Genomic DNA, 70,913 nt, shown 5'->3' with positions numbered 1-70,913 from the left:
TCTAATCTCATTTAATTTTTAAAGCAATCCTGTGAGAGGAGGCTGATTATCCCGTATTTCACAGAGGAGAAAACTGAGGCTCAGTAGAAATGGGCCTCAGGTAAGAGAATTCTCTGGTTCCCTCATTCCAAGTTCTGTGCCTTTCACCAGATCAAACTGTCTCAGGTCCTTGGTTCAAAGAGCTGCAGGCAAACTTATTACTCATAGACTGTTCAGGCGCCTTCAGAAGCTCCATTTTATCAAAGAAGGCATAAAACCAACAAGAAACAATCTTGCTCATCAGACCTGTAGCATACCGAAGGGGGAAGTCCCCACACACTCAGGTGCCACATCTCCAATAGCTGGTTTTATAAATGGAAACAGGCACTGGGACCCCGACCTTCCCAGAAAGGCCAATGGTGCCCCTGGCTCAGATCAGGGGAGCTTGCTTTCAAGAACTGTCCTGTTCCTAGACCAGCCCTGTAGATACTCCAAAGTCCCCCTGGAGTGCAGGTCTTTTCCATGGTAGCCAGGTTTCAGAACTGTCCTTTCTTAAATGTTCCAACACACAGGAAGGAAACATCCTGGTTGATTTTCTTTGTTATATGGCCTTCTATATACTTCCAATTACACTTCCTCCAGAGCCTAAGGAAGAATGAAAAGAGGAGAAGGGCTCAGATGAGACTTACATTAAAAGAAGAAATGGATGACCTGGCTTCACCGCTTTCGAAACACTCCATTCATCAGTAAACAGCAACCTCCTGTTCTTGGAGACTTCCCCGCCATCCGTGACAGCCTCGTCTCTACCGCCTGAATCCGATCCTGCACCTGGCTGTGCAGAACAACAGGCTGGTGTTTAAGCTCTCCAGCTGCTGTACCAGGTGATGAGTCAGGGTTTTCAGTTGGAAACGAATGACAAAGTTATCTTCTGATTCAGAAAGGCAGCTGATCCTTCAGACATGTGAGTGCTGAGTGAGTAAAACAGCACCTCCGTCCACCTGAAGAAAGTTGGCGTTCTGGACAAGGGTCCTGTGAGGGGTGGGAGGGGTGTGTGTGTGTATGGGGGTGAAGGCAACTGGGCCTCTGAAGCAACTGAATACCAGCTGGAGGGCAAGAAACTTCTAGCTCGTGATTCCCAGTCTAAAGGCTAGTGGGTGAGGCCAGAAATGTGGTCTATGAACCCGGGGTATCTTTCTTTCCTCCCTCCCTCCTCCTATCCAACAACACCCAAGTCCCCCATATTCTTTTTTTTTTTTTTAAGATTTATTTATTTTTGAGAGAGAGAGAGAGAAAGAGAGAGAGAACACACAGGAGTGGGAGGAGGGGCAGAGGGAGAGAGAGAGAATCTTAAGCAGGTTCCGTGGCCAGAGTAGAGCCTGACATGGGGCTCCACCTTAAGACCCATGAGATCATGAGCTAAGCCAAAACCAAGAGTCGGACGTTCAACCAATTGAGCCACCCAGGTGCCCCGTGTCTCCCCCATCCCTTAGAATTCCAGCAAGGACCAAACTCTGCATGAATGAAAGCAGAAACTTTGTCCAACTCATTCACTATTGCATTTCTAGTGCCTAGAACAATGCATGACACACAGTGGTGCTCAAAATACACTTGCTGAATGAACAGATGAATAAAATAAAAAGGCTCAGGGCAGGTATCTCCATTCCAGACTGTAAGAAGTTGAGGTATCAACTTTTCAGTGGTAGGGCCACTGTGGAACTCCTTCCATTACACCAAGCTGCCAATGGGCTGAAAACCCTTCAGATATATCACACCTTAGTGGGGGGAGGGGGATACTGAAGGTAGAAGGGCATTCAACTTTCAAAGAAGGAAGAATATAAATGGCAAGCAAAGACAACGGGTCCTCTTTGGGGCCCTTTATAATTGCTGTGAAATGGCCAATCCTTTGGAGCCTGGTCACCAGAACTAAGACGGGCTGTGCATCCAAAAAGCCCAGGAGATTATAAATGTTAACAATGGGGCCTGAGAGCCTCAAGAATGGGTAGCTACTTTGAGATAACTTGGCTCTCTGAGTTCATGGGTCCTCAAAATGGTCAAAACTCAATGATCCAGTACCTACAAAAAGGGGAAGCAATTCAACAGCCACTGAATCGACCTAGGCCTCAGCCTCCCCAGGACCCTATACACTTCACAACATGTAACATCAGCTCTGGTACTGTGTTTCCCTGTGGTCGGTATTGGGACTAATCTGCAATCAGCTCTGACTGGGGGGAGCACTGGGGGAGGGCCCTTTCAAAGTGCCAGGACAAAAATTACGGACATGGTTCTGTGAACACCGCCAACCCCATATAGGGAACCCTCTGAGTTTCTAGAGATTACCATCCAAAAGGAAGTGAGAAGTTTCCACTGTCCCAGGCTGAATGCGTAGCCATCCCTCACCTTCTAGGTATTTGGATGATGCCTACCATTTCAGCAGGTAACACATGTCATGTCATATGAATGTTAGAAACACAAACCTTGAGGACAACAGGTACAGGGGACCAGACATCCAGGAAAAACCCCTGAACCACAGAGGGTGGCTCTCTACTCCTCTGCACTTATTTACCATCTGAGGCCCTGCACCCATCGAGCTCCTCAGCAGCTGCCCGGCTCTGAGAAAGCACCTTGATTTGGCTGTTGAGGGGCAGCAGGTGGGGTTGGTAGGGGACTGCACTAAGTTCTCAGATCAAATGGGGACCACGTCAAGGGAAGAACCGGCACAGAGTTGGGGTGAAAACATGGAGACCTCATTTTAATAAGATTGGGTGGGGGTGGTAAGAACTGGGGCAGCAAGAGTTGGGGGCAGTTTAGCAGAGACTTAGGGATGAAGTGTCCTCAGGATGGCTGGAGGTGATAAGAAAGTATGTGGTGGGCTAGGAAGTTAGGGGTTGAGTCTGTGAGGACAGAAGATGCATGTAAGACTTAGGATAGGGCTGAGATCAGAGTTATTAAGAAGAGGGGCTGAGCTCAACAGAGCGTCTGCTTTGGTGGTAGGTAGTAAATGAGGGTGGGTGGAGGTGGGGTGTTACGGCTGAGTAGACCTTGGGGGGGCTGAGCAGGGGGACCGGGATAAGAAAGCTGAGCCAGAAAAGAGGAAAACCAGAATGGTGGGGATCAGAGGAGGCTGGCGTGGAACACTGGTGTTGCCAAAGGGGTTAAGGGGTGAGGATGAGATGCGTTAGAGGGAGGCGGAGGGATGTGGCTGCGCTGGGGGTTGGAACTGGGCTACCGTGGGGTCAAGAGTATGGCTGCATTTACGCAACACCAGTGGTGAGGGGGTGGGGGTAAGGGCTGGGCTCGGGTCCCGGGCGGGAGAAGATGGAGGGGACGGGTCGACAGTGGCTGTGCGGGCTGAAGGCTCGGGTCCGAGTGGGGTGGGGTGAGGGGCTTACACGGGGAAGAGAAAGGGCTCTAAAGCAGGACAGTTTCAAGGCAACCAGGAGTTTGGGATCACGGACAGGGCTGGTGGCCCACCGCCCGTTCGCGTCTCGGCCCCGCCGCCCCTTCTCGCCCTCCTCGTACCCGACCCCGAACTCACCAGAGGGAGCGGGGACCGGGCGGGGGGCACTCCTGGCCGCTGCAGCCTCTAAGCCTCCGACCCGACGCTGCGGCCTCTCCGCCACTGACAACAGGAAACGGCGCTCGCGGAGCCTGACGCCATCACGTCGGTTCGGCGCCCGGCCCCGCCCCCAGCCCACGGAGCCAATCGAAGGGCGGGAGGGGCCGTGGGGCGGGGCCAGCGTTTCCGCAAGCCCAAATTGGCAAACCCCGAGCAGGTGAGTGATCTGGGAGGCTCGCGACTCTATGACCCGAGGTGTGCGCGCGAAGAGGTGAGGCCACTAGGCGAGGCCACCAGCGTCGGGCGGAACGTGTCCTACTGTCCGCCTCTAGCAGTGTCTGTGTCAGACTAGATGCTGGCTTCTGGGTTCATGACCTCGCCTGGCCACAGCACTGTCTGTGTCACATTGAGACTGTCTCTTGGCCTTCCGCGGGGAAGGCGCCCACTTGTAAAATCGGACTAATTTTTCCCTCTCTGAGGGCATCAGTGCAGGTGGTGCTTCCCGCTTGGCGGTTCTGGGGGAAAGCATATGTGTTTTGACCATACCTTATGCCAAGGAAACGCTTTTAGGTGCCCTGGGCCTTCTCCGGTAACCTGAATCAGTCCCAAGGCGCGAAGCTCAAGGGTCTGGTTATTCTCATCTAGCCAGGTAGTTGTTTGTTTGCTTTCCTTGGTAGAGTTGACATTTCTCTTTCAGATGGACGAGGAACAAAAGGTCAAAAGTGTGTGAAAGGGGGGATGTCTTGTGCTTCCGACACTTCACACCTGCAGGGTAGTCAAATGGGAGCTTAGGGCCTGAGTGTGGGGTGAGTGCTGGGGTGGAGAGGTACCCCTACTTGCATGTCCAGGGGGAACTTAGGGAGTATCCACAGGGCTGGTCTAGAAACAGCACAGTTCTTGGAAGCAAGCTCCCCTGATCTGGGTCAGTGGCTTCATTGGCCTTTGTGAGAAGGTCCGGGTCCCAGTGCCTGTTTCAATTTATAAAACCAGCTGTTGGAGGTATGGCACTTGAGTGCGTGGGGACTGCCCATTCAGTAATTCTCTCTCCAGGAGTGAGAACCTCCTCTCCCTGGTTTTAGACTAGATGAGCCTGAGTGCATTTAGTACGGTTAATCATTGAGGAGGAAGTTATAAATAAGGACATAGAGGCAGAGTATTCTCTGGGTGTTAAACAAGGTGGAAAGTAAGGGACTTACTAGGGAAATCCCATTTCCTAGGCAAAAGGATAGTGTTTCTCGTTATAATTAGCACAGCAAGAGCATCAGTGTCTTGACATAAGCATGCCCTCCCCCAAATGGAGCAAGGAACATTCTTCAGTTCTTTCAATGAATTTTTACACAGTGGCTGTCTACAAAAGCTGTGGGAACCCCCACATAGTAATCTCTTGTCTGCATTTTCAGGAGCCCTCATCTCCTGGTCTTCTCTTACTTCCCAGGCCTCTTGGCCCCTCTGCAAAGTCTTTGGGCCCGTCTTCCACTCTTCATCTTGCTCTGGTGCACACTTCACTTTTCATGACACTACCATGTCATTTGAACACTATTAAAGGCACATGCAAAATGCCATGGTCCCAGAGAAGAGGGCTTGAAGGTTATCCTGGAGGAGGCAACTTTTATCTGAGCTTTCCAGGTAGACAGAGGAAAGGGCATTGCCTGTGAAGAGACTGTCAGAGAAATGGCTGGTGGATAGGAATGCAGACTGAGCTCAGGGGAGGGTGCAGCGAGGGGTGGAGAGGAAGCTAGGAAGTAAGAACAGAGGATGGGGAGGGGGTTAGGATGGGAGGGAAGATACAGACAGGGTGAGGGGGAAAGGGAGGATGCATAGACGGTTGGAGGCCAGTGCAGGAAGAGCTCAAACATTTGCAAAGGCAGCTCACAGGCCACTGGTCTGTCAGCTTAGATTTCAAGCACTAGGCAGAGTTACGCAAAAAGTCAGGAGAACTTCGGGTGTCTGAATTCCCTGGGGACAGGTCCAGCGTGTAGATTCCTGAACCCCACCCCTACCCTGGAGAGTCACTCTGGGATGGGGTCCAAGAATTTTGGCTTGACTGCCTCTCCTGCGCCCTGCCCTCACCACCAGTGGATCCAAAGCATAAGAAAATGTAAGAATCTCAGTCTTAACCTAGGAGCTGAGGGATAAGGGATTAACGTTTGTGCAAATGCTTCTGTTGTTTGCCACGTAGGAATTGTGATTTGTCCTTATCAACCGCGGGGAAGGTAGGTTGGCATTGTTATCTCCATAGCACAGATAAGAAAATAGGCTTAAGAGAGAAGTGGAGTAACTTGGCCACACAACGAATAAATGGTAGAGGGAGGACTCTCACCCAGCTCTAGTTGGAGGACTGGCAGAGTTTAGAGGCAGAGCAAATGGGCTTTGGAGCCAGGAATNNNNCTGGGTTCGAACACCAGCTCATACTGTTTACTAGGACTTCCCTATAGTATGCGGGGCCCAAGACAAGCCTGCAAGTGTGGGGCTAAGACCACTGCCACAGTCAGTGGTTTTCACAGGCCCCTTGAGATGGTACTGAAGGTAGAAACTTCTAAGTTTGATTGATGATTAGAAATGAGAAGTCAGTCAGAACACCCTAAGGCCCCTCAGCCTCAGGCAGAGGGGCCAGAGTGTGTGATTTCAGGTAAGTTCCCAAAACTATCTGAGCCTCAGTTCCTCATCTGTAAATTGGGGAAAATATCAGTTGATGTGAGGATTAAATTAGATGATATCCTTAGGACAGTTTCTGGCCCGCAGTAAGCACTTGAAGATGACTAGCTATAGGGCACCTGGGGGCCTCAGTTGGTTAAGCATCTGCCTTCGGTTCAGGTCATGATCCCAGGGTCCTGAGATGGGGCCCACAGTGGGCTCCCTGCTCAGCAGTGAGTCTTGCCCCTCTCGCTCTGCCCCTCTCCCTAGCTCGTGCTGACTTGCTGGCTCGCTCTCAAATGGATGAATAAAGTCTTTTTTTTTCCTTCTTTTAAAAAAATTCAATTCAATTTATTTATTTATTTATTTTAAAGATTTTATTTATTTATTTGAGAGAGAGAAAGAGCACGAGCAGGAGAAGGGGCAGAGGGAGAGGGAGAAGCAGACTCTGTGCTGAGCAGGGAGCCAGATTCAGGGCTTGATCCCAGGACCCTGGGATCACTTCCCGAGCTGAAGGCAGACACTTAACCGGCTGAGCCACCCAGGCGCCCCTGGATGAATAAAATCTTAAAAAAAAAAAAAAAAAAAAGATGACTGGCTATATTATATTTATAGTTTGGGCTAATTTTCACTTCCCAATCCAGCTAGATCTCTGTTTTTAACTGCTCTCTGAGCACTGGAGTGAGAGCCTTTCTGTTTTCTTTTTTTTGAGAGCCTTTGTTGCTTGAACCCCAGATGTACCCTTACTTGGCAGCTGACTGAAATCATCAAACTAGTACTAATGCAACCATTTCTCTTGAAAATGGAATAGCTCATGTTCTCCTGGGTTCTGCTGTAGGAAGCTGGTTCTCCCCACTCTCTTTTAAAAAATGGATTTAAAGGGTTTTTAAGTATTGATTTGTCAATTATACCTCAATAAAACTGGACAGAAATAAAGCTCTGACAAAATAATGACTTTTTAAAAAAAACCCCAGATGTTATTACGCACATAGTTTACAGTTCAAATAGCACAAAATGAAATGGTAAGGAAACGTCATGACCCACAGCAGTTTCTTGCCCCCACCCCCACCCTCGCCCTCCTGAAGCAGCTCGCAGGGGCTGGTTATTTCTGGCTGACTCTTCTGGTGCTTATCTCCACCTATCTGGTGCTTCTAGCTCTGGATTTTTCCATTCAGACACTGTCTGCGGACTTCCTAGTACCACAGGCAAGGAGTTAGTGTAACGCCCGTCCATTCTTGGGCTTTAGTTCTGTCACTCTTTCCTGATAACTGATAGTGTTTACGGAATTGTGGCTATATAAATATCGTTCACCGCCCAGCTTCCTCGTGTACTCTGATTGTGATCATTTCCATCTCTGACCCCCAGAACGTTTCCGTTGCTCTACCTGGCATTATCACTCCTCCGGTCCCCTCCGGTGCTCTGGCTGGCACTTAGCCCTCTCTCCAGGTTCTGTCCTCCCGTGCCCTCTAGCTACCTCCTCGACCTGTCCCACAGCTGCCACCCTGGAAATCTTCCCTCGCTGCTTCCTAGGTTGGCCTTTTCCTGGCTCCCTTCTCTTCTTGCTTTCTTCACTCTTTCTCTCTACTGGAGCACATCCACAGTTAAGAATCCCTATTGAATATTAAAACCAGAATGTTCTTTGGACATGTTCATGAGAGTAGTTATACCTTTAGTATCTACAAATTGGGAGAAAAATACATAAGGACCCCAAATTATCATGAAGGCACTTCTGCTCCTAAGTGAATTTGTGTTTTACTTACCCCGGTAGCATCTATGAACACGTGAAAGCCTGTTCAAAGTTTAGGCTTAAGGGTTTGTTCAATCTCTGATCCTCCATTTGCCACCTCACCCCCTTATCTTGCAGTAAGACAACCTCCCTCTCCACTTTCAGTTCAGTCTCTGTGCTGTAACCGGACTTAAGTACTGCTTTAAGGCCTGACCTCGCATGTGCACATGACCATGGCTGGCCAGTCAGAGTCTCCTCTTCCCAGCTACAGCATCCAAGCAGACCAACCGGAGGCCTTCTGAGGATGGGGGTTCCTCTACATTAGTGTAGCGTTAGAATTACTAATGACCATCTTTGCAGCCTTGAGTGCATCATTCCGAGCCTGAAGCCAGGGGAAAGCACAGTTGAGGGACAGATGGGGAGAGGATGATGCTGTCGGAGCCCTAGATGCAGCCAGCTTCAAGCACTTAGGCTTCCCGGGTGTATGAGCTGATCTACTGTATGACCTTTTGGTTCAAGCATATTTTAGTTGGATTTCTTTCACTTGCAGCATAAAGAACGGCAACTGATATAATTGTCCTTGTGAACTCGGGCAAGGTATACAAGCAGTACATATATACATGTATCCTGACCAACAGCTCACAACACTAGGTTTCCTGTCCCTCTGCTTGTATCAGCCTGAGCCTGAGATAGCTTGACATTGAATAGTCCCATTTAGGGACTGGAGGAAGCAACTTACCATGAGTCACTGCCCTAAAATATACTTTCCACCCACATGCCCCGTGCCTGGAATTCAGTGGTGATGGTGGCATTCTCTAGGGTTAATCCTGGCTCTCTTCAAGTGGTTAACCTTTGGAGTGCAAAGTCTGTGGGGGAAAGGCAGGAATTAAGGTAGAGCATCTAGGTTCGGTTCTGCTTTTGTCCTGAGAGCTGGCAGAAGTGAGGATGAGAGGGGCTGGAGGCCTCGTGGAGCCTTGGGCGCTCTGATGACGAATCTCACTGTTCTTCAAATTGTCCGACGTCCATGCAGATCCCTGACTAGGGTCGTGGCTTTAGACAGCCTCCCTCTTAGGATATTCAGGCAATGAGAATATTGCTAGTGTCAAAAGGCCTCTAGAGAAAGAAATTTCACACACCCCCCCTTTTTTTAAAAGATTGATTTATTTGGGCAGGGGAGGGGCAGAGGGAGAGAGAGAATCCTCAGGAGACTACCCGCTGAGTGTAGAGCCCCACACAGGCTGATCCCAGGACCCTGAGATCGTGATCTGAGCTGAAACCAGGAGTCGGTCGCTCAACCAACTGAGCCACCCCGGCGCCCCTCACCACCCTGTTTTGTTGTTTAAACCTGTAGAAGCCCTTTCTTCTGGAGGATTCAGTGTAGACAGATCTAGGTACAAATCTCAGCTCCCAAAAGCACAGTCCCTTTGCAGCTTCTCGGGCAAACTCATAGCACTATGTGCTGACCTTTAGGAGGTCGGTCTGTATTTCATAAGGAAATCATACATGGAGAATGAAGAAATGGTCTAAAATTCACCCAGTAAGATCCCTGAGTCATCACTGCGGGCAGGGTCTGGTGCTAGGCACTGGGGTGAGGAAGGAGATGTGATTCTTGCCTAGTCAGGGTTCCTGCCCTAACAGAGAACTGCAGTGGGGCCTTCACATTGATGGATACTATCTTTCCATCTGCTCCATTTACAGGGGACACCTAGAAGAGCAGGGCCTCTGTATATAACCTCTAAACCAGAACTCGGTCCCATCCCGGGATAGATAGGATTATTGGCTCTCCCTGCATCCACAGGCTGGATGTGTCTTGCTGGGTCTCCCTGTGGGCAGAGTGTACTTTCCTGTTCCCTGGCTTGGGGCTTGGCCATGCAACTTGCTTTGGCCCATGGAACAGGCAGAAAGGAAAGTGACCATTCTGTGCCTGGGCTTGAAGAGGCCCGATGAAGTTTCTACTTGGCCTCCTATTATGCTTCTTTCCAGTAGCTTCTTCAGCCTGGGCCCAAAACCAACACAGGTGGAAAAGAGCCCCGCCGATCTGCAGACCAGCAGTGAGAAATGGCGCTGACCCAGCCAGTGGAGCGTTTGAGTACAGCTGTACCAGCTATCCTGCGAGAATCGGTGTTCCAGTCCGCTGAGCTTGGGGATGGTTTATCAGTTAGCATTGTTGTGGCGAAGGGTAACCAGTACACGTACTCAGTCCTTCATTAGGCTATAGGTTCAGCGGCTGCAGTAGAGACCCAACACAACAGTGCGGTAGATAACAAGAAGCTTATCGATCTCTCATACAATCATCTGGTTGAGTACTGCAGTCCAGGGCTGCTTTGGTGGCTCACATGTCAGGGAGCCAGGTTCCTTCTATTTGACAGCTCCACCATTCTGGGGTGTCGCCGTCATCCACGTGAAGCCTTTATGCTGTTCTCAGGTTGAAGTCTTCATTTGCCTTGGCCCTGCAAGCTGGTACCCTCCGCCGTGTGGCTCCAGACCCCTCTCCACCGCTACCCTTGAGCACAGAAAGCTCCACCTGGAAGCGCCATTCCCGCTTCCGGTTCAGGCCTCAGGACTTGTCCTCTTCTTGAGTGAGTGTGCTCCTCCCACAGCCCCAGGAGGCGCTCCACTGCCATCCCCCAGGTCTCAACAACATCTCACCCCTCCTAGGACCTCAGGAGCCAGAGCCGGTCGTGCCTGGTGCTCCGCAGGACAGAGAGGCCCTGACTTCCACAGGGGCGGCAGCCACCCAGCGTGACCCTTCGGGACTCCAAAGGGTAAGAATCCAGTGGTCCTTCTGGTCATCTTCAGGCTGCTCTGCCCTGCCTCTCCCACCCTCAAATCCCTGCCGACCCCCAGTCCTGCAGAAGCCAGACCACCTCTGCTTCCGCCCCCTCCGGCTCTCTTACCCTACTTCAGTAGTTTGGTGAGCATAAAAAGGCTGGAATGGTCCCTCTGTTTCGGGGATCGGCTCAGGAGGGGTGGGCATGTGGGTCTGGAGGGCGACAGGTTCTTTCTCTAAACCCTCTGAGGCCTCTTCTTCATTCAACCTTGCTTGGCTTGTGAAGACCTGAACAAACACTAACATAGTTTCGAGCAGCTCATGGCCGCGTCCCTAGTAGAACCCTAGCTTCCCTTCAAGTGCCTGCCTGCGAAAGCTCTAGGCTGTCTAAAGAATTTGCTGCTTATTCCTGCCAACACCCAAAGATAGGGCCCTTGTCTCCCAGCTTCTGCGAGACAGTAGGAGCCGAACTTTGATACGTGCCAGTGAGCAAGCCCAGATGGTTTCACATGGGCCAACCCACCTTCCTTCTTTTTGTAGTTTTTCATTTCTGACTGTAGAGCCCCCAGTCATTCCCTCCCCTATTCCCTTAGTCTCCCTGTGAAATACCCAATCACTTCTGTACTAACCCCAGTTGAGTTCCGGTCACGATGAGCCCTTTTCCCTGTACTACTGCAGTACCATGTTCCCTGTGCTCCCGCAGTACCGTACTCCCTCCGCTCCCGCAGTACCGTACTCCCTCTGCTACTGCAATACTATATTACTGACTGAAATCTGTCTGGACCACTTTAAGTAGCGTCTGGTTTGGTTTATTTTCGACAGGGGAGGTGCACAGGATCGGCTTTTTAAATTAAATTAATCTGTTTATTTTTCAGGATCAGTCTTTTAAATAAGCCTCTCAGGGATGTTTGAGTTTAGAGTTTCGAAGACCTTATTTTGAGAAATTACATTTCCCTATGGACACCTTTTCTCTGGCAGCCCTTTTGAACGGGGGCTGTGTTTCCTCAGATACCTCATTGCCCATAGTCCATCCCGCGCTCATTCCAGTGAGAACATTCCAGAGACCAAACTATGAATCAACTCCAGGTGCTTCTCCAGTCACCTCTGGGGATGACCGCATGTCATCAGTATCCAGTGTCCGGTACCTCACCAGCTGACCCGCTAGAATGACACCTTTCTAGGTTTCTGACTTAGCTAGCTCCCCACCATGTTACTCCTTGTAGACACCACCCCACTTTTAGAAGGACTTGAACACCCACCCATTTGTTGGATAATGTTGGTTGGCACTCTTGACACCCACTTCTATCCCTTTCTTTGCAGGTGCTGGAAGCCCACGAACCATATTTCACAGATTCCCTTGACAGCAGCGTTCTGCCAATAAAATGTACCTGTGTGAAATCTGGAAGGTGGAAAGCAGGTGGAGGCCGTTCCCTCCTCCTTTGCAGTAGCAGACGTGCAGGCTGCAGGTGGGACTCCATATTCCCACACTGGTCACCAGGCTGGGGACGGGGTGCTGCAGGGACCTCAGCGGTGGGTTCCCGAAGTGTCCTGACTTGTGAGTGGCATTGAATCGATGGAAAGCAGCTGTGGTACAGTACCTGAAAGCTAGTGATGCGATCCCCTGCTCCCCGACATTCACCACCGCCAGTCCCCCGGTGGTGAGCACCACTTGTGTCTATGGACATCGATCATGACCTGAGCTGAAACCAGGAGTTGAACGTTTAACCAACTGAGCCACCCAGGCGCCACAGGAATGAGGAATTTTTGTCTTTTCCGTGGATTGCGCCGCATTATCCCTCGGAATCATGCAGCCCTGATCTGTGTTGGGTGAGGAAGGTGGTGGTAGGTTTGGTGCTGGGCTGCGCTGGAGAGATCAGGGCAGCACACGTCTGACCCTCAGTGGGGTCAGGAGAGGCTAGAGCGGTACGTGCAAATGGGTAAGTGGCCCCACCAATACGTTTTCTGAAATAAAGGCCTGAGGAGGGCTGTCTTGGGTAATTACTGCTCTCACACATCCTTCTTTACCCTAGCCCTCAGCCCCTCCCTGCTAGCTACCCAAGGGTTGGTTTTTTTTTTTTTTTTTAAAGAAAACAAACCAAAAAAACCCCAGTGTGAATTATCCACTCGCTTGTAAGGGTGAGGAACCCCCTATTTGCCAAGACAGGGCACACATTCTGTGCGTGAGTTTGAGCCGTTGGGAAGAAAGACGGGCCTCAGCCCTGCAGTGGAGCTAGGCTCAGTGATCCGAATATTCTGGCACTGCCACAAGACCTTATGAGAGGGGCCAGAAATAGATGACCCTCTCCGGGCAGGAGGTCAAGCGTGTTGTGAATAACGTATTTGGTGAGCCAGGGGAGAGGGCTCCAGAATAAACTGCTAACTGATTTTAAGAGTCTACACCCCCTGAAGATGTGTTTTCCAGTTTCCAGAGACCGAATTGATCGGGAAACGAGGGAAAGACGCCCCTGCTCATCCTGCCTTCCCTGAACTGCTCTTGTAGAGGGACACTGGCCCCCACGAGGGATTCTCGCTTCAGTCCTGCTCCTCGCTCCTGTGGCCCCCGTTCCCTGGATATACGTGTTTAACTAGTTCCGTTTTGATTCCTTGCCACACCGCTAGAATTGGTTATGAATTTATACATTTTAATATGAGAAAAATAAGTACTTTACAAGCAATGCTGAGAAGCTGATATCAGAAAATAAACTTTGTAGGCGGCCTGAGGCAGGACGGGCTTACTCGGTGATGGTCTCGACGGCGGTCTCGCTCTCGTCTCCTGGCTCTTCAGCCGAATCTGTGGCCTGAGCCTTCTCGGCTGGGGCGTCGCCTTTCTCTCTGCGAAAAGAAGGAGAAAGCCAAAGGCTTTGACTCTGCAAAGAACAATTCAACTTTTCACAATTTCCTCATCTGAGAGAAGAATCGTAAATCAGGTACCCTGGTTCCTTGTTGAAAATCTCATCCTCATCAGAAGAGTCCTTGTCATGTAGCTTCTGTGCCATGTTTTTCTTGCGTGTGGCGTTGAGAGGTCTGTACATGTCCCGAAGCCAAAGTGGCCGCCTTCTCCAGAAAAAGCCCTCCTAGAAAACAGAAAGGACGGTGTTCATTCTGCGTTTCCCCTGCTCTCTCCAGCCACGGGACTTGACCCTGCTCAGATTTACCTGACTTTCACCTTCCGTTGAGCACCTCTTCCGCAGCAGAGATCGAAAGAAGCCCCTTGGAGGAAACACACACACGCCATTAGCGATTCATGCCATGTTCCATGCCTCTCACAATGTGCATCTCTGGTCTTACTAGGGCACCTCCGTGCATAATCACAGGAAGCAAAATCACCACAGACCTGGCATCTTGAAAATAATCCCATGCATGCTGGGCTTCCAGAATTTTCCCACTTCTGTCCCTAATGGCCCTGCAATGTCTCTGGAGAGATCTCTGTATGTGGCTCGGCATGGAGCATAGGCAGGATTTTCATCCCGCTCACCTGGGCCCTTGTGTGCAGTGAACACACTGTGCAACGGCACAGCAGAAGCACCTTACTCTCTCCAGAAGCATTTTACATCGGTCCCCTACGTACTTAGTTTCCATAGGCATCATTTGCTGGGGAGGGGGAAGGAGAGGTGCTGCGATTTTCCTAAATACTGTATCCTACAAGTTGAATCGCACCAAGAAAATGCCTGAGTCCAACCAGCAAAGGTATCTAGCTCACTGACTTTCACACCGCAGGCTGTCACTGATGAGTGAGTGAGTCGTGAAATCAGCTTAATGGTCACAACCAGTGCTAAAACACAAAATATTCTTTTTGAATACAAACAACATAGAAAAAAATCAGAGTGTATAGTAAGTTTGTCTTAGAAACTGCCTATGTCTCTACGGTATGCGTGTACTGAGTCGTGACATCAAATGTAGCTCGCAGCCCAAGAACAGTGTAATCGGAGGAGGAGAGCCCAGCTTGGAAAGGAGCCATCCTCTGACACGCACTAGCAATATGACCACGGGGCAATTTACCTTCCCTTTCTTCTTCTCCATTTCCTTATTATAAAAGGAAGAGACCAACTATTATCTAAGGCCTCTACCAGTTACAATTCTATGGAGTCATAGGGGCTCGAAAACCAGGAGGAGGATGATGGAAGTTTTCCTGTCACTTTACAGGAAGGAGTCATATATTCTGCCTTCCATCAGCCTTGAAGACCAGCTGTCTTAGTCCAAGACTTTGTGGCCCTCCCTATCCTTTCCCCAGAGCCTCCGAGAAGGCCTCCGGCCAGGCGTGATGCTCACTACCAGCAGGAACAGTATTCTTTCTGCCTTTGGTTGTTTCCTGGGCGTAAAACAAGGGGATTGAAATAGAGAGGAGTTCTAAAATCTAGTTCTAAAATTCTACTTTAACAATTGCCAGACTAATATTTACCTTGAGCTTCCTTCTTTACCTTCCTCTGATGCTGTTCTATGAGAATAAATCTGTTTTGGAAGAAAACATGATCACAGTTACCCATCTCGATGACCACTGCCTCCAAATCTTTATTCATTCCTTTGTATTTTAAGTCTTATTTGGCCAGTGAGATAACTTTTTGGAGGACAGGAATTCGGTTTAATAGTCTTCTGACTCTTCCACAGTACCTAACTAGGGATCTTGTGTGCAGCGGGCAATATATTTTATTGACGGTTTTAGATGACATTCAACAGATAATTCCTAGTAAAAATTCTTAGAAGTAGAAAATGAAAGTGTCTACCAGAAACCTAAACAGGAGCATTGTTCTAAAGTTAAGGACAAGAGTAGGATGCCTATTATTCCTGCTACTCTTCATCATTGTTGAGGAGGTCCTAATCAATGCAATAGGAAAAATGAAGTATTGGAAAGGAAGAAACAAAACATATTTGCATATGAAATTATGGACAACCTAAAAGGCCCAAGAGAATCACCTAACTTCTCATTACTGAAGTATGAGAAGTCAATAAGATGGCTAGATACAAAATCAAGAACTCAACATGCAAACCACAATAGCTTTCCTACATTCCACAAATAACTAATAACAAGTGGAAGAATGAGCCCATTTACAATATCAGTAAAAGGCATAAAGTACCCAGGAATAAACTTATAGCAGAGAATGCGTAAGACCTATGAGATGAAAATATTAAAACTCTTCTAAAGGACATAAAGAAGAAATGAATACATGATGTGAGATACCATGTTCCTAGAGTATTGCAAAGATGTCAATTCTCCTCAAATTAACCTACAAATTCAAAGCAATCCCATTCAAGTCCCAGGATAGTTTGTTTGTTTTTTTTTAACAAAAACTGGCCAGCTGACCGTTGGTGGCGAAATGGATGACAAGATCAAAGAGCAGGAGCTTACCTTACGAGACATCAAAATACATTATTATAAAGCAACTGGAATTAAGTACATAGTGTGATACTGGTACAGGGAAAGAAAACTGGATTGATAGAGTCCAGATAAAAAGAGCATTTTAGATGAGTGAAGAAAGAATGAACCATTCAATAAAAGATTTTAAAGTAACTGGATCTTTATGTAGGGGGAAAAAAGTTAGATCCCTTACCTCAACCATACCAAAAAACAAAACAGATTCTATACATATTAAAAAATATAAATAACAACAAATGTTATAAGAGTATAGAAGAAAACAGTATAGAGGCAACAAAGCCCTTATTAACAAGACCCACATCCCAGAAGGCATGAGGACAGGACTGGCAGATATGGTCCTTGCCCATCATTCTTCATAGTCCTGCCCCCTTCACCCCTGGGTTGTTGGTCTTCCTGTTGATTTATAAAACTCTCTTCATAGTAAATAAATTAATCCTTTCAGTAGCTTTCATTACATTTCAATGTTTCAAATATTTGCCAGTGATTTCATCTTTAAGGAGACAGAACAGTACAACAGGAGCACAGGCTCTGCAGTCGGGCAAAACGGGCTTCTGCTTTGGGTTTTGCCACTGGGGCCTTAAGCTGATTCCTCTTTTAGGTATCAAAGAGGGATGGTAATATCATCCTCACAGGACTGTGGAGATTAAATCGGATATGGAAAATTCTTCTTCCTATGCCTGGCATGAATCAGTGCTAAGTTTGCTAATGGAGTCACAGACAAGATGATCAAATCTATCAAAGGTTTCTTTTTCTTTTTTTTTTTTTTAAGATTGTATTTATTTATTTGACAGAGAGAGAGACAGCCAGCGAGAGAGGGAACACAAGCAGGGGGAGTGGGAGAGGAAGAAGCAGGCTCCCAGCAGAGGAGCCCGATGTGGGACTCGATCCCAGGACTCTGGGATCACGCCCTGAGCTGAAGGCAGACGCTTAACGACTGAGCCACCCAGGCATCCCTATCAAAGGTTTCTGCCTGTGGTGTCAGGTCAGAAAGCTCTTTCCCATCACAAGATGATAAAAATATTGCTTCTGTTTTCTTCTAATAGTTTTATGGGTTCTTTTTTTTTTTTTTTTACATTTACTGAAATGTTTGTTTTAAGGTGAGAAATGGGGATCTGCTGCTATTTTCCTCCCAAATAATGAAGCAGTTGTCCTATTACCATTTATTTATTTTCCTCCACTGATTTGGATACTAAAAGGTAACATTTCAGAAGTCCTAGTAACACATGGGTCTGTCTATTGCTGGACTCTGTATGCTACTTCAACTAAATATTAGGCTGCCTTATTCCTCGTTGAGAAGTTGACATAATGCGTCATCTCTCTTCCTTTGAACACCATTTTGTCTACTACAGGAAAAACACTGCATGGTCTCTGTCCTCAAAAAGCTTATCATTGAAGTAGGGAGAGGAAATAACGAAACCACATAAATACAAACACGAGGCTAAACAACATAGAAATTAAAAACAACAATAGCAATTTATAGAACTTCCCTAAAAGCCAAAGGCCACATGCCACTTGGAGATGCAGAGGGTACTATCTAGATAATGGCCAATTATTTATCTTCCCAGAGACCTTGTTAAGCTGACCCCACACCAGTTCCTAGCCTCCTGGGCTCAGAAATCAGAGCCTCTGTCCTCATCAAAAGCGAACTCACTTCTTCAGAGGCAATCTCATTTTATCAATGCCCAAGGATTGATCAAAATCAGAATGCCAGGTTACGACTTGACAAAGAGAAATCTGTTCCACAGATAGGGCATCTGTGTCTACGTGATTGGGAACTACCTCCTGCGGACACAGGGCTCTGTGGCAACTACCTCCTGCGGACACAGGGCTCTGTGGCACGCTGAAGCACAACTGGAAGGGTACTTGGTGAGAAGAGAATTAGAAGAAAAGTAACCAGCTGAATCCAGTGTTTGATGGAAATGACTGAAGTAGCCAGATCCATCCATCTCCCCCACAGGCACAGCCTCACTGGTGGGCCTGGCTCTCATTTGCTGCCTGAGGTGCCGTCCCTACTCTTGGGCAAGACTAGGATGGGCACTGCCCATGGTGGTCTCCTCCTCACCATTTCTACGTTTTTACCAACTACTGACCAACTTCCCAAAGACAGACATGTTTCCTTTTAGCAGTTAATGTATCTAGTCAGGTTTTACTCAAGTCTGATAAACCAGGAAGCCACTTGAGCCTTACATATCTCTGCTCTGCTCCATGTGTTGACCTTGGTGTTTCTCTCCTGGGGAGCTGCCTTTTAAAAAATTGTTTACCCCATTTTTGTTATCAGGGGAGGGGAATGCATCACTGTGGACCCTAAGAAATGGTGACAAATCTCACAGAAGGACTAGGACCAGGGGCACTGGAGTATTCAGGGAAGTCTTTATAGAGAAAGATGAACTTGAGTTTAGCTTTTGAGAGATTCATGGTACTTCCATAGACAGAACAAATTAAGGGAATTTCAGGTGGGCAAAGTCACCGACAAAAACAGGAATGGGCATGGGGCGACTAGGGCATGGTGAAGGGCTGTTTTGGCTGGAATGGAGGCCTGCCACGACAGTAGAAAAGGTAAACAAGGTAAATTAAGTTGGATTGGTAGGATAGAGTCAAGACTGTCAACTTGTTAAATCATTCTTTTAAAAAATGTTAGCGCCTGCCTGTTGGGAAAAATAAGAATTCATTACAGGATTGAAGAAAAGGTAAACAGGCAAGCTCCAGGAACAGGCGAATATAAATACGACACGCTCTGGAGGAGCCTGATGCAGGAGTTTAGCCGCAGCATTTCAACCGAACCTATTCACACAACACCTTACACCGTGGAGGAGAAAGCTGCTAGGTAAATCTAACTAAGCCAGATGGTGACACTTTTATCTGTAAGCCATGTCCTTTCTTCCAGGATGACTGATAGCTCCAGGAGGGTGGGGACTTTATCTCTCTCATCATTTCAGCCAAGGAAAGAAGTCATGGTAGTCTGAGAGTGACTGGTGAGTACAGCTAATCAACATAATTTTGAGTTGAAGAAATGTTACTATCATGTCATCTCTGGCCTTCTTAAACTTAATGTCTCAGAACAGTCTAATGGCTTGTTGCCTTGGTTACCATCCACAGATCTCCTGGCAGTGGGGTTCCTTTAAAATTCCCCGGAATATACTTTGCAATGAAAGAACAAAGCATATCTCAGTCCTCCAGACTGAAGAGGAATATCAAGTAGTAGTAGGTGGGAAAGTGGCTTTGATTTTCAGTTTGTGGGTTCCGAATCTATTATAAAGATAGAAGATACTCTGGAAATCTGAATTAATGGTTGTCCTTACCTCAATGAGACAGAAAACTATAATCAAAATCATCACTACTACAGTCACAGATATTGCCAAGATGAGTTTGTTGTTATAGCCATAACCTGGAACTTCTTTTGTGAGCTAAAAAAAATAAAGAACATTTTTTTTTTTAGAAAACAAAGAGACGGGATGAAAGCTAACTATTCTTCAGCTACTCTAAAACCCCATTCTTTCAGATGAGTGGCTTACAAGTTCTTAAGGAACACACCAAATCTAATGTGTTATGTAATCTTATCATCAGCATTTTCTTCAAAAATGTATTTATCTTGTATGTTAGTGCCTCTTCTCGTCTACCCTGGGGATAATGGCACTATTCTCTAAATGAGCAAAAGGGGCATGTCACTATCTCGGCCAATGTCACCTGGCCAAGACAAGACCCAGACTAGCAGTCCCCTGGTCTTCGTCCTTGGGTGCTTTCATGGCATGTCCTAAACTGACTCAAAGTCCAGATCCCATGTTTTAGGAGTTTTCCTCACCTCACTGGACTCGTGCCCTCTCTGTTCACTCTGGACTTCTGTGCTTTCATTGATATAGTTCTCAGTCTTCCATTGGTCCGTATCCCACTCTGCCTTGGACACCTTTACTTCTTGCTGCTCACTGAGCAGCTTCATCAGGAGGCCTGTTCTGGAGATGAGCTTGGCACAGGCCAGCTGCACGTGGGTTTCGGAGCAGTCCATTTTCAAAGTCCGGATAACATGAGAAATGAGCCTTCTCACATCGTTGTTTGGGATGAGGGACCGTAGCTGCTGGTTTAGCTGAATTTCAAATAGGTCACCTGGGGCTGAGAGCTTCTCGATGGTGAAGCCTGTGGGCTTTGGGGGCAGTTCAGTGCCCACATTGTGGTATTCCCATTGTGTTTCATTGGTTTGTTTAACAGTTGGCATAAAGTTGTCTGCGGTGGCCACAGAATGTGCACTGGAAAGATTCTTATTGTTCCTGAATTCAGGGAGGGCTTGTTCTGGCACAGTCGTGTTTCCTGTAGAAATAGGTTCTTCAAAAACATTCTGTGTAGTAGTGTTTTCTACAGTAGTGTTTTCTCTAAAAGGTTCTGAAAGAGTAAATAATTCTGGAAAAGGATTTTCCTGAGAACCCAGTTCTCCTGAAGATGAAAAATCCTCCCGTGAAGGGGAATTTATGAGGCTCCTGACTGCAGAGAACGGAGGCCTCTTTGCAAGCATCAGTCTATTACTGACAGGACTTTCCTTTCTGAATTTTCGATTCAGTTTGGCCTTGGGTGCTCTGTGGACCACACGCGAGCGAGTTTTATTAAAGAGGTACTTTTTTCTGGAATGTGAGACTGGTTTGGAAGCCTGCATATTCCTAACTCTAGCATTTGCGTCCTCTAAAACAAAAATGGTATAGGTTAAGTCTTTTGATTTGTTTTTCACCTCAGGTAGGGATTTTGGAGCGGTGGAGGCAGAGGACCTGCCTAGCAAGTATTGTTTCAGGAAAGAAGAGACTGCTGCCTTGTGCTCCTCTATGAATGAAGGCTCCGTATTGAAGGAGTCTCCCACTAATTTCCTGGGCCTCTGCGCCATGTGAAGCTGCTCCAGCTCCCTTGGGGATGGTCTCCTGAGCCTTGTTTCTTTGGCCATGTTCTCCACAAACGGCTGGGCATTCTGTTTCCCCTTGTTTCTCTTATTGCCCATTTCTTTGAAGTGCCTTTTCCGTAGGCCCTTCGGGCCCTTGATGACCTTTTACACTCTCAGCCTTGGCGAGATTCTTTTCCTGTGCTTGGGCAGTTTCCAATTTCTTTGGAAAGATTTGACGTTTAAATTTGGGACCGAAAAGGCTGGAATGTATAAGCATGGCCATTTTTTCTTTCTTTTTCACCTCATCAATTTTTTCTTGAATTTCTGCATCTAACAAATTTTCCAGAAAATAGAGTTTCCTCAGTTTATTTTTGTAAGTTGAATTGTTGGGTACAGGTTTAAGAGAAGGGTTCCCTGTGTTGTTTGCCAAGGGACCCACGGGCTTTTCTCCATCTTGCACATTTGAAAAGAGAAGTTTAATGAATGGTAATAATGTTGATTCTACATCTTCTAGATTTCCCTCTGAGAAATAAGGCAATATGTAATTCAGCGCACTAATAACATCACTTTCATCATTAAAGTCTAGCTGCTCATTCATAAAGGCTAAACTGACGCCATTTTTGTCTGAGGATGCCTTCTCCGGCTCAATGGTCAGCTCAGTACTGGTGCTCTTCTTCCGGGTTTTCAATACCTTCATGAATGATCCTTCCGCATTCCTTATAGATACTTCTTCATCTGTCAACAAAGAAGAGACTAGTTTTGATAATGAAAGACTGATAGTACAGCTTTTTCTCAGTCCACAGCCATACATCCCAGCCAAATAAATTAAGAATCAGCAAATATTTGAGCACCATTTAGGAAGGAGACAAACTCAAACTTGAATCTATGATTGGCAACAACAAAAGGAGAAAAGGGTATTTTTTGAAAAAGCGGCTATTTACTCAGAACTTTCCATAGTGTGAATAACTGTATTTGGGATTATTTCATGGGTCCCCAAGGCCCAGCTGTCCAGTACTTAAAAAAAGTCAAGGTTCTGGAAGACACTCAGCTAAACTGTGTGCAGATCTACTGTGACTCCTGGCATTCATATACCCCATCCTGTCCTGCTCCAGATGCGGAGGGAGTGTGAGGCTTCCTCCTTCCACTTTTCAGCATGCTTGTGTTCTTGCGGCCATCACAGATGTCCATGACAACACCCACTGTTTAGCAGGTCCTCATCTGGACGTGTCCTCTCTACCTACCCACCAATTCCTTTGCTTGGGCCCTGCTCCCATATATTGCAGCTCACCTAACATAAGCTCTAAACAGGAAAAAAAAAAAAAACCCACTATGTCCACCCTGGCTCTTTGCTTAAATGTGGGCAGGGATCTGGGGTGTAGGTTAAGAGATTTCCCAGGTATGAGAGATATGCCAATGTAGAATGTTCAGTAAATCAGTGGATGATACTTGAGGTTTTAAAATGCAGAAGGGATGAAGAAATTTTTGTCAGATGCCTACTTCACTTTCATTTCCTCTCATCTCTGATATTTCTAGCTTTACTTAGGGAACCATCCAGAGCTTCCAACTACCTGAAGGTCAAGTGTTCCGCTTGTGTACATTGCACAACATTGTGCAGCTGGGTTTCTTTTCCAGAAGAATTAGAAGTATTTTTAGTGGTGGTGGTGAGGGTCAGAGGAGGAGATAATAAGGGTCATGAGAAAGGAGGAGCAACAGGCCTTGCAGAGAGCCCAAAACGAGGCATGTGAGTGCTGGGCTATAGCACTTAACACCTCTGGATCACAGTTTTCCTCACCTTTAAAAGAAGATTAAACGTGCCTATTCTGCCCACCTCTAAGGGAGAAGGGAGTAATATAATTGGTAAAAAATTGTTTTGAAAAATAAGCAATACTGTATTTACAGAAGTAGCAAAGCGTTATTTCTGACATACCCTAGATCACTAATAGGGACCCATATTCCAGCTATCCGGGTGCAAAAGCACATTTTGGAAGTCATCAAGTGGTGCCAATAAAACATAGTATACAGAAAAGTACTTAAAAGCACCTGAGTGTTTTAGGACAGAAAAGCTTAGGATTCAGAAAAAGTTCAGAGTTGGACAGTCCAAGAAGAGAAGAGCCCCCTCTATCCATTAGAAGGTAGTAGCTTCTGGTTAGGGAACAGAAACTCTCAGGCTCTGAATAAAACTTTTTTATAAATCAGCATCACTTTTACTCTTATAATATAACTTGTAAAAATAAATGAAATAAACAAAAATACATCTCCACCTGTCCTATAAGACAAAGGGCACCTGAGATCTAAAGCATATAAAATCAGTTTACAAACTGTGATGCACTATATGAACAAGTTTTCATTTGGGGGTGATTAATTTAATAATGTAACTGAGAATCTGACATTTAACAAAGGAGTAGTTCTTAGAAATTTAGGGTGGCTCAAGCATACGACTCTTGGTTTTGGCTCAGGTCACGATCTCAGGGTCATGGGATCAAGCTTCCGCACTGAGGTCCACACTCAGTGGGGGGGTCTGCTTGAGATTCTCTCCCTCTGCCCCTCCCTTGACATGCTCTCTCTCTCTCAAATAAATAAATCTTTTTTAAATAAAAAGAGATTCGGGAATTTGACTCTGAATGAATAAAAATAATGCAATGACATCTTAGTTAAAAATTGTATCATTGTTGATTAAAAATTTAAAAATAAATAAAATAAAAGTTTAAAAATTTATCATGAGGCAATTCAGACTCACCACAACGTGTGGCATTTGTCAGACATTCACTCTCACAATGCAGCTTGACTGTCTTGCAGACAACCTCAATATTATTTTTGAATTGGCAGAGACAGCAGGCCATACGGCTAGGTAAAATCCTATAAATGTAAACACAGAGAATTAAATTAGTGATAAAGGAGTTACTTGAGTAGGTAGAAGAGGCAGGCCAAGGGCATCACAGCGCTGTGCAAAAAGGAATTCTCGAGGCATATGGCCTGGATGGTTGGGCAGGGAACAGTTGGCCAATTGCTGCTCTTGAACATTGTAAATAAATAGATAGAAGGACAGAGGTGCCCAACAGAAAGGTAAGGATGGTAGGGGTTATGGTATGCCTAGAATAAGACGGAGATGAGAACTGGTAAATTACATATTTGATAAAGGACTTGTTTCCAGAATATATAAAGAACCCTCAAAATTCAATAATATTAAAGCCGAAAGACAAATAAGCATATGAAAAGATATTTGACATCATTAATCATAAAGGAAATGTAAATAAAAGCCATACTGAGATACCACTACACACCTATTAAACTATCTAAAATTAAAAAAACACTTACTATAGCAGGTATTAGCAAAAATGTGAAGAAAATGGAACCCTCATACACTGCTGGTGGGACTGTAAAATGGTACAACCACTGTGGAAAATAGTTTTTTAAAAACTTAAACTTACACTTACCTTATGAACCAGCCATTCCACTCCCAGGTATTTATCCCAAGAGAAATGCAAGTATGTATCCATACAAAAACTTGTACACACATATTCACAGAAGCTTTATTTTTAATAGCCCAAAATTGGAACAACTCAGATGTCCATCAATGGTGAGCAGATAAATTGTGGCATACCCATATAATGGAATACTATTCAGCAATAAAAATGAATTATTGATATACATAACAACATGAATGAAACAAAATAATCATGGTGAATGAAAGAAGCCAGTTAGAAAAGGGTACCTACTGCATGATTCCATTTATATAACATTCTAGAAAATGCAAACTAATTCTTAGTAACAGAAAGCAGATCTATGGTTACTACCCAAAGCGATCTACGGATTTAATTTAACCCCTATCAAAATTCCAACAGCATTTTTCACAGAACTAGAACAATCATAAAATTTGTATGGAACTACAAAAGACCCTGAATACCAAAGCAATCTTGAAAAAGAAAAACAAAACTGGGGGTATCCCAATTCCACACTTCAAGTTATATTACATAGCTGTTGTAATCAAAACAGTATGGTACTGGCACAAAAATAGACACGTAGGTCAATGGAACAGAATAGAAACCCAGACGCAAGCTCACAATTATATGGTCAATTAATCTTCGACAAAGGAGGCGTGAATATGCAATGGGAAAGACAGTCTCTTCAACAAATGTTGTTGGGAAAATTGGACAACTATGTGCAAAAGAATGAAACTGGACCACTTTCTTATACCGTATACAAAAGTAAACTCAAAATGGATTAAGGACCTAAATGTGAGATCTGAAACCATAAAAATCCTAGAAGAGAGCACAGGCAGTAATTTCTCTGACATTGGCCTTAACAACATCTTTCTAAATATGTCTCCTGAGGCAAGAGAAACAAAAGCAAAAGTAAACTATTGGGACTACACAAAATAAAAAGCTTCTGCATAGTAAAGGAAACAACCAACAAAGCTAAAAGACAACTTACTGAATGGGAGAAGATATTTGCAAGTGACATATCCAATAAAGGTTTAGTATCCAAAATATATAAAGCACTTATACAACTCAACACCACCCCCCCCCCAATAATCCAATTTAGAATGGGCAGAAGACATGAACAGACATTTCTCCAAAGAAGACATACAAGAGTTCCTGGGTGGTTCGATCAGTTAAGCATCTGCCTTCAGCTCAAGACATTATATCAGGGTCCTGGGATCAAGCCCCACATGGGGCTCCCTGTTCAGCAGGAAGTCTGCTTCTCCCTTGCCTTCTGCCCCTCCCCTCCGCTTGTGCTCACTCTCAAATAAATAAATAAAATCTTAAAAAAAACAAGAAGACATACAGATGGCCAACCAACATATGAAAAAATGCTCAACATCACTCATCATCAGGGAAATGCAAATCAAAACCACAATGAGATATCACCTCACATCTGTCAGAAAGGCTAAAATAAAAAACACAAACAACAAATTTTAGTGAGGATATGGAGAAATAGGAACCTTGAGCACTGTTGGTGGGAAAGCAAACTGATGCAGCCACTGAGGAAGACAGTACAGAGCTTCCTCACAAAATTAAAAATAGAACTACTCTATGATCCAGTAATTGCACTTCTGGGTATTTAACCAAAGAATACAAAAACACTAATTCAAAGGGATACAGCACCTCTATGTTTATTGCAGCATTATTTACAATAGCCAAACTATGGAAGTAATGTTAAGTATCCATTGATAGACGAATGGATAAAGAAGATGTGATTCATATATATAAATAATGGAATATTACTCAGCCATAAAAAAGAATGAAATCTTGCCATCTGCAACAACATGGATGGAGCGAGAGAGTATAATGTATGTGAAGTAAGTCAGCCAGAAAAAGTCAAATACCATATGATTTCACTCAGAGGTGAAATTTAAGAAACAAACAAAAATGAACAAAGGAAAAAGAGAGAGAGAAAGAGAGAGACGAATCAAGGAACAGACTCTTAATTATAAGGAACAAACTGATGGTTACCAGAGGGGACAGGGGGTGAGAGGAAAGGTGAAATAGGTGAGTTCATCAAAATTTAAAAATTAAAAACTTTTGGTCTTCAGAGATAGAACAGAATGAAGACAAGCCACAACCTGGGAGAAATTTGCTAAACATTTTTCTGAGAGAAAGGACTTTTTCCAGAATAGATAACATACTCGTAAAACTCAACAATATGTATCCAATTAAAAAATGGGTTTGGGGGCACCAGGGTGGCTCAGTCGGTTGAGCGTCTGACTCTTGACTTTGGCTTGGGTTATGGCCTCAGGCTTGTGGGATTGAGCCCCGGGTCAGGCTCCATGCTCAGTGGGGAGTCTGCTTGAGATTCTCTCTCTCCATCTCCGTCTGCCTCTCCCCCTACCACACTCACTCACTCTCTCTCTTGCTCTTTGTCTAAGATAAATAAATCAATCTTTAAAAAAAAGGAAAAGAATAGAAAAAATGGATTTGAACAGACACACCATTTAAAAAGATATCTGTACATGAACAGACACTCAACATCATGAGTTATTAGAGAAATGCAAATTAAAGCCACAATAAGATACAGCTACAGACATACCTACAAGAAAGTCTAAAAATTTTTTTTAACTGAAATATAAGGTGAAGATCTCATACACTGGTGGTTGGAATGCAAAATGGTACATCCACTTTAGAAAACAGGTAAGCAGTTTTTTGGTTTTGGTTTTGTTTTTTAGAGAGAGAGCATGGCACGTGCATATGAGTGGGGGTGGGGGAAGAGGGACAGGGAGAGAGAGGATCTTAAGCAGACTCCACACTCAGCGTGGAGCCCAACTGGGGGCTGGATCTCACGACCCTGAGATCACGATCTAAGCCAAAATCAAGAGTCAGACACTTAACTAACTGACCCACCCAGGCGCCCCCAGGTAAGCAGTTTCTTTAAAAGTTAAATATACATTTAGCATATGATGTAGCAATCCTACCATTAGGTATTTTACCTTCCCCAAAATGAAAACATATGCTCACACAAAGACCTGCATGTGACTGCTTTTAGCAGCTTTATTCATAACTGCCAAAAAACTAAGAACAACTCAAATGTCCATTAACTGATGAATGCATAAATAAACTGGCGTAGCCACACAACTGGAATACTACTCAGCAATAAAAAGGAATGAATTGTGGATAGGAGCAACAACAAGGAGGAATCTCAAAGGATTATGCTGAGTGAGAGGAGCCAATCACAAAAGACTGCACACTGTATGATTTCATTTATAAGACCTGGTGGAAAAGGCAAAGCTACAGGGACAAAAATGAGGCTGGTGATTGCCAGGGGCTGATGGTGGGAAAAGGGGACTGACTGCAAACAGAAATGTTCTGTATCTCAAATGTGGCGATGGTTACATGAGTTTGCCAAAACTCATCAAACTGTATACTTAAAAAGAGTACATTTTATTAAATGAAAATTATACCTCAATAAATCTGACTCCAGAAAAGAATAAAACAAACCTAAATAAACAACTAAGTGAAAATAAACATAAGAAAAATCAACTTACAGTTTTTCCAATTCAAGGGTCATCATGAGGATGCTCTCAATTGTTGAAAGTGACACCTGGGTTGTTCCCATGTCTCTGAAGGAGAAAGCCCAAACGTGCATGGTACCGAAGACAAAAATTCTATACTTAAAAAGATACTTAACAACATGATTACTTAAATTCTGTCAAGCCAGCTCAAGAGTTAACTTTCTAGGGACAATAATTTCAGAGAACTCTTATGGAAGACATTTAAATTTATGTGCATCATGAAATTAATCACCTTGGTGATGAACAGTACAATCTCTTTTTACCATTATCCTACTTCTCATTCTCAATTGCACCCAACTCTCTTGATTAGTCTTTAAAAAAAATAATGTACATCTTATTCCACTTTGCTTTTTGAGACAAATAATACTTCTACATACATGATAAATGATATTTCTGCATACATGTGCACGTTCCCTATCTGTATGGGTTCTTCAGTACTGCTCTCTTCCTCTGCAGGCTGTCTTGCCCATATACGTTCTTTCTTTGCCAATAATTCTTACTTCATAACCCAGTTAAAATTTAAATTATGACTTTTTAACCAAAATGAAAAATACTTAATCTTTGATGAAAATAAAAAAGAGCAGAAATCTTCTCATGAGCCATGAGATTGTTGTAATACTTACAGATATTTTAATGCCGGCAATTTAAAAAGATATGAATCTTCAACAGTTGTCAGAGGGTTGCGATTGAGAATTCTGAAAAATGCAATGGAATGAAAATTATCTGCATTTTCAGTAACTACCATGAAAGTTTATGTTCGTTTTTTTTTTTGGGTATGGGGCTTGAAGGTTAAAAGTAATTGTTTTCTGCCTTTGCCTATAAATCTGTAAAGCACTCTTCCTTTGGGAACTACCCAGGTCTCTGAATGATAAAGTGTGGAAGAGAGAGAAAAAATTTTTTTTTAAGTGGATGGCAAAGAAAAACTATGCCAAAGAACTGATCAGGTTGAAAACCCCAGAAGTGACTACTCTAGTAGAAAGCCCTAGCTCTGTAGGAAGTACTATTTCCCGTGTCCTCCGTGATTCAAGGTGCTTTTCCCTAGAAATTTAAAAAATTCCACAGCTTAAACCACCCAGTGACAGACAAAGAGAGGATCAATTCCTCAGTTTTGGATCCAAACAAGAGGGGCTAAATGTAGGAGGAACTGGTGAAAGCTATACTCCCACCACATGCTCCGTGTATCCTTGTATCACAGCCTCTGTCATGGCATGTAATCACCTGTTTCCTTGTCAGTCTCCTGGACTGTCAGCTCCTTAAGGGCAGGGGCCATACGTGATTGTTTTTGTCCTGTGCCTGACATAGTGCTTGTTATTTACTAGTTATTTAATGAATGTTTGCTGAATAAACATTTTGTCATTCTTTGACACAAGGTTTTATTCCAAAATGTTGAATAGATTTTCTTCTCAATTCTTTAAAACAAAAAAGGTGAAAGAAATGGGAAGAAAGAAAAGAAAATCTGCCTTGAGGTTGACTCTACTTAAGAATCATTACTTTTGCCAAATATTAGAAAGATAAGCATCACGACTAATGCTATTGGGCTGTAAGGCATCTGTGACCAGCATTTCACATTTAGTCCTCACAATAACCTTATGTGATAGATATGATCATTACCCCATTTTACAAATAAGGAAACTGAGGTACAGAGAGGTTATGTAATTTGTCCCAAATTGTCAAGCCAGTCAGAAGCAGAGCTGGAATTTGAACCCAGTTTTCACTCCATAGCCTGTGTTTAGCTCGTATGAAGAAAAGGGGGTTTAAAATAGCTGTTACCTTAAACTTAACTTTGAGAGCACTAAATATAGAAATACTTTGTTGAACTTCATCTCTCTCTGGGAGAACTTCTCTGAGAATTACATTTTCTATTTTTATTCCTTTTCTCTAATCATCTCCCATGATTAAGTATTTAATTAGCCAACGGTCATTGAAACTTTAGTGATTTAAAACCATGTTATAGGCAAATCAGTGAAAATGGGGAAGTAAGGACAGCTGAAAACTCATCCCTCCATAAAAGCAACAACAACGACAAAAACTTGCAAAAATGGTCAGAATCAACTTTTTTAGAACTTTGGAAAATTTAACCAACAGGCTTGCAGCAACCCAGAGAGCATTTATTAAATGAAAATTTATTAATTTCTATAGGAACAGTGAGATCTGTTGTTTTAACATGTCCTAGACCTCTGCTCTCTATCCTGGTGGTAGCCTTGAAAAATAGCCCACATCCCAGGGGAGAAAAGGGAGATGGAGTTCCTTAAAGCCTCATTCCCAAAGAACTGTCATTGTTTTACCTGTATAGTGGGTTCCCTGGAAAACCTCACTTGAAAAGCTTGTGGTTTTTTTTATTATAATCATATTTTTTATTATATTATGTTAGTCACCATACAGTACATCCCTGGTTTTTGATGTAAAGTTCGATGATTCATTAGTTGTGTATAACACCCAGTGCACCATGCAATACGTGCCCTCCTTACTATCCATCCCCAGCCTATCCCATTCCCCCACCCCCTCCCCTCTGAAGCCCTCAGTTTGTTTCTCAGAGTCCACAGTCTCTCATGCTTCATTCCCCCTTCTGATTATCCCCCCTTTCTTTATCCCTTTCTTCTCCTACCGATCTTCCTAGTTCTTATGTTCCATAGATGAGAGAAACCATATAATTGTCTTTCTCTGCTTGACTTATTTCACTTAGCATTATCTCCTCTAGTGCTGTCCATGTTGCAGCAAATGTTGAGAAATCATTCTTTTTGATAGCTGAGTAATATTCCATTGTATATATGGACCACATCTTCTTCTTTTTTTTTTTTAATGATTTTTTATTATATTATGTTAGTCACCATACAGTACATCCCCGGTTTCCGATGTAAGGCTCGATGATTCATTAGTTGTGTATAACCAGTGCACCATCTGTCACGTGCCCTCCTTACTACCCATCACCGTCTATCCCATTCCCCCCCCTCCCTCTGAAGTCCTCAGTTTGTTTCTCATAGTCCATAGTCTCTCATGTTTCATTCCCCCTTCTGATTACCCCCCCTTTCTTTATCCCTTTCTTCCCCTACTGATCATCCTAGTTCTTATGTTCCATAGATGAGAGAAATCATATGATAGTTGTCTTTCTCTGCTTGACTTATTTCACTTAGCATTATCTCCTCCAGTGCCGTCCATGTTGTAGCAAATGTTGAGAACTCGTTCTTTCTGATAGCTGAGTAATATTCCATTGTATATATGGACCACAATGGACCACATCTTCTTAATCCAGTCATCTGTTGAAGGGCATCTTGGCTCCTTCCATGATTTAGCTATTGTGGACAATGCTGCTATGAACATTGGGGTGCATATGGCCCTTCTCTTCACTACGTCTGTATCTTTGGGGTAAATACCCAGTATGCAATGGCTGAATCATAGGGTAGCTCAATTTTTAACTTTTTAAGGGACCTCCACACTGTTTTCCAGAGTGGCTGTACCAACTTGCATTCCCACCAACAATGTAGGAGGGATCGCCTTTCTCCACATCCTCTCCAACAATTGTTGTTTCTTGCCTTGTCAATTTTTGCCATTCTAACTGGTGTAAGGTGGTATCTTAGTGTGGTTTTGATTTGAATTTCCCTGATGGCTAATGATTTTGAACATTTTTTCATGTGTCTGTTAGCCATTTGTATGTCTTCATTGGAAAAGTGTCTGTTCATATCTTCTGCCCATTTTATGATTTGTTTATTTGTTTCTTGTGTATTGAGTTTGGAGAAGTTCTTTGTAGATCTTGGATACCAGCTTGTTCTTGACCTCACTGAGAGCTGCACAATGCTAAAGGCCTCTTTTTCTCAAGGGGCATTTTCAAAAAACAATTACAAGTAAATGTTTTATCCTTGTGGCTGCGTGAGGCAATGGATAACAGGTGGGACAAAAAAAGAGCCTAACCAAAAAAGCTAAAAGGAAAAAGCTGAGAAATGTTGTCCACAGAGACTTTGAAATGCCCCAACATATTCCTGGGAAACCAGAAGAGCACAAGACATATTCCTAGGAATGTAGGAAAAAACTTAGCACTAATAAATGGGTTCAGCAACGTTGCAGGATACAAGATCAATGTGTAAAAATTAGCTGTATTTCTATACGCTAGCAATGAGTAGTCCAAAAATGAAATTAAGAAAACAATTCCATGTATAACAGTATTAAAAAGAATGAAATACTTAGGAAAAAAAGTAACCAAAGAAGTACAAGACTCCTACACTGACAACTACAAAACATTGTTGAAAAAATTAAAGAACATCAAAATAAATGGAAAGATATGCCATATTCATGGATTATAAGAAAATGTTGTTAAAATGGCACCATGCCCCAAATTGAACTGTGGTTTCAGCACAATCCCTATCAAAATCACACTGGCTTAGTTCCAGAAATTGGTAAGTTAATTCTAAAATTCATATGTCAATTCAAGGGACCCAGAATAGCCAAAACAATCTTGATAAAGACGAACAAAGTGGGAAGACTCACATGCCCTGGTTTCAAAACCCAATTCAAAGCTACAGTAATCATAGTGTGGTAGTGGCATAAGGATGGACATATAAATCGATGGAACAGAACTGACTGTCCAGGAATAAGTACTCACATTTACGGTCTATTAATTTTCAACAAGGGTGCCAAAACAATTCAGTTTGGGGAGACTAGTCTTTTCAAATGGTGCTAGGACAACTGTATATCCACATACAAAATAATGTAGCTGGATTCCTACACTTCATACCATATATAAAAATTAACTCAAAATGGATCAACTACCTAAATGGAAGAACTCAAGCTATAAAACTCTTGGAAATCTTTCTGACCTTGGATTAGGCAACAGTTTCCTAGACATGACACCAAAAGTACAAATAACCAAAGGAAAAATAAATAAATTGGACTTTATTAAAAAAAAAAAACCAGACTTTTGTGCTTTAAAGAACATTATCACAAAAGTGAAAGACAACTCACAGAATGGGAGAAAACATTTACAAATCATATGTCTAATTAAAGTCTACTATCCAGAATATATAAAGAACTCTTACAACTCAATAAAAAGACAAATAATCAAATTTTTAAATGGGCAAAGGATTTGAAGAGATGTGTCTCCAAAGAAAATACACAAATGGCCGATAAGCACGTGAAAAGATGTTCGATGTCTTAAGTCATTAGGGAAGTACAACTCAAGGTTATAATGAGATATTACCTTACACTCACTAAGATGGCTGTAATCAAACAGACAATGATAAATGGTCGCAAGATTATGGAGAAACTGGAACCTTCATTCCAATCCTAGATATGACCCCAAAAGAATTAAAAACATATGTCCACACAAAAACTTGTATATGAATACTCATAGCAGCATTATTGATAATAGTCAAAAAGTGGAAACAATCCAAATGTCTAACAACTGAGGAATGAACAAAATGTGATGTATCTATACAAGGGCACATTATTCAGCCTTAAGAAGGAATGAAGTACTGACACATGCTACAACATGGGTAAACTTGAAACTAACACGCTGTGTGAAATGTCCAGAATAGGCAAATCTATATGGACAGAAAGTAAATTAGTTGTTGCCAGGGCCTGAGAGGAGGGGAGAATGGGGAGTCACGGCTGATGGGTGTGGTATTTCTTTTTGGGGGTGATGAAAATGTCCTGGAATTAGTACCGACTGTTGTCTATCAGAGTATACCATTGGACTGTATACTTTATGATGTTGCATATTACATTATACGGATTATATCTCAATTTAAATAAAGAACCATGTTGGGGTAAATAGAGCACCAGTTGTCAGAAGACCAAATATGTTGGTAGGTGGAGAAAAGAGGAGTAAATACTCAGACATTTCCACAACGGAGGTCAGAGGGTGCCAATGGGAGCCATGCATTTTGGGGGGGGGGAGGCATTTTTATTCTTGCTTTGGAAACTCCCCTATTCTTCCTATTCTAGCCCATTCTTCTAGATTTTTTTCGGTACCATTAACATGTTGGATTTGTAACACTAGTTAATATTCAGTAACATAATATTATGAAGAGGAAGAATGTGAGTGTCACATGTCTGGTTAAGCACAGTTCCTCAACTTTGAAGCTTTGAATGTCCTTTGCTTTGAAAAAAAAAAACTGGCATGAAAATCTGTAAGCTCACTGGTGGGCTCTGTGCCCATGAGCTCCTCCACCTGTGCACCCTTCCCTGCCCACCCCACCCCCCGGTTTTAAAAATGACTATAAAGCATTATGTAGCCAAAGCAATTTAGCCGTTTGTGATCCTTCCCCCCAAATTATCTCCGTTCTCTAACCCTCTGTTCTTTCCTGGGTGCTCACCCATGGCCTTGTATCCATGAGCTCGGTGTTTTCTCTTAACCAGACAGCCCTTGTCCTACTGAGATTAACACCCTGCGTTTATCCCTAGTGAAACCAAAATATGGGGCCACTCTAAATTATCCTGTTTCCTCCTCCTGTCTTTAGTGCTGTCTTTTCGTCATGAAAGCTGTGCGTGGGGGAAGGACAGAATGAGAACTGACCCAACAGTTTACATGTGCGGGACTCCACAGTAACCACAAAATGAGTGGTTTCAGATGTACCGAGGACATCACACTGGAGACCATTTCCCTTTCAGTTCAATTCCCTCATTTTACAGATAAAGGTGTGCTGACCCCTAGTCCATCAGCTTTTTGATATTCATGGGCTTATCTTTATGGGAGTAAAACATAACAACAGTTATGAGGCCTCAAAGACTATCTCACAATCAAAGTTGAAGAAATACTGTTCTAAATGATTTTTTTAAAATATACCTATTTGAAGAGGAAAACTCAAGTATTTCTGCAAAAGCCTTTGCTGCAGAACAACGGGGCAGATTAAAGGTAGCTCACAAAATAAGGGAACATGTCTTACCTGCTATTTTTTTTTTCTCCAAATTCTTCTATACAGGTCCAGACAGATGGGCTACGTTTCCTTTCTATTAACTGAGGAGACAGAGAAGAATTGAGGACTGAAGCATGTCATCACTGTCCTGAATGTACTGAAATCCTAACAGCTTTAGCTGAAAAAATGTCCAAAGCAGGCAGTGAAAAATAAATTTTAAATAGGACCAACTCCAAACTGTCTATGCTAGAATCCCAAGGCAGGCAGGGAAAACTGGCCCCTTGGAGGAAGGCAGTCAAAGAAATAAGTAGAGTGCCCTAGACCCTGTTCCAGTGTGTTTGAAGTACTTGGGGATGGAGTAACCCCTTTCCTTTATTCATCTACATAGGTCCATGAGCCACGAGAACATGACTCCCCATGTGAAGCTCCTCAGTACAAGACATCCAACTGCATGAATAAATCCTTTCTCGGGAGGGGGGAGGGCGAAGTCTAAAGAATCTGAAATGGTGGGCCTGTATTTTAACCAAAGATCTGAGAATAGCTTTGAAGAAGAGTTCCTGGCAGTGAGGAACAGTGGAAGAAGCAAGGCCCCTTGGAATCAGGCAGACCTAGGTTTGAAGTCTGGCTGTCACTTGCTGGTGAAGTGACTTGAGTAACAAACATCTCTGAGTCTCACTTAGTACCATTTACTTCATAAGGCGATTTGAGGATTAGGTGAAAGAGCGTGTGCAAAGCACCTCGTATAAGGCCGGGCACACAGTAGGTGCCTTGTAGTGATGATGTTACACTGGCGCTGGGCAGTGAGCAGAAAGTCTCGGGATGCCCAGAGGTGGCATGGCCAGGAGCTCCAGCAGCATGGGGCTGTCACAGGGAAACGGGGCTCTCTGCTCTAAAGGTCCTATTCCATTTAGAAACCAACCCAAGAGACAATGCACAAAATGCCAAATGGTCATCCTTAAGGTCCTAGTCCAAGGGAATGCGGAGCTGCATTACTTGCAAAGCTCCTGAGCGGTTCTGCCACTTACTACCGGTGTGAACCTAGGCAAGTTACCCAACGTCCCTGAGTTTCAATTTCCTCGTCCCCAAAGTGGGGCTAATGATACCTACATTGCAAGAGCTGCTGGAAAAATGAAAATGAGATATAGTGTGAGGGAGCATGTATCGAGCATTTTCCATGTGCCAGGCACTATCTAAGAGTGTTGGGCACGCTACCTTGCTTGGACAATAAATAAAAGTCCCTAGCATAGTGCCTGGAACACAGTAAGTGCCTAATCAAGGTGGGTATTAAAGAAATGTTACGGGGCAGAGGAGGAACTACTATGATTCTGAGAGAAAGAAGATATGTGGTTATATACGTGGAAAGAATAAGATGAGGCTGGGAGAAGGAAAGTCTAGTAGTTGCTGAGTAGGACTATCTCCAACCTTTGGAACTGTTACAAATAGAAAATAATAAAACAGCCACCCGAAGTCCCCTCAAAGGACAGACCCGAGTTATTTTCATCCTTAATGTTCATGCCTTTCTGAATCTGAGAAGAAGCTGCCAGGATTTCCAGTACATAGCAGAAAGTGATGACGACACCCTGAAGCGTATAAACTCGTGTGTGCACACAGCCATCTAAGGGAAACCGATGCTGGATGACGGGGGAGCATTAGGGTGTCTCTGTGACAGCAGCTCGACTTGCCTTCACAGTGTGGCCACAACTACCTCAATGGTATTCTCAGCAGCGGGGTAAGTCATTCAGTAGGGATAAGGCTTAGATTTTCCTCGTTCTCTCTTAGCACTCATGTTCTTGGCACAGCACCGAAGCACCACAGACAAGCCAGCGTGTGAACGTGCTCTGCGTGGGTAAGGTAGAGCCCTTCTACATTGTAGAGTCCTTCAGTTCTAAAATCACGGAGCTTGTATTGTTAGAACCAATGAAGTGACTAAAAGAATTTTAAAAAAATAACCCATCAGTCTGGACCTGTGTAGGTGAATGAAGGAGAAGCACTTTCAAGTCAGGAAAGAAAAAGTATACTTAACATTTAGGATTATCAACCACTGCTGGGTTTCCATAATATATTTCATTCCTGAATTCATCTGAAAGAGATATGATTATTACTACCACTCAAAAAGTGGTACCTTATTAAAACAAAATGAAAGAAAAACCCCTGAAAGTGGTATCTTATTGATAAGCTCTTGGCATGTCTTTGAGGTGGATTTCAGATTCAAAATAGACTTTACCACACAGCTAACGAGTTCACTCGGTGTTTATCAATAACTTAGAGGCTTCATTCAAGAAACTTACTGAGTTGTAGTTACCTGAAACCCAGGGGTAAATCAAGGATCTTGTGGGACTTCACCTACTTTGGGAAATCCTATCTAATAAAAATAAGCTAAATTATGAATACAAAAAAATTGCGAGGACCCCCTTCCAAGACCTTGGAAGAAGCCTTATGTAAGTGAGGAGCCCTGAAGCATAAGCTTTGGTCAGTTTGAGATAAATCCACCTCAGCTGGGGCCTCTAAGTTTTACAAACTAAGTTAATGCCAGAGAAAATATCGTTCCAACTTATAAACACCCCGGTACTATGTCACATAGGTAATAACATGATTTAATTCAAGGGGTGGCATCTTCCCTTGGCAACTTGCCTTCGGAAAGAGATGCAATAAAGTTTATATCTCACTATGGCAAACATTTCCTGAAGCAGACTAGCTTTGTCTATTAGAAAAATTTGGCCCCAAACAAAGAAGGAGCCTCGTCCCCAGTACACACTTACTATATTGTGATCATCTTTCAGAAGGAACCGTGAATTAGTTTTAGTGGTGCAGCTCTATTCAAATCACATGACACGTGTGTTAATTTATTTCCAACGCCAGCTAGCTCTGGTTCTTAATTACCTTTTCCTGTCATTTAAGATGCACACAGAAACTCAAACACGTTGTTGCCTCATCCACTACCAATCTTTTCTATCCCGCAACTCGTTCCCTACTTTGTCACCCTTTGTCACGGGATGCCAGCATGGCTCCCGTGTGCTTTCCCAGCAGCACCCATCTTCCTCCTTCCAGCATGAAAGTTTCTTGGGGACAATCCCTGTCCTATTCATCTTTGTACCCCCAGTACAGTGTCGACATGTAGTGGGCATGGCACTCGGTGAATGTTTTTCAGGGAATCCATTAATTTTTATCAACTGATTCCACCCTATTTTTTCCTGTGTTGCCTACATAACTATAATGAAATTCAGATTCTTGTAAGAGACTCTTGGTTTATAGCATGCTTAGTAAAGGTGGTGAGTTTAAGACATTCTACCTCTTGGTGGAGAAACCCAATGAGCCTGTTCTCTGGTGTGTTGGCAAAAGAGGCTGACCCGCAGCACTCCTTCCCCAAGTTAGGCATCGGCAGATTAACGAGAGGAGAGGGGAGGCCGCTACAGACGGACATCTGCAGCAACTGTTACTCTAGCCCCAGACACACCCGCAACACTTCCATCTGTCCTCAAATAAACTGTGTGAAACTGTATTTCTGAACCACAGACAGGTAAGAGAGCCTTTTCCAAAGTCAGATTTAGAGGAAGATCTTCACCTTGTGTCTAAAATCCCCCTCAGGCCATTGAACACACCCACTATGATGTGCTTATGTCACAGAGAAATCAGAATTTTCCAGCTCAAAGCCAGTAACATGCTTCTTGTTGAAGAACAGTCAGGAAAGAAAGCATATGGAATTAGGCTACAGCAATGTATTTTCTTTATGAGCGTTTTTCACACTACAACTTAACACAAACAACATCTTTTTCTGTAACTTGAAGGTTCCTATTGCCCCCAGATAATTTACTTCAGAGGTATATACTTTTTGTGCTGGGTGACTGGGGAGAGAAGAGCCCTGTGGCAAGTTTTCAGGAGTTGTTTCTGCTTTACCATTTAAAAGAAGCTGATGGCCGAGGAAGCACCCACACTTTTGCTCCCTGGAGAACTCTGCTAACCTTAGTTCTTTGAAGCTTTATTTTGCTTGCATTGAAGCAGTTAGGAACTTTGTACATGAGCAGGAATCAAAGTTAAATTCAAATGTGGAATTTCAAGGATGGTGCACCTATTGGAGAAGCATCATTGTCATGGATTCCCAGGATAATGCTGATCTGGGTGTTATTTGCTGGGGTTCTTTTATCGCCCACACCAAAGCTGAGTACTAGGGAAAGCAGAGAGGGCCATTTATGAGACAGACAAGTCTCTTGGCCTCTTTGTACCTTAGTTTCCTCATTTGGAAAAATGAGTAGATTTTAAGACCTACTTTTCAGAGTTCATACTGGGCTTAGTACACACACCGAACCAATAACTGTATGATGTTTTTACAGGTAGTTTTTTTTACATGTATTCATTTTCTATTTCACTTACAACTTGTGTAAAAACTGCATTCCATGCCAGGCCTGAAATGTTCCAAAGCTCAGTTCTGTGAGTAAATTGCAACCAAGATTTCTAAAAAAAGAAAGAAAAAAAAAGACACAAGCAAAAGAAGAAGAACAAAAGATATTCTTTCAGAACATTTATCCTTTGGCAGAGATTCCAATTTATACATATTTATATATAATGAAACATAACCTCAACACTCTCTCTGTACACTGAAGAAATCTCACTATGGAAGAGACTCACTTTTCAAAAAAATGTGCACGAAAGATTTATACTTTCATGTTTATACATGTGATGCCTTAGATACAAATCAGTAAATGTTTGATAAATACCTGTGTTGAATAATCTTTATTTCTCTAGAAAAACGTTCCACAAGGTTAGCACTACTGACAGCCACAGTTGGATGGTCTTTGTGAGGAGGGGCGGCCCTGTGCGTTGCGGGGTGTTTAGGGGCATCTCTGGCCTCCGCCCGCTAGATGCCAGTAGCTCATCTACAGTCTGACAACCAAAGATGTCTCTGGACACTGCCAGATGTCACGTGGGTGCAAGATCACCCTGGTTGAGAACCACTGCTCTCGGATGATTCGGTCTGATCTGTATAATAATTCTCACACTAATCTTTGCTATAAACAAAAAAGATTTGCTACATAATTTTAGTAGCTTTCTACTAATAAAGTTTCAATTGTATTTCAAAATGATTATAACAAAGAGGCTTACAATTAAGTTTAACAAAAATTCCAAATATAATGAAATTATATTTGTAACTTACATAAACTGCAAAAAAGGTAGTGGTTCAAATGTACGTCTTTCAATAGATTGTATTTTATTGCAGGATAAATCTCTAGGAAAAGTAAAAGGAAAATATTGCCTCAATTAGCTATTAGATATCTAATTAGTAGGATGATCATATTGAATAAGTAGCTTTTGCCTAAACTCTGAATCTCAAGAATTGGTATTTGAACCTTCCAGAGCCCCTAACTCTGTCCTCACCTCTCTTAAAAGAGCCTCACCTTCACGATCTTCGTAAATAAAATCTACTACTATAGATCTTGATAGGTCTTGGAAGTAATCTTTCCTGAGAGCAGAAGACTTGATTAGAGGATCTTTTGTGGCCTCATCAATTTCCAGATTATGAGCTCAAAGTTTTTATCTCCACATTTAATTATAATTTCTTTTTAAAAAAGATTTATTTATTTTAGAGAGAGAGTGCACAAGTAGGAGGGGCAGAGGGAGAGAGAATCCCAAGCAGACTCCACACTGAGCACACAGCCCAGTGCAGGGCTCCATTTCAGGACCCTGAGATCATGACCTGAGCGGAAACCAAGAGTCAGATGCTCAACTGACCGCGCCACCCAGGTGCTCCTATAATTATAATTTCTAAAAAGGGATATTCTCACATTAACACACCTTTTTGGTTTAGTTCTATTTTTCTAGGCCAATTCAATAACAGAATAAATAAAAGATATCCTTTCATTTAACTTGAAAGGAAGTTACTCCTCTGATAACTTTGAACTAACTCAGAATTATATTATATTAATAGAAATTCATTTGTGGTTGTATACTGCCTTAATAGTCCATGAATTTATTAACTGCTTCAGTTGCAGGTGGTGAGACAACAAAAAAACCACATGGTACTGGGTTTTTATTTGAAAACACCTATTCTTGATTATAGCTGACCCTCTTACTTCCATTGATCTCAGCTTAGTCCCTCACTTTCCACCTAGTCTTCTGATCGGCTTTGCCATCTCCAGGCTCTCCCTTTCTAATGCATCCTGCACACAGTTACCCAATTAATTCTCCAGAAGTGGTTCTCGAATACCAGCATCACTTGGGAACTTAATCAAGATGCAAATTCTCAGCCCTAATTGCAGACTGACTAAACCAGTAACTGTGGAGGTGAAGCTTGTGTCAGAACACAAGCCCTCCAAGTGACTCTGTTGCAGGCTCAAGTCCGTCCTGGGGCACTGCTGTGATAACCCAGTAGCTTGGCATGTTACCCATGGCCTTCAAAATCCTAGAAGGTCTGGCTCTAATCTCCTGTTCTACAGGTACCCAAGATATTTTCCTTGCATTTTGCCTTTCTCCCATTCTCCTTTGCAAGCTTATTCCTCCCAAGATGTCTGTCTGATGATACCCAATCGCTCTTCAAGGTCCTGTTTAAACAGCATTGCTCTAGTAACTTCCCTGATCCAATGTGAAGTCTTTTCTCCCTCATCTGTGTTCCAAAAACAATTTATATCTTTCATTCCCCATATCCATTTCCCCTCCTCCTCCTCCTTTTAAAAAAAAATTTTTTAAGTAGGCTCCACACCCAACCTGGGGCTTGAACTCATGATCCCAAGATCAGGAGTCACATGCTCTACCCACTCAGCCAGGCAGGCACCCCAATTTCTTTTTAATATAGTTATTTTTGTATTCCATTTCCTCTGGGCATAAACTCCTTGAAAGTATGGACTGGTTATGTTCATCTGCATTGCCTACTGTGTTTATAACTGACACAGGGACATAAAACAAACTCAGATATTTATAAAATAAACAAATAGCTGGGTAGTGAGTAGCAGAAGCAAAATGACTATTTAAAAAGAAATGTAGTTTCATGACTTTATGGCTCCCTCTTCTGCACCTCTCCAGCACTTTGTCCACTTAGTGCTTTACACATTATGGTTTGAGCTTCTGTTTATTTTCCTTGTGAGATCATGAGTTCCTACAAGGGTAGGAAGCCTGTCTCAACCATCTGTGTGCCTCTGATACTGGGCACAGTGCCTGTCATACTAGCTTTTGATTGACATTTTTTTAGATGAATGAGAATACTTCAGCTAACATGAAATAATTGGTTTACAAAGTATTTCATAGTAGAAGTAATGAAAGGCCTAATCCATTGAGCAATTTATCTCATTTGTTTTTTTCCAGACTGTGTTTGTAAGGTGTGGAGTCCAGATGGCAGCAGTATCCAAGAAGACCAATACAAGAGTGGTTGTCTCCTAAGACTTGGAAGGTTTGATCATTTAAAGGACTATTCTTACTGTCATATCAGGCTCTTTTTACCCACTACCCTTAGACCTTCTATATTTACAAGAAGAATCTATTTGCTGAAGAGCATCATTAATAAGGATTAATGACATACACAGCTCTGGATGCCATGGACAAAGAATAAAAATTGAACCAGGCACCTGGGTGGCTCAGTAGGTTAAGCATCTGCCTTCAGCTCAGGTCATGATCCCAGACTGTCCTGCATCAAGCTCCCTGCTCAACAGGGAGTCCTCTCCCCTTGCTCCTCCCCCCTGCTCATGCTCTTTCTCTCTGCCAAATAAATAAATAAAATCTTCTTTAAAAATTTTTAAAAAAGAATAAAAATTGAACCTTCATAGCAAAGAACATAGTATCTCTGTATGTCTAAATACATAGAAATACCATGCAAGCATTTCTTCCTGTACAATGAGGCTGGACAGATTTTATTTTGTAATTAGTGAAGTTAGGGGCATTTTTGATATGTTTATTTACTGTAAACATTTCTAACTATGCCATTTAAACATCATTTTATTTTATTTTTTGAAGATTTTATTTCTTTATTTGTGAGAGAGAAAGAGAGAGAGTGCATGAGCGCACAAACTGGGGAAGTGGCAGGCAGAGGGAGAAGCAGGCTCCTTGCTGAGCAGGAAGCCCAAGACGGGACTCGATCCCAGGACCCTGGGATCATGACCTGAGCCAAAGGCAGACACTTAACCTCCTGAGCCACCCAGGCACCCCTTATTTTATTTTTTTATAAAATTTTATTTTTCTTAAGTAATCTCTATACCCAACGTGGGTTTTGAACCTACAACCCTGAGATCCAGAGTCGCTTGCTCTACCAACTGAGCCAGCCACGTACCCCTTAACCATCATTTTAAACATCTATTTTTAATATTGGTATAAGAATTCCCGCACTGAAATCCTTAATCTGTTCTCTTGGTAATTTAATATGTACTTGATAATACCACTTACATAATTTACCTGCTTAAATATTTAATGTTTAAATATTTGATTTAGATTAAATTATAAAAAAATTCTGGGTTAATGGCATTCAAATTAATGTAAGTGTTCCATATTTTCTTGTCCTGTAGGTGACAATTTGAGGTTAACTTTAATTCCTCTCATTTTACTAAACCAACTTTCAAAGGCTTTTCTGTAAAGGCCAGATAGTAAAAGCCCAGATAGTGGGCTTTGCAGGCCACATGCCGTCTCTGTTGCATATTCTTCTCTTTCTCTTCTTTTCTCTTTCACACCCCTTTAAGAATGTAAAAATCATTCTTAACTCATAGGCTGTATAAAGACAGACCACGGGCGGGATTTGACCCATGAGCCATAAACTAAATATAAGTGTAAGCAGATGGTGGATGAACACTTATGCAACAAGGTTCGTATGCGTGTCCATCACTGCTCAGACCTCAGGACCCCTTCTGCTCTATAACTCTATCTATATCTTGTCTATAAAATTAAAAAACTGAAAATGCATAGAAGATATTTAATGCTAGAGATGGGCTGGGGCCCTACAGACTTACAGACCTGTAGAATTTTATTGTTAGAAGAAATTGTCATGATTATCTAATTTGAACCCCATATTTAATTTATAGATAACTAAAAAGTCATAATAAATGATTAATTAACTTACAAATACTGGAGGGATAGCAGGCCTTCAAATGAGTCCTTATGTAATTCGGTCAAATAATTTTCACTGAGAATTCTGAAAAATGAAAAGGTTATTTCTGCTCAAAATGCAAAATAACTACAACTATTTACTACCTAGGACTAACTTCCATATGGGAGGGAAACCTGGGTAATGGTGCCCCCTAAATACACTAATTCTTATTTAATTTAGGAGTACTGATCTCTGCTCTGTTTCCATTCAAATCCTTTTCATGTACTTCTTTGTGTCCATCTCCCCCCGCCCCCAACACACACAGACCCCTAGCCACTCTTTGCACCAAAATGCATATTTAATGCCTACTCTCTGGATCACAAAGTCTCTGCTAGAACCCAGTTCAGTGCCAACAACACTGGCAGAACTGCCATTTCCTCCTCTTTTCCCAAATTCTATTCGGAAGCCCCATTCACAACTATAGCAGTGCGGTAGGGAAAGCCATTCGATTTTTTTTCCCAACTAAAAAATATTTTTGAGAACTAAAAAAATATGCATAAATAAATGTTCAGTTTAATAATTATCAAGCAAATACCCATGTAACACCATTCGTGTCAAGAAAAAGCCCTGCCAGCATCCCAGAAGCCCCCAGTGTGCCCCTTCCAATCACAACCCTCTCTCTGATTCCCCAGAAGTAACCACTATCCTGACTTTAATAATAATTTCCTTGCTTTTTGGTTTTAAAAAAAAAAAAATTTAAAGATTAATTTGAGAGATGGAGAGAAGGGGGGGCAGAGGACGAAGGAGAGAAAGGATCTCCAGCAGACTCCCCACTGAGCGTGGAGCACTATCCGACGACCCTGAGATCATGACCTGAGCCCAAGTCAAGAATTGGATGCTTAACTAACCGAGCCACCCAGGCACCCCTAATTTCCTTGCTTTTTAAATGTAGTTTTACCTATCATATGGCAGCCGTAAATAACATAATTTAGTTTTGCCTCTTCTTGAACTTTAACTCTATATAAATGGAATCATGTTATATGTATTATTTTCTGTGTTGCTTCTTTCATTCAACATTATCTTGTAAATTTGTTATATTGTTGCATGTAGCTGAGGATGGTTCATTTCAATGCTTAGTACTGCATGTCTTGCTACATGTGGCTACTGAATACTTGGGAGTGGCTGGTGTGAACAATGAGCTGAATTTTTAATTTAATTAATTTCAATTATTTTAAAATTTAAATTAAAAAACTGATACTCAACAGTTATTAGAAAATGTTTATGTTTGCAACGATGTGGGTATGTGATGTTACTTTTTCAACTGTAATTTTATGAAATCTAAATACAGATCAAGTATTTCTGATAAAAAAAACTAGCAACCAAATTGAGATTTCAAAGAGTTAGTAAAGGAGAAAGAACATAATAAGCTCTCTCATTAGTAGTTTTTATACTGACTACATGTAGAAATGAAAATACTTTGGAGATTTTGAAGACAGTTTAAACGCAGACTTAAATCTTATTAATAATGTATATAATGATTACATGTTGAAATGATAATATTTTGGATATAAGAGCTAAACAAAATATATTAACATTTATGTCATCTCTGTCTTTTTACTTTTAATTTTTAAGTGGCTACCAGAAAATTTGAGATGACTTATGTGGCTTACATTATATTTCAAATGAATTTTATGACTATACCACAATTTATTTATTCACTCTTATGTTGGTGGATACTAGATTTTTCTAGTTTTTAGTTATTAAAAACAATGCTGCTTTGAACATTCTTGTACTTGTATCCTGGTACACATGTGCCTAAGTTTCTCTAGGATTTAATAGGGGTACAAAATTGTTTTCCTAAGAGTTTGTGTTATTTCAAGTTGGCAGATTGAAACATGCCAAGTCTTACCCTTCCAACCTCCACCAAAGTCCCTAAGAATGATAGAAAAGATAAATCGAAAAATCCACAACCTTAGCTCAAAGCCACAGGAGCAGCTCCACAAACTCCCCGACTAGAAATGCCCTGGAGCAACCGACCGACAGGGTGGTTAGTTGGGATCCTGCGGGAGGGGCAGCACATCAACCCCTCATCCCTCCTCCTTGGACCAGGCAACAAAGGGTGTCTTACTCCAGCTGGGAGCAGTTGGTGTTAGGAAGGGCGCAGGGGCCCAGAACCCAGGAGGAAGGGAATGAGCTTTCTGACTCGCCACTAGAAGTCACCTCCCACCTCTTCCTTAATTCTTAGGGGAATCCATCACAGAAAAACAGACCCCAGCAGCTCATTCCATCTCTTCCCTAGTGCCAGAAAACAGAAGCGGTAGAATCTCAACCACACAGATAAATTGCACTCAGGAATGACCAAACAGTGTCAGAAAGCAAACTCCGTTAAGAACAGAAAATAAAAACCAATTTAAGAGCTCAAAGCCAACGAATCAGAGTTAACGGGGAAAGCCCAAGAGGATTTTAGAGTAGCATAATTAATATCCTCAGACAGATGTAAACAGTACATCCATTAAAAAAGAACCAACTCAAGATTATATGAATGAACAGTGTTATCATTAATAAAAAACTCAGTCTATGAGCAGCAAAAATGGTAGTTGAATAATAAATTAGAAAACAGAGATCTGGCTAAAGGTTTCTTATCAGTACTTGAAATTATAACTATTTATTATATTTACATATTTGTTTTCATATTATATATTTGTAAACCCCTCGAGAACGGGGGATTTGGTCGATTTTGTTCTTGAGCCTCTATCCCGGACATATAAAACAGTTCCTGGCACATAGTTGGTGCTCCATAAATATTTGCTGACTGAGTTCAAAAAGTGACAGGTATCAATTTGCAAACATACTACCTTTATTTAAAACAAATTATCCATTTATTATCACTTATGAGGATAAGTACAATTACAGGATAATAAATGTCTTTCTCCACCCGCACCCCTTATTTTGTGACTCAATCTCAATCTTTTGAGACAAGAACCTTTTGAGAATTTCATAAAAGCTATGGACCTCCCTAGAAAATGGTATTTTCTTGAATATGTGCAAAGGTGTGCACATGATTTCAATTTGTGGATCATCCCTTTAGGGCACAGGTCTATGGGGAGAATGGATTGAATTCAGAGGGCCAAACTTGGATGGATAATAAAATGATTTATTACATATTTGTGATAGATATCTCAAAATATCATTTATTCTCATCACTACCTTGAGGTTATAATAGTTATTAGACCTACCACTGTATCTTGTTATTTAATGAGTTAACAGAAGCAGATTTATTGCTATATCACTAATCTTTTTCAAAAAATATTTTGAAAATTGTATTTCAATATAATTTCCTTTAATATATATTTTATTTTATTTTTAAAGATTTTATTTATTTATTTCACAGAGATAGAGACAGCCAGCAAGAGAGGGAACACAAGGAGGGGGAGTGGGAGAGGAAGAAGCAGGCTCATAGCAGAGGAGCCTGATGTGGGGCTCGATCCCATAACGCCGGGATCACGCCCTGAGCCGAAGGCAGCCGCTTAACCGCTGTGCCACCCAGGCGCCCCTTTAATATATATTTTAAATTGTTGTACATTTAAAACATTATCCCGAGAACACAGGCTTCTGCAGATCATCAAACAGATGTATAGAAGAAAAGGTTAAAAATCCCGCCCTGGGGGACCAGTGATCCATAGTGAGGAACCTCTGCCTTACAAGGTATAACCCTCAAGCTGAATGAGAAATCTGCAAATCTTACCAGATTCATGTTCTAGTACATAAACTCCCAAACACATGCTTTTTAAAAATTAATTTTTAAATTTCTATTTATTTTTTAAAAACATGTTGTATATATATTCACATGGCTCACAATTCCAAAGGAATATAGTACACAATTCAAAGTTTTTCTGCTACTCCTGTCCCTCAGCCTACTTACTTTCGGCCAAATTACTTTCAGTTTTCTTACAAGTTTAGGAAATAAAATCTCCAAGTCAGACACTATCATGGGGAAATATAAATTATACGTAGTATTTAAGAAATTCATAAAATTAAAAAAAACCAATTGCTTGCTTCTGAAGCATTTCTCCTTTACCAATAAGATGTCAGACTAAGGGTGGGGGATCTACTTTAGGGGGATCATAATCCCTATTTTTAGATTACTGTGACTATCATGTCTTTTATTATTAATTCAGGAGTCATTTATGACTTATCTACTCAAGTTGAACTAGTGATACAACACACAAGCTCTCATGAAAAATGCCAGTTAATTGCTTGAAGTGTAATATTTTTTCCAAAAGCACTTGTATCTCCATTGACTTTTTCTACGAATTAAAAAAAAAGATAACAAAAAATTGGCAAAGAACAGAAAATTCAGACAAGAAATACAAATGTTCAGTAAACATAGAGAGATATTTAAATTTACAAGTAACCAGAAAACTTCAAATTCAGACAAGACCCCTTTTATTCACCCATCAGATTAGCCAAGAAATGGAGACTATCCAGTGGGCTGTGGGCTGGAGTGTGAATTGGCACAACTTTCTTGAGGACAGTCAGAATTGTACACCTACATAGTCTTCATCCCAACAATTCCGTTTCTAGATATCCACTCGCCAGAAATCCCTGCCCATGTACACAAAGAGGCATGGATGAGGCGGTTTGTTGCAGCAATGCACGTGACAAGAAAACCAGACACAGTCTAAACATCCATCAATAGGGGAATTATTACATTGTAATACATTCATACTATGGAATATTATGCAGGAGTTTACATGAATGGGGTAACCCCCTATGTACTAGAAGAAAAGAAATCTAAGATCTACCATGAAGCAAAAGAATCAAGTTACAGGATGTTACCATTCATGAGAAAGAAAAAAGAAAAGAAAAGAGAAAAAAGGAAGGAAGGAAGGACGGAAGGAAGGAAGGAAGAAGTCACACAACAAACCTATTTTGCCGCCTATAAATATGTGCGTAGACAAAGGCATGGAAAAAAGTCTGGAAGGATATATACCAAATCCAGAGTGGTGGCTATCTCGGTGATGGGGGATCAGAATACAAGGCGGATGTTCACTATATCTATTCTTTCATTTTTATATATTGAGAATATAATCATGTATTCCTTGTATAATGGAAAATAAGTTTCGATTAATTTTAAAGAGAGACTGCCAAATTTAATTTTTAAAAATAAACATAGAACTGCAATCAATAGTGGTTGATTTGGAATATGGAGGGAGAAATACCTTTCTTCAGAGCTACTGACTTCAAAATTCTGGACCCAGAAGGATCTGAGAGTGCAGTTAAGTTTTTTGTATTTGTATTTGGAGAGAATATACTCACAGTTTCTCAGCCCAACGGTATGCCTTCCATACATTTTCATCAATGTAAGAAATAGAATTTCCTTGGAAATTTCTGTGAAGAAACACAGTTCAGATCCTTGAATAGGTAGGAAAAGAATGAACAGAATAAATAAAAGAAGCATTGGCAAACTTGTGGGGAATATTCAAATGCAGAAAAATACCAGCTTTCTAATTTCCACAGCTATCAGCATCCCAGTTTGCACAATTAATAAAGAGATGATGGGGGGGCACTGGCACAAACAAGGCATCTCCCTAGAACCTGAACTTCCTATCTCTCCAATGGACAGATAATGCCAGTTAATTACTTTGAATATAAGTATTTTTTCCAAAATCACTTATGTGTCTAAAATGGCTCCTTCCGTAAATCAGTGAGAAAATAATAATTCAACAGAAACATGGCAAAAATGTAACATTATCAGCAAACAAAGGTAAAGAAATCGTAAGCCAGGCAACACCAAAGTTTTGGCTCTGTGCCCTCTGTTGAAACCTGTCCAGCTGTTAGAAGGATAGGGAAGTTAGAAATTAAAGGAACGAATATGGAGAGATTTCTTAGACATACTGCATAGGGAAAGGCAACAAATCACTGAGCAGGGAATAAAAAGTATTACCCCATGAGGGGAAAAATTGCAATGGAAAGCGATGGGAAGGAAGGACACATATCAAAATGGTAACAGGAGTTATCTTACGGGTGGTAGGGAGGGTGCGGTGGGATATTCACATTTTATCCTATATGCTTGTGACATTAAAAAACAAACAAAAAAACAAACAAAAAACAAAACAATCCAGTGAGAATGTATCCAGGAGTCGCATGTGTTTAAAAGAAGAAGCTATGAAATGCCTGAGACTCAGTTTCAACCGCTAATTCTATGTATGACTTTGAATCTTTAGCTTTGTCCTCTTTCCTCAGCAACAACTTACCTACTCGGTTTATATACACATTTTTTCAGGGGAGTCAGAAATAAGGCATAACAGGTACCCATCTGCCCATCTGCCTAGTGGCCATTTCCGGTCAACCAGAAGACTTCTGATTGCTTTATGTTCCTTGATAAAAGATGCCTGAAGCTGAACTTACCTCCCCTCATACTGGCTCTCCTTCCCAACTGCTGTTTCCACCTGTTCTACCGCCACCGTTCTGCTCATCCAGGACAGAAACTTCGAGAGTCATACTTCATTTTTCTCTTTGCTGGACACACCCTACCTGCTACTCTCATTAGTTACTCAGTCTTGTCACTTCTTCCTTTGCGGTGCTCTCAGGATTTTCTTTCTACTCCTATCACAGCCACTCTGATCTGACCCCTTGTCACTTTACTCCCAGCTTTTGTTAGGGCATTCTATCTGGTCTCCCTAGATCAAGCTCTCCTCTCTAGATCACTCTACAGAGGGAATCAAAAACAATCCTCTTGTTTTAATGATATGTATCTTTGGCTGGAAAACTTTCAGTGGCTCTCTATATCTCAGAGTGTAACTTTCATACCCCTCTGACTGATAGTCAAGGGTTTTCATAATCGTATCTTTCAGTGCTTCCTAACCTAATTCTTAAAAAAAAAAAAAAAGATTTTATTTATTTATTTGACAGAGAGAGTGAGAGAGGGAACACAAGCAGGGGAAGTGTGAGAGGGAGAAGCAGGCTTCCCCTCGAGCAGGGAGCCCTATGCGGGGTTCGATCCCAGGACCCTGCGATCATGACCTGAGCCAAAGGCAGATGCTTAACGGCTGAGCCACCCAGGCGCCCCTCCTAACCTAATTCTTAATTCCTGATCATTCTTGCAGCCATGGCTTTGTTTACTTTTGCTCTGTTTAACAAATCATAGCCACTCTTTAAGTCTCAGCTAAAGTTTTAGCTTATCCATGCAGCGTTCCCTCACCCCCACACTCTATTGATTACAGATTCTGGTGAATTAGAGCATCAGTCTGTACTTAATCATAGGTCACCTCCCTTTCTATGCCTATTTCCTTTCTTCTCACCTATCATTTCATGTTCTAAAGACAATGTCATACTTGCATGGTTCCCACAGTACTGAGTCCTGGGCTAGGCACAAATTAGGTGCTATATATAGAAGGTCAGGGGACAAAGATGAGTTCTGAACATAACTGAGGAGTCAAATAAAAAGAGCTAACACTCATATATATGCTAGGCACCGATACAAGTGCTTTGTATGTACTGACTCATCTAAACTTCACAATAATCCCACGAGATGGTACTATCATAATCTCCATTTTATAGAAAAGGAAATTGAGTCAAAAGCTGTTAAGTGACAGACCTCAGTTCAAACCCAGGCAGCCTAGTTCCAGAATCTCTACTCTTAACCACTTTGTTGTATCACCACCAAGGAGATGGAGAGAGGGACATGTTGCTATAAAGAGGGTGGAGCAAAAATGGGAGAGGAGAGGTTAAGGAATGAAATGATGGGGATAAAAAAATGGATAAGAAAAAGGAATAAGGGCAATTCCAAGTAAAAGATTGGAGAAGGGGAAACAATAGCAAACAACAAAATGAGGATAAGGGATAGGTGACAAAGAAAAAGTAAAAACAGAAAATCAACACGGGTTGGGGAGATGAGGAAGGCCCAGGAAGACCTCAAAGAAAAGGCTGCCATGTCAAGCAGGAGGCAGAGAACAAAGGAGGAAAGGCAATTCTTACAAGATGGTGAAGGTGCCGTTGTAGATGTTACGCTCCGGCACAGGCACTCTGCGGAGCCTCTGCTTTGGGCTGAAACCAGTACACGACAGCGTCTCATTTTTGCAGGTACAGAGCTCACATATGTTGATGTTCATGGTAGCATTCTCTTCTGGTTGCTCAGTTAAAGCTGTGTATGCCCTTTCCGGGGTATAATTTACAAAATGCACCACTGAATGCTGGGTCGTTGGGGGAAACACTGTCTCAGATGACTCTGGTTGAGGACTTACAGTAATTTCCAGATCCATAGGTGGAACTGTGACTTCAGTCAGATTTGGATGTTGACTCTGAGCCTGTTCTGCAAGTGTCACTTCAAGGTCCTTTGGAGGAGGAGCTGTAGTCTTCTTCGTGGTTGTAGAATGTTCAGCCTCTGTAATACGTTCTGGGGTAATGCTAAGCCCCAAGCCCACATGACGAAATGTGGTGCTGGATGACGCTGGATGCTGACCTTGATCCTTACTTGGAGTTGGAGCCGTCACCTCCTGATGGAATGGATATCGAACTACAACCTCCTTAGGTGGCTCTGGAGGCTGAGTTGGGGTCTCTTGCACAGTTGGAGAAGGCTCAACCTCCATATTGGATCCTGCAGTTACAGTAATTTCCAGGTCCATAGGTGGAACTGTGACTTCAGTCAGGTTTGGATGTTGACCCTGAATCTGTTCTGGATGTGCAAGTGTCATCTCAAGGTCCTTTGGAGGAGGAGCTGTAGTCTTCTTCGTGGTTGTAGAATGTTCAGCCTCTGTAATACGTTCTGGAGTAATGCTAAGCCCCAAGTCCACATGTTGAAATGTGGTGCTGGGTGACGCTGGATGCTGACCTTGATCCTTATTTGGAGTTGGAGCCGTCACCTCCTGATGGAATGGATATCGAACTACAACCTCCTTAGGTGGCTCTGGAGGCTGAGTTGGGGTCTCTTGCACGGTTGAAGGAGGTTCGGTCTCTGTAGTAGGTTCTGGAGTTATGGTAAGCCCCAGGTCCAAAGGTTGAACTGTGACTTTATTTAAGGTTGGATGCTGAACCTGAACCTGCTCTGACTGTGGAAATGTCATCTCAAGGTCCTTTGGAGGAGCTGTAGTCTGCTGCAGGGTTGTAGACTGTTTAACCTCTGTAGTAGATTCTGGAGTTATGGTAAGCTCCAGGTCCAAAGGTTGAACTGTCACATTTGGTGACCACAGATGCTGAGCTTGATCATGACGTGGTGTTGGAACTGCTGCCTCTTGATATATGGAAGGTTGAGCTACAAGTTCCTTAGGTGGCTCTGGAGGCTGATCTGGGGTCTCATGCATGGCTGGAGGAGGTTCAACCTCCGTAGTAGATTCTGGAGTTATGGTAAGTTCCAGGTCCAAAGGTTTAATTGTGACTTGATTTAAGGTTGGACGGTGAGACTGAACCTGCTCTGAACGTGCAAGTGTCACCTCAAGGTCTTTTGGAGGAGCTGTAGTCTTTTTCAGGGTTGTAGAATGTTCAACTTCTGTAATAGCTTCTGGGGTAATGGTAAGCCCCAAGTCCACATGATGAAATGTGATGCTGGGTGATGCTGGATGCTGACCTTGATCCTGACCTGGTGTTGGAACAGTCTCCTCCTGATATACTGGAGACTGAGCTACAACAACCTCCTTAGGTGGCTCTAGAGGCTGAATTGGGGTCTCCTGCATATGTAGAGAGAGTTCAGTCTCCTTAGTGAATTCTGGAGTGACGGTAAGCCCCAGGTCCAAAGGCTGAACTGTGACTTCAGTCAAGGTTGGGCGCTGAGCCTGAACCTGCTCTGGGTGTGCAAATGTCACTTCAAGGTCCTTTGGAGGAGCTGTAGTTTTCTTCAAGGCTGTAGAATGTTCAACCTTTGTAGTGGGTTCTGGAGTTACGGTAAGCTCCAGGTCGAAAGGTTGAACTGTTATATTGGGTAATGATAGATGCCGAGCTTGATCCTGACCCAGAGTAGGAACTGCCGCCTCCTGGTACACTGGAGGCTGAACTACAACCTCCTTAGGTGGCTCTGAAGGCTGATCTGGGGTCTCCTGCATGGTTGGAGGTTCAACCTCTGTAATGGGTTCTGGAGTTATGGTAAGCTCCAGGTCCAAAGGTTGAACTGTGACTTCAGTAAAATTTGGTTGCTGAGCCTGAACATGCTCTGGATGTGGAAGTGTCACCTCGGGGTCCTCTGGACTAGCTAGAGTCTGCTGCAGGGCTGTAGAATGCTCAGCCTCTGTAGTAGGTTTTGGAGTTACAGTAAGCTCCAGGTCAACAGGTTTAACAGTGGCACTGGGCAAGTTTGAATGCTGAGCTTGATCTTGTCCTGGAGGTGGAACTGTCACCTCATTATGGACTGGAGGTTGGGCTACAAACTCCTTAGGTGGCTCTGGAGGCTGAGTTGCAGACTCCTGCTGGGTTGGAGAAGGTTCTACCTCCTTAAGGGGCTCCAGAGGTAGAGATGGGGCTTCTTGCAGGACTGGAGAGGATTCCACCTTCTCGGGAGACTGTGGAAGCTGAGAATGGGTCTCTTGAGAGACTGGAAAAGGTTCCACTTTGTCAGGGAGCTCTAAAGGCTGAGCTGGGGCTTCCTGCTGGACTGGAGATGGTTCTACCCTCTCAGGGGGCTCTGAAGGCTGAGCTGGGGACTCCTGCTGTGTGGGAGAAGGTTCCACCTCCTTAGGGGGCTCAGGGGATGTAGCTGGGGCCTGCTGGGGGACAGGGGACTGAGCTGGGGCCTCCTGCTGGGTTGGAGAAGATTCTGCCTCATTAGGGAGCTCTAAAGGCTGAGCTGGGGCCTCCTGCTGGACTGAAGATGGTTCTACCTTCTCAGGGGGCTCTGAAAGCTGAGGTGGGGCCTCCTGCTGAGTGGGAGAAGGTTCCACCTCTTTAGGGGGCTCAGGGGATATAGCTGGGGCCTGCTGGGGGACAGGGGACTGAGCTGGGGCCTCCTGCTGGGTTGGAGAAGGTTCTGCCTCATTAGGGGGCTCTGAAGGCTGAGCTGGGGCTTCCTGTTGGGCTGGAGATGGTTCTACCTTCTCAGGGGGCTCTGGAGGCTGAGATGGGGCCTCCAACTGTGTTGGAGATGGTTCTACCTCCTTAGGGGGCGTAGGGGATACAGCTGGGGCCTCCTGCTGAGTTGGAGAAGATTCTGCCTCATTAGGGCGCTCTGAAGGCTGAGCTGGGGCTTCCTGCTGGGCTGGAGATGGTTCTACCTTCTCAGGGGGCTCTGAAGGCTGAGCCGGGGTCTCTGGCTGTGTGGAAGGTTCTACCTCCTTAGGGGGCTCAGGAGATACAGCTGGGGACTGCTGGGGGACAGGGGACTGAGCCGGGGCCTCCTGCTGAGTTGGAGAAGATTCTGCCTCATTAGGGGGCTCTGAGGGCTGAGCTGGGACTTCCTGCTGGGCTGGAGATGGTTCTATCTTCTCAGGGGGCTCTGGAGGCTGAGACGGAGCCTCAGTCTGGGTGGTAGAAGGTTCTACCTCCTTAGGGGGCTCCGGAGATACAGCTGGGGCCTGCTGGGGGACAGGGGACTGAGCTGGGGCCTCCTGCTGGGTTGGAGATGGTTCTATCTCCTTAGGGGGCTGAGGAGATATAGCTAGGGCCTGTTGGTGAACTGGAGACTGAGCTGGGGCCTCCTGCTGGGTTGAAGATTCTGCCTCATTAGGGGGCTCTGAAGGCTGAGCTGGGACTTCCTGCTGGGCTGGAGATGGTTCTACCTTCTCAGGGGGCTCTGGAGGCTGAGATGGGGCCTCAGGCTGGGTGGGAGAAGGTTCTACCTCCTTAGGGGGCTCCAGAGATAAAGCTGGGGCCTGCTGGGGGATAGGGGACTGAGCTGGAGCCTCCGGCTGGGTTGGAGGTTTGACCTCCTCAGTGGGCTTTGGAGGATGAGCTGAGACTGCATGTTCATTTGCAGATGGTTCAATCTCCTTAGGGGGCTCTGGTGGCTCAGCTGGGACCTCCTGTTGGCCTGAAGCAGGTTCCATCTCCTTAGGAGGGTCTGGAGTCTGAGCTATGAGCTCTTGTTGGCCTGGAGGAGATTCATCTTCGGGGATCTCCGGAGACTGGGAAAGAGGCTTGGACTGGGTTGAAGAAAATTCAACCTGCTCCAGGGGAACTGGAGCCTGAGCCAGGACCTCCTGCTGCACTGAAGAATGTTCAACCTTAGTTGGCACTGGAGTTATGGAAACCTCCAGATCTGCAGGTTTAACTGTGATATTGGGCAACACTGGATGCTGAGCTCCACCAGGACCTAGAGGCGAGAATGTCACCTCATCATGTACTGGAGGCTGAGATACAACATCTGTAGAGGACTCTGGAGGCTGAGCTGTGTGCTCATGGTGAACTGGAGGAGTCCTGATCCCCTCATTGGGCTCTGGATGCTGAACTGGGACTGCATGCTGGAGTGGAGAAGTTTCTACACCCGCAACAGGCACTTGAGACAGAGATGAGCTCCACTGCTGGCTTGGAGGAAGTTCAATTTCCTCAGGAAGACCTTCAGGCTGAGCTGGGACTCCCTGCTGGACTGGAGAAGGTTCAACATTTTCAGGGGGTGCTGGATGCTGATCTGGGACCTCTTGCTGGATTGAAGAAAGTTCAATTTCCTCAGGAAGATCTTCAGGCTGAGTTGGGACTCCCTGCTGGACTGGAGAAGGTTCAACATTTTCAGGGGGGGCTGGACCCTGATCTGGGACCTCCTGCTGGACTGGAGAAGGTTCCAACTGCCCGGGGGACTCTGCAGACTGAGCTGAGGCCTCTTGTTGGGGTAGAGAAGTTTCAACCTCATTAGTGGACTCTGGAGTTATGGTAAGTGCCAGATCCACAGGTTTAACAGTGACATTGGGCAACGGCGGAAGCTGAGCTTGACTCTGACCTAGAGGAAAAACTGTTACCACATGATGCTCTGGAGAGTGAGCTGGGACCTCCTGTTGGGTTGGAGAAGGTTCATCCTCACCAGAAAGCTCTGGATGCTGAGCTGTGGCTTCCTGCTGGGTGGCAGAAGGATTAATTTCCTCAGAGGTCTGTAGATGCTGACTTGGGGCCTCCTGATGGGTTGCAGAAGGTTTAACCTCCCCAAGGGGATTTTGATGCTGAACTGGGGACTCTGACTGGACCGGAGGAAGTTCAATCCCCTCCAGAGACTCTGGATACTGAGTTGGGGTCTCTGGCTGAGTTGGAGAAGGCTCACCCTCCTCTGGGACCTGAGGGTGCTGAGCTGGAGCTTCTTGTTGGGTTGGAGAAGGCGCAACCTCCTCAGAGGTTTGTGGATGCTGACCCTGGCTCTCCTCCTGGGTTGAAGATTCACCCTTCTCAGGGGTCTGTGGAAATTGAGCTGGAGCCTCCTCCTGGGATGGAGATGGTTCTCCCTCCTCAGGGGCCTGTGGATGCTGGACTGGGGCCTCCTGCTGGATTGAAGGTTTAACTTTCTCAGGAGTCTGTGGATGATGACCCTGGCTCTCCTCCTGTATTGAGGAAGGTTCAGCCTCTACAGGGGTCTGTGGAAGCTCAGCTAGGGGCTCCTGCTGGGGTGGAGAAGGTTCACCCTCTTCCTGGGTCTCTGGAGGTTTGGCCAGGGCCTCCTCCTGGGTTGAAGATGGTTCACCCTCCTCAGGGGCCTGTGATTGCTGAGCCAGGACCTCCTGTTGGGCTGGAGGAGGTTTAACTTCTCCAGGATACTCTGGATGCTGAACTGGGGTTTCCTGCTGTGTTGGAGGTTGCTCCTGTGTGGCAGATTCTGGGGATTCAGTTGGAGTCTCCTGTTGAACTGGCAAAGGTTCAGCCTCCTCAGGGGACTGTGGAGGCAGAGTTGGGGCTTCCTGCTGGGTGGCAAAAGGTTCCACATTAAGGGGCACAGAGAGCTGAGCGGCAGCCTCATGCTGACCTGGCAAAGGTCCCACCTCTGTAGTGGGTTCTGGTGTTATGGTAACCTGTACATCTGCAGGTTTAACACTGACATTGAACGGGTTTAAATGTTGAACATGATGGTGACCTGGAGGCAAAACTGTCACCTCATGATGCCCCAGAGGTTGAGCTGGGCCCTCCTGCTGAGTTGGAGAAGGTTCCACCTCCCCAGAAGGCAGCCCTGGAGGCTGAGATGGTTGGTTTTGGACAGTTGGTGAAGATTCTATCTCTCCTGGAGACTGAGCTGGGGTCTCCTGCTGGATTGAAGATTCTGCCTCATTAGGGAGCTCTGCAGGCTGAGCTGAGGCCTCCTCCTGGCTTGAGGAAGGTTCAGCTTCTCCAAAAGGCTCTGGAAGCGGAGCTGAGGGACCATGCTGAGTTGCAGGTTTTACCTCCTCAGGATGCTCTGTAGGCTGAGCTGGGGTCTCCTGCTGAGTCAGAGAAAGTTCAAATTCCCCACTAGACTCAGAAAGCGGAGCTGGTGGTTCCTGTACGCTTGGAGGCTTAGCTTCCTCAGGAGGTTCTGAGGGCTGAGCTGGGGTCTCCTGCTGAGTTAGAAAAGGTTCAATCCCCCCAGGAGACTCAGAAGGCTGACCTGGTTGCTCCTGCTCACTCGAAGGCTCAACCTCCTCTGGAGGCTTAGCTGAGGTCTCTTGCTGCGTTGGAGAAGGTTCTGCCTCCTCAGTATGCTCAAGAGGCTGAGGTGGAGCCTCCTGTTGGGCTGTAGAAGATTCAACATCCTTAGGCTCTGGAGTTACAGTCAGTTCCACGTCCGCAGGTTTACGTGTAACACTGGGAAACATTAAATAAGCTGGATACTGACCTATAGTTGGACTCATCATGTCATCACTTACTGAAATTTGAGGTAGATCCTCCATAGGAAACTCTGGAACTAGAGTTGGGGCCTCCGGCTGGACTGGGACGGGCCCAGCCTCCTCGGGGCGCTCTGCAGGCTGAGCCGGGATCTCCGGCTGGACTGGGGTGGGCCCGGCCTCCTCGGGGCGCTCTGCTGGCTGAGCCGGGACCTCCGGCTGGACTGGGGTGGGCCCAGCCTCCTCGGGGTGCTCTGCAGATTGAGCTGCAGCCTCTGGCTGCACTGGGGTGGGCCCGGCCTCCTCGGGGCGCTCTGCAGGCTGAGCCGGGACCTCCGGCTGGACTGGGGTGGGCCCGGCCTCCTCGGGGCGCTCTGCAGGCTGATCTGGGGTCTCCAGCTGGACTGGGGTGGGCCCGGCCTCTTCGGGGAGCTCTACAGTCTGAGCCGGGGCCTCCGGCTGGACTGGGGTGGGCCCGGCCTCCTCGGGGTGCTCTGCTGGCTGAGCCGGGGCCTCTGGCTGGACTGGGGTGAGCTCGGCCTCCTCGGGGCGCTCTGCTGGCTGAACCGGGGCCTCCGGCTGGACTGGGGTGGGCCTGGCCTCCTCGGGGCGCTCTGCAGGCTCAACTGGAGCCTCCTGCTGGATTGGAGAAGGCTCAGACTCCTCGGGGCGCTCTGGAGGCTGAGTTAGAGTTACGGTAAGTGCCAGATCCGCAGGTTTAACAGTGACATTGCGGAACCCTGGCTGCTGAGCTTCATTCTGATTTAGAGACGGCACATTTACCTCATGTGCTATCGGTTGAGGTACCATCTCAGATGGCTCTGGAGGTTGAGCTGGGGCCTCCTGAGGGGTTGAAGGTTCTACTTCCTCAGGGGCCTCTGTAGGTTGAGCTGAGGCTTCCTGCTGGACTGAAGAAGACTCGACCTCTTCAGGGGTACTTGAAGGCTCAGCTGGGGCCTCCTGTGGATTTACAGAATTTCCAGCTTCCTTAAGGATCTCTGAAGGTGGAGATGGAGGCTCCTGNNGAATTGGAGATGTTTCTGTCTCTTCAGGGGGCTCTGGATGCTGGGCCTGGGCCTCCACCTGAGGCAAAAAAGATTCAGCTTCCTCAGGGAACTCTAGATGATTTTGGGTCTCCTGCAGGAGTGGAGGAATTTCAGCCTCCTCAGGGAGCTTTAGAGGTTGATCTGGCTCCCCTAGGAAACCCATTGGTAGGTTCTCCTCAGGATATAGGATATCCATACCAGAATCTGAATAATCATCCTGCAACTGTTCTAGGAGCTCTTTGTTTGCAAATTGGTTTGGAGTTCCAACAATAACTTTAGCAAGCCTTCGATGCTCAGCTAGATCTTTCTCCAGGTTTGGGGGTGAAACAATAAATTTCGTTGCCTTTGAATTCTGACTATCCAGAGGTGGAACAAGTATTTCAAATGCTTGGTGATCTTCAGCCTGATCTAGACCTACAGTTTTAATCTTACTTTTGAGTTGAGGCGGTGAAGCTATGGTCTGATTCTGATCCCAGCCCAGCCTTGGAACCACCTCTGGGAGCCTTTCATGCTGGGTTGGCTTGTCATTCAGATCCTCATCTGCCTCTGGGGGCAGCTCGCCAACTGAATCCGTGTCCAGGAACGGAACCAAAGTCTCCGTCAACTGCTGAGGCGGGACCAACATCTGGGCTGGAGCAGAGGACCCCAAGTAATGAAAGCCCCCCGGCTCCGCTGGGGGTGTAAGGGCCTGGGGCGATTCGGGCGGGAGTTCAGAGGAGGGCGAAGGCCAGGGCTCGGTGGGCCCCAGGAGGTCGGAGGTCAGCTGGGCAGGGTCCAGGGCCCACTCCGGAGGCTGAGCTGCCTGGACCAGCAGCCACAATGGTTGCCACGTGAGGAGGAGCAGTGGGGCCCAGAGGCGCAGCCGGGACATGACACGCGCAGGCTCGGAGGCTCCGGGCGCAGCGACCCAGGCCAGTGGGGCGCCGGCGCCCGAGCGGGAGCCGAACCGTTATGGCAGCCCAGTGACGCGCGCGCACCGTTAGCAACTGCGCGCCCCTCCCCCGCCGACGTCCCACCCTTTATTTACGCCACCTTTATTAGCTCGGCGCAGAGGGGCACCACGCCCTGTTTCCAGAATCACCGGCGCCCAAGCCTCCCTTCCCCCTACGAGGGGCACAGCTACGTCCTGCTGCTCCCAGCGAGGCGGGACGTCCCGGAGTCCAGCGGCTCTGGGGTGGAAGGGTGGGGGAGTGGTGCCGTTTCCCAAGGAAGCCACAGGCCCTGGCATTCCGGGAAATTAAAAAATGCTAGTCTAGTTCTGGCGGTTTGAACTCGTCCTCTTCAAAGCTTAAATCCGAGAGACATTCTTCCTCCCCTTGGCCATCCTGCTTCCAAGAAAAGTAACTGACCTGCAGAATACGCACCGGTTAGGGCAGTGGGGCAAGGGAACACATTTTACAGCTACTTCTTCTAAATGTTGCCATTTCCTCTCAAGTCTCAATACACGTCTGAGTATTAAGTCGCCACTCTGTAAAGGAGGCTACCTACCACTGAATCAGTGATGGCTCCAAAATTTCTGTAGGAGGGGTTTTGGGGCGGGGGTGGGGGGGGCAGGTGAGCATTTCATTCTGGGAATGAGGGTCTGAAGCCAACAGAATAGCCCTCTGTTTACACTGGCATGGGAAAATTTCCCGCATCCCACCTTGACTCAACACAGCCGCCAATCTAGAAAAAGGAACACCACCACTTTTCAGAGGTCTGACCCTGTGTGTGCACATGGAGAAGGCACTCAGGATGTTGAAGTTAGCATGTGAAACAGTTTTCTTGAAATACTGTAATTAGCACCCAGTTTACATCCTTCACAGCCCTTTTTCTAGTCTGTTTTATTTGAGTCCTTGTTTATGGTCTGGCACAAGCTGTAGCACACAAACTTTAAGAGAGAAGGGTTTTATCTTATTCCCAGCACCTAGCACATAGTAATAGCTTTTAAATGAAACTGATTCCAAGACTGGCCTTATTTAGGAACGGATCTGTTGTTACAGTCAGGTTTCTGAAATCTTCGGCATCAATACGGAATCTCTTTCTCTCGCATTTCACAGGAAGCCAGACTTCTTAAAGTGTAAACTTTAAGTCTGAAGTTTCCTTGACTGGCTTGATTTAAATTGAACTAAATAATTATTTTGCACAGAAAAAAACTTCAAATACTTTTTCAGAAAGCAACCATCTTTTCTTTCTCCACTCTCTTCCCTTCAAAACAAACTTTGCAACTTTGGAGTGAGTTAAATAATCAGGAATCTAGCCCCAAATTAAGTTTTCAATGACATGAAACACATCCTTTGCTCCTTTAAAAAAAAAAATTCTATATGTAGTACATTAATATCTTCTTTTAGAAATTACTTTGGCAACTTAATCCCTAATTCAGGGCATTAATATAAGTGATTTACAGAAAAGTTCTTCAGTAAAATATTTCGGACAAGATATGTATGAGATGCTGACATCTGGGTAATACACTTTAATTGAAAGGCATGATGGTTTTCAAACACTGTAGCATAATCTCACTTAAGGCCAGAGTTTCTCTGTTCCCAAATCCCTCATATTCTGTTTGAGGGGAGCTCTAAAAGGCTGTGTCATCTCCTGTGCCCACAATGGTAGGAGGACTCTGATCTAATTTGCTCTCCAAATTTCAAATGAGGGGTCAGAGCCAAGGGCCAGGACATCAGGAAAAGCCCCAGAAAGTCTCTGCACTCAAAGCAGTTTCAGAGTTTTACGTTTCCCAAAGGATGACAGAGCTAACTGTACAACATGCCGAAGTCTTCCAAATCCTGTCGGTTGCTTTAAATTATGGCTACACTGGCTATGGAACCCTCAAGCTTTAATCTCCACATACCTGTATTAAATCCTGTAGCTCCTCTTCCGTTCTGGCATCTGTAATCTCTTCACAGGGTCTATATTCCACAGCTATTTTACCACTTTCTGAAATAAAGTTAACAAGGAGCAAATCAAAATTTTTCTTGTTCTGAAACTTGCTGTATATAATGATAACACCCAATAATTAGACATTCTTTTGATTTTTTAAAAATATTTTATTTATTTATTTGAGAGAGAAAGAGTGTACAAGCAGGGGGAACAGCAGAGGGTGAGGGAGAAGCAGGCAACCCACTGAACAGGGAGCCTGATGTGGGGCTCAATTTCAGGACCCTGGGATTATGACCTAAGCCAAAGGCAGACCTTAACCGACTGAGCCACTCAGGTGCCCCATAGACATTCTTTTGATTTCTAAAAGCAGAAAATAAAAGCATTTTCCTAGAAGTTTTCTCATCTCACATTTCAGTTTTTATCATAACAATTTTTTTAAAGATTTTATTTATTTATTTGAGAGACAGAGAGAGAGAGCTCGAGCAGGCGGGAGGGGCAGAGGGAGAGGGAGAAGCAGATTCCCCACTGAGCGAGGGAGTTGGACATGGGACTCGATCCCAGGACCCTGGGATCATGACCTGAGCTGAAGGCAGATGCTTAACCCACTAAGCCACCCAGGCACCCCATCATAACTATTTGTGAAAAAAATATATATGAAGTCATCAACCGTGAGGTTAAAAAAACTTTATGATCTCAGACATAGGCACTAAGGAATAATGACATAGGAAGTTAAAACTGTGGAAATAAAAATGTTCAATCACAGTATGATTAAACAGACATTAGGTAGGGGTCAATGTGAGATCAAACCTGGAAAAGAGACCACTGTACTATGGCTGATACTTCGTATTAGAAACAAGGCAGTGTCTACTCCCTGGGAACCAAGATCCCACCAGATACAATGAACAATGTTTGGAGAGGGGGACAGACATTTGAACACTTTATTGGCAGAAACAGGCCCATGTACCTTACAGACAATACAATTTCCCTTAAGGCAAACTAGAGCCACAAGACTTTTTAGTCTGAGGAATTCTGAATGTGTACAGGGATACCATAGCATATTAGGGAGAGGTCAACAACCAAACGCTTTGTTTGGTTCTTAAAGGTCGTCGCTCAGAATTGACAGCTAATGGAGATTCTATCTGATGACTGGGGAAGTCAACCTTCACTGGAAGACTTGCCCAGGCTGGAAAGCTGAGACCAATCCAGGGTCAACTCTTACAAGCAAATAAGGCCTCTGAAACTTAGCTAGGATTTCTTAGTCTTTAAGACTCAAGGCTCTGAAGCAGGGGAGCAACTGTTTGGGGACCCTCTACTAATTATAAAATTTCCAGGAAAAAAAAGGCACCTGGGTAGCTCAGTTGGTTGGGTGTCCCACTCTTGATTTCGGCTCAGGTCATGATCTCAGGGTTGTGAGATCACGCCCAGCATGGAGCCTACTTAAGATTCTCTCTCTCCTCCCTCTACTCCTTCCCTGCCTCCCTCTTTTATTTTATAAATAAAATAATATTAAAAAATAAAATTGCCTTTGAGCACAGCCTGTAACGTTCACACCACTGTAGCACTCAATAGGGAATACAGTCAACACTATGCAATAGGAAGGCCACATTCAAGCTTCACAAAAACATAGCTGATCACTACATAAGAATCATGTTCACCCAATATGTCAGTGCCAGAAACAAAAACTGAAACTGAATTGGTTCCAAAAGCATAATCTAATAAATTCTCCAACAAGAAAATAATAATAAGAAATTAACATATTTTGTCTGCTTACCATGTTCCAGGGATAGTTCTAAGCTTTTTATATTCATCATCTCATTTACTCTTAAAATAACCCCCATGAGGTAAGCTGAATTATTAACCTTATTTTGCAGTTAAAGAAATTGCAGCTTAGAGAGACTAAACACCTTCAAATTTGACTATAAAACCTAAAATTGCATCAGAAATCTAAGAGACAGAGTTAGGACTCAACAACAGATGTCCAAAGCTTATAATCACTACACTACTTTGTGTTATAGGCAAGCACTCAAGAAAGACTGCGTCAAGCACTTTCTGTGCGGAGGCAAATCACTGTATATCTATACACTGGGGACAATAATGTTTACTGTCATTTTTCTCACAAATGCTGCAAAGAACAAATTTGAGACTGCTGCTTTGAAAGCATTTGCTGAATAAAAGAATATGAAGTGTTTTCCTCCAACTGACTTTTCAAAACGAGTTTATTTGCTCATGGAAACTGAAGTACTTTAAGGACGATCAAAAAAAAAGTACAATTAAGAAAGTCTTACCTAAAACCACAATCAACAGTTTCTGGAATGCATCTGACACTGCCTTCTGAATAGCAAGCTTCTGGGTTGTTTTCCTTTTCATCAGAAATGATAATGGCCCTAAATTCAACCAAAACAAATGGATTTAAAATACCTAGCTGAATGATAACTGATTTTTAGGTTATATGTTTAAAAATGAAAGTGCACCCCTGATTCTTAGATCATCATCTTAGCAACTAAGGGCAGGCATAACACAAGCAATCAGTAGAATGGCTCTGCTGTAGGTATATCCTGGCCGGGCACATTTTTACTGCTCTGATCTATCCCAGAAGTTCCTAAAGTACCAGAAGGGAGATGCAAGCCAAGAAGGTGGTACAAATCTCCCATCACTCACAGATTTCAAATGGACAAGTTGAAACTATACTCCTACAGGCCCTACCTACTCTCCTGTGCAGCAGGGGCTGGAATCACAGAGCGAGAGAGATCTGGTGGTAGTGCACATGGCCTGGTCTCTCCCTGAGCATCACCCATGGGAACCTACTCCACTCCATTTGCTAACAGCCCTGCCTCTGCCTTAAAACCCTAAGCCTAAGTGCTATGGACTGTGGGAAAAATCAGTACCAACTGGAATACCTTTTCTAGGAATCTATATTTGATTCTTTACACATCAGCCCTTTTATAGGAGGCAAAGGACCAAACATTTACACAAGAGTTTATTTAAATCTTTAGATGATGATTTTGCTGGGATCATTGAAGGCTACAAGAGATCTGTATTTGAAGGACTATTTTAGCACAAAGCAAATTCTTTTTTTTTTTTTTTTTTAAGCACAAGGCAGATTCTTAACCAAAAATGGGAAAAACATTACTTCCCTCTTCCTAAACTTCTTGGCAGAAAGTCAGCTTTAGAATTTTAAAGCTAAAGGTTCTTTTAGGTATTGCCTATGATAAAAACCTGTATCGAAGGGTAGAAAAGCTCTGCCCAGGGCTTTAATAGCTTAGCAAGGGGGAGGGCTTGATGATATATCTGAAAAGATGAGTTTTAGAAAGAATGAGAGATTCTACCTCCACTCCACTCCACCCCATCCCTACCCCCACCGTAAACAGACCGTCTTCCAGCTTCTCCAAAGGCTCCTCGGCCATGCCGACGCCAGGACTCCTGCACCCATAGAGCGGCAACACCACCTCTAAAGCACAGAAGAATTTCAGGCTCTGCTTCTGAAGTGGTACCGCGGCATCTTCATTTTCTCTTTCTTCGAGGTCAGAAAGATCCTGAAGCTGTGAGGATTTTAAATTAAAGGTGCTTCCTAGGATCTCGACATAGATGCCAAGATGTTTTGGTATTAGAAATAAAACCTAAACTCCAACAAACCCAGCTAACAGTTGAGGTATCCTATAGCTTCAAAATCAGGTAAGATTTGCAAATGAATTATTAGATACAGACAACTGTTTTTTTTTTTTTTAATTCTATACCCTACACATACTAGCGAAAATTATGGACACCACCACCCAAGTCACTGAGAGTATTATTAATTCTATGTGGCAGGCCAATGCCTAGGTCCTTCCACTTAGAAGCCTCTCACATCTCTGCCCCACAACCAGGTCTCTCCTGAGTCCAGGATTTCAATGTTGAAACGAGTCTGATTAGTCAAAGAAAATCTATGAAGTTTACCTTGATGATCCTTTTTGACCATCCATTGAAACCAAAATAATAATTTGCCAATTCTTGGCATTGGGAGCTGTTTAGGGCAAGGGCCCGATGTTGAACCGCTTTATGTTTTGTGCCAAGACGAACCTAAAGACATAAGAGAGAGACCGAAAAATAGCACAAGCTGCCACAGAGGCTGATTTTGGACCCGCCAGAGATTGATCAAAACCTATTTCAGAGACTGGTTGTGAAGGTTAAAAAGGGAACAACATTGTAAGCAATGAGCTCATAGTGAGCCCTAAATAAGTGGTATTTATTATTTTTAAGCTACAGTACTTTTCTGCATCATTTCCAGGGCTCCTCATGAATTGAAAGATTTCCCTGACCTCTGGTGGTGAGAGCGATGATGAAAGCAACTAAGGAAGCCCTCCGGAAGCAAATTATGTAGGTGAGTAAAGGAAAGAACTTGTTTTTGTTGTCCCATCCTGTGGCTTGTGTTTGAGAATATGACCTACAGAGCAGACAAGATGGACCTGACACGGAGGTAGGACCTTAATCTGCAGCACCCTCCTCCCCAAATTACTAACCTGTTAGAACAAGGAATATACACACCTCTTTAAATTGTATAAGCAACTAAACAATTAGAGGTTCATTTGCATTCATAAGCCTTTTTGAGAATGCAAATACCTCCAGTGTTAACTCTCTATATAACTTAAGCTGGATGGTGAATTTCTTACATCCGCTAGTTCTGTCTTCAATGTCATTTCAACTTTAACTAGGGTGTCGTATATTAATATAGTCATAAAGATTCAAATGATGCAGATGAAGTCACACCACTATTAATTCTTTAGTTGTTCGTGCATCTTCCTCTATCACTAGTTTATAAGCTCCTTAAGTGCTGAAGGAACCGTATCTTATTCTTTTCTCATTCCTAAAACCGAGCACATTCTGTTGTGCATTGAGTGAATGAATGAAAGAATGAGTGATAAGAAAATGAAATTACTTTCTCCAGCTGAAGCTGCATGCTGGGAAGAAGAAATGAAGATGAACTTTTAAATGTTGAGTGCTGCAGGGGTGGCTCATGGTAAGGTATAGTGGAGTGTTCTGGACAACAAGGAAGCTTCAGAAGGGCCCCAAGCCTCTGAGTTGGGAGACAGCTGTCATCTTGGATAAGCTTGTCAGTTCTAGCTGGCAACCATTTTCCTTCATGCTACTGAAAAAAAAACACCTCTCTCAGGTGCCTTAGTCCTTTCCTTGATTCATTTTATTTAAGACATTATTCTTTTTTCTGTATTTATAAAAGGCAAAAAGTAACAACAACAACAACAACAAACCCAACCAGGAACTATGTGTAGTTGCCAAAGTAGAAAAGAACACATAAGTAAATTGGATAACAATTTTGGAAAGCAGGAGTAGTAACCCAAGGTTCTCTGTTAAACAAAGAAAGAAATCTAATATGAATGCTCTCTCCTGTCAACTATATATTGACTTGTAGAACATTTCCTTCATCACTCTCAGTGATGGGCCTTATGCTGTTAAATCTCAAAACCTAAATTTATGAAATGATCTTAACGTCCGATGAAAGAAAAAAAACCTCATTACTCACAACTGATACAAAGTAATTGTGTCATAATCTGTAATATCTGAGTGGCTATGTGAATTTTTCACAGGCTACAAGCAGGCAGACCACAGTTTGCAAACTAAAGAATGTCTGACAGGTCATTTCAATCACAGGGAGTGAAGCCAGGATTGAAGAGGGTGTGAAGTAGGTAGTATACCTAGAGTCACATTTGAGGAGAGTTCTCAGATTCGATCAAGGTGAAATCAATAAGGAAAGGCATATGGTAAGAATAGGCAGCCAAGTCAGTATGAAGTAGCCAGATTAAGAAGCCAGTCAGAGAAGGCTGACGAAGACATACAATTATAAAGTGAAAGGCTCGGAAATCTAAGTCTCACTCACTTATTCAGAGGAAACGACATGGTCCTTGATAGAGAAATGGTGATTGAATTGAGGCACATACTGAAATATAGTTCTGGAGCTCTCGGAAAGTAAAATGGACAGTATGCTTAGTATGGAATAAAGTTTCTGTCGTGCATTAAAGAATGTTTTAACCATATTCTGGGAACTTAAGGGAGTCCTGAATAGGCAGTTTAAGAGTGATGATGATGGTAATGACAATGAAGCATCCTTTATATACAACGGATCGAAGAGTGTCATTTTATTGTTTTATTTTTTTTTTTAGATTTATTTATTTGAGAGTGTGAGAGTGAGAGTGAGTGACAGAGAGAGAGAGCACAAGAGCACAGAGGGAGAGGGAGAAGCAGACTCCCCGCTGAGCAGGGAGCAGGAGGTGGGGCTGGATCCCAGGACCTCGGGATCTTGACCTGAGCTGAAGGCAGACACTCAACCGACTGAGCCACCCAGGTGCCCCTAGAGTTTGTCATTTTAAATCCACATAATAGTAAATATAAGCAAGACTCTTCTGAAGAATCCTTAAATTAAGGGGCAGCATAAAATGACACAGGATTTAACATCAGTAAGTTGGGGTTTGATCTCTAGCTTCCAGTTATTATCATGAACCTTAAGTAAATCACTTAACTATCCTGAGTTCTAGTTTCTTTGTCTAAAAAGAGAAAACAAACAAACAAAAAACCCCAGGGAAACCAGAGGATGCATCTGAAAGCATTCTGTAAATCAGGGTGCTGCACAGATGGCAGTCTGTTATAACGGAGTTCAGCACTTCGTTCCAGTGGAGTTAGAAATTTCCTATTTGGACCCACCTTCACTGGAGAATTCTGAAAAAGATGCTTCTCGTGGCATGCCTTTTGAGCTCTGTGGGCATCCCTTGCTGAATAAAACTTGATGATGGCATAGAAACCAGGACGGGCCACTGCAGCGTTTGGGAAGACTCGGACCGAATACAGAAGGCCAAACTGGGAGAACACTGTGAACAGAGAATGCTGTGGGGTGGTCCCACACCAAGTAAATGCATGAAATTTCACGCCCAGAAACCGAAACTGCCCGTTCCCCTATATTCCCTAAACCCTTCTGCACAGGCAACCCCAAGCACTTCTCATTTCATGAACAGGCCTCCCTCTGAAATCCTAAGATTCGAAAAGCATTAGAAGTCAACATGTGCTGGCTGTTGAGAGTTACCTCCCAGAAATCTGTTGGGGCTGACAGACCGCCGGGGTCCCCTCTAGAACTAAGATTCCTCTCGGCGGACACTACAAGGCGCGTGAGGCGCTAAGGACAGACTCCAGGGCTCCCAGTCACCGCCGGAGGGAGGGGGGACACGGCCTTCTCCATCCCTCCCTCCATCCCGGCTCGGCTCACATGCAAGGCCTCGGCCGTGGGCCCAGAACTCAGTTCCCACACCAGCAAGGTTTTGTCACTTTCGGTGGGAACCGCAAAAGAGACCAACTCCGCCATCCTACCAACACTACGCATGCGCGACTACGTTCAGGCTGCAGTGCGCCTGCGCAAGGCGCGCCCGCGCTTTTTAAAAAAGGACTTGTACGAGGGGCGGGGCCAGCTCAGCGTGGGGTGGGGCGAGGGCTGTTCCCGGACCTCTCCCTGGCCCCTCCCGCTCTGGGCGGGTCTCTGACTCTACCTCCCCTCCCGCAACCCCACCACGTCAAAGTAGTAGAGTTTAGTGCTTTCATTCAAGTGTATTTTTAGGGTAGAGTCCAAAGGGTGAGCTTGCAGGATTCTAGGGCACGGATATCTTTATAGCACCCGGCTTCAAAATCCTTAAAAAGTGTTCGCTGATTTTCCGTAATTTTGGTGAATTGTGTAAGTGTGCTTGTTGGGATGAGAGGATGTGGGAGTTTGGCCGGCAGAGTGAGAAGGAGAGATAAATTCGGAAAAATCAAAGAGTGAGTCCCAGTAGGGCACCAACACTGGAGTTCATGGTGCTCTTGCAAAAGGGCCGTTCAAAGCACCCAGTCAGCTATTTTGAGGACTAACACACTGAGAGGGACAATAGGTCCTAATGATCCTTATTTTAATCCCAGAATGCCTGAGCCAGAAGGGACCTTACAAAACATCTCCCGAGGTTTCTAAGCAATGGTCTTCAGACTAGTGCTGATCTGTGACGAAGTTTTCACCAGTCCTTGGCAAAACAAGAAAAGGATAATATAATCAGGGTTTAAAATTTTTTTCATAAGACAAAATCTATTCCATTTTGTTATCCTACAAATATGACCTTCATTCTTCTTTCTTTTTTCATTTGTTTTTTATTTTTCTATTTTTAAAATTATTTATTTATTTGAGAGAGCAAGAGAGAGAGCACAAGCCACGGGGTGGGGTAGAAGAAAAGGGAGAAGCAGACTCCCCACTAAGCGAGAGCCTGATGGGGGACTCAATCTCAGGAGCCCCCCAAGATCATGACCTGAGCCGAAGGCAGACACTTAACCAACTGAGCCACCCAGGCACTCCATGACCTTCATTTCTCATGCTAAATATTGTGCTATGAAAAGATGCTGATAGACGATAGTTGTTTTGATTAATCCTCTTACTTGGGCATTAAAATAAAAAGTTGGGAATCTTAACTTGGTCTTAACTTTTTTGACATTTTACTGGTCTGTGAAATCCAAAAGTTAAGGCTCAAAAGTAGAGACATCAGTGGCCCAGGTGGGACAGTTTAGTCAAACAGTATTGATGGTA

General features: G+C 43.9%; 3 protein-coding genes and 1 long non-coding RNA gene across 12 annotated transcripts in view; 1 reads left to right on the top strand and 3 right to left on the bottom strand.

Moving 5' to 3' along the window:
• The window catches only part of PLEKHM1 (pleckstrin homology and RUN domain containing M1), a 46,068-nt gene extending 42,448 nt beyond the window's left edge, over positions 1-3,620 (bottom strand). For 2 of the 5 annotated variants that reach the window (XM_040640460.1, XM_040640464.1), the window contains exons 1-2: positions 3,515-3,620; positions 669-811 (exon numbers count right to left, since the gene is read on the bottom strand). The gene's annotated coding sequence lies outside the window, so the exon portion shown is untranslated. Of the gene's footprint in view, positions 1-668; positions 852-3,514 lie in introns of all 5 variants that reach the window. The other 3 variants (XM_040640462.1, XM_040640461.1, XM_040640463.1) reach the window with 3 other exon arrangements.
• A 6,300-nt stretch (positions 3,621-9,920) lies between these two features.
• On the top strand, positions 9,921-12,660 carry LOC103665606. Its single transcript, XR_569321.2, has 3 exons — positions 9,921-10,474; positions 10,554-10,660; positions 11,986-12,660. It is a non-coding gene; the product is annotated as an uncharacterized LOC103665606 (long non-coding RNA).
• A 1,004-nt stretch (positions 12,661-13,664) lies between these two features.
• Positions 13,665-52,820, bottom strand: LOC103665885 (leucine-rich repeat-containing protein 37A2). Its single transcript, XM_040640456.1, is given in 13 exon segments — positions 13,665-13,739; positions 13,821-13,875; positions 19,336-19,440; positions 19,836-21,092; positions 21,352-21,626; positions 23,629-23,747; positions 27,871-27,945; positions 28,521-28,592; positions 39,111-39,191; positions 39,892-39,963; positions 43,771-43,842; positions 49,057-49,128; positions 51,718-52,820. Coding segments are annotated over 12 exon segments (3,333 nt in total). The 5' UTR covers positions 52,803-52,820; the 3' UTR covers positions 13,665-13,739; positions 13,821-13,827.
• RDM1 (RAD52 motif containing 1) lies at positions 43,771-69,814 on the bottom strand. 5 transcript variants are annotated; one of them, XM_040640457.1, is made up of 8 exons: positions 69,582-69,814; positions 69,026-69,205; positions 66,269-66,391; positions 65,706-65,874; positions 64,621-64,719; positions 62,307-62,392; positions 49,057-49,128; positions 43,771-43,842 (listed from the first exon to the last, which is right to left on the bottom strand). In XM_040640457.1, the coding sequence occupies exons 1-7, from the start codon at positions 69,693-69,695 to the stop codon at positions 49,096-49,098; spliced, it is 804 nt and encodes a 267-aa protein (XP_040496391.1). In that variant the 5' UTR covers positions 69,696-69,814; the 3' UTR covers positions 43,771-43,842; positions 49,057-49,095. The 5 variants fall into 5 exon arrangements, 4 of the variants coding, with proteins under 4 accessions (XP_040496391.1, XP_008691788.1, XP_008691790.1 ...); XM_008693566.1 differs by lacking the exons at positions 43,771-43,842; positions 49,057-49,128 and adding an exon at positions 60,512-60,828; XM_008693568.1 differs by lacking the exons at positions 43,771-43,842; positions 49,057-49,128; positions 66,269-66,391 and adding an exon at positions 60,512-60,828.
• Between the last annotated feature and the right edge of the window lie 1,099 nt (positions 69,815-70,913).

This window comes from Ursus maritimus, unplaced genomic scaffold (assembly GCF_017311325.1).
Source record: "Ursus maritimus isolate PB19 unplaced genomic scaffold, ASM1731132v1 scaffold_24, whole genome shotgun sequence".
Lineage (NCBI taxonomy): Eukaryota > Metazoa > Chordata > Mammalia > Carnivora > Ursidae > Ursus > Ursus maritimus.
Note: the sequence above shows the minus strand (reverse complement) of the source record. Positions and strands in the feature narration are given on the sequence as shown.

What these genes read in the sequence shown, in the direction of transcription:
- RDM1 (XM_008693566.1), bottom strand. Translation starts at nt 69,695, where the DNA reads ATGCGTAGTGTTGGTAGGATGGCGGAGTTGGTCTCTTTTGCGGTTCCC. An exon ending in CCACGGCCGAGGCCTTGCAT is followed by an intron (nt 69,206 to 69,581) that starts GTGAGCCGAGCC and finishes ACCACCCCACAG; the next exon opens with CATTCTCTGTTCACAGTGTT. An exon ending in GGTCAAAAAGGATCATCAAG is followed by an intron (nt 65,875 to 66,268) that starts GTAAACTTCATA and finishes AAATCCTCACAG; the next exon opens with CTTCAGGATCTTTCTGACCT.